The 60948-nt window shown below is 37.8% G+C and overlaps 1 protein-coding gene across 5 annotated transcripts; it reads right to left on the minus strand.

Annotated features, from left to right (window-relative positions):
• Nucleotides 1-21977: 21977 nt before the first annotated feature.
• Nucleotides 21978-58478, minus strand: PYROXD1 (pyridine nucleotide-disulphide oxidoreductase domain 1). Of its 5 annotated transcripts, none has more exons than XM_045073030.1 (13): nucleotides 58307-58478; nucleotides 54080-54160; nucleotides 48326-48445; nucleotides 45303-45431; nucleotides 42969-43042; nucleotides 39392-39552; nucleotides 36887-36987; nucleotides 35739-35874; nucleotides 34788-34900; nucleotides 34073-34195; nucleotides 32104-32241; nucleotides 31246-31509; nucleotides 21978-22032 (listed from the first exon to the last, which is right to left on the minus strand). In XM_045073030.1, the coding sequence occupies exons 1-12, from the start codon at nucleotides 58388-58390 to the stop codon at nucleotides 31261-31263; spliced, it is 1509 nt and encodes a 502-aa protein (XP_044928965.1). In that variant the 5' UTR covers nucleotides 58391-58478; the 3' UTR covers nucleotides 21978-22032; nucleotides 31246-31260. The 5 variants fall into 5 exon arrangements, with proteins under 5 accessions (XP_044928965.1, XP_004755775.1, XP_012913302.1 ...); XM_004755718.3 differs by lacking the exon at nucleotides 21978-22032 and adding an exon at nucleotides 57684-57907 and having other exon boundaries at nucleotides 30778-31509; nucleotides 58415-58429; XM_013057848.2 differs by lacking the exon at nucleotides 21978-22032 and having other exon boundaries at nucleotides 30778-31509; nucleotides 58415-58478.
• Nucleotides 58479-60948: the final 2470 nt, after the last annotated feature.

The raw sequence follows: 60948 nt of genomic DNA on the forward strand, positions 1-60948 counted from the left end.
ACTTAATACCAGGTCCTAGTATAGTAAGTGGCATTGATAAAGGGAGGGCTTATTTTTAAAATAACACTACAGCCCTCACCTTCTGGATACTGGAGGTGGCTTCCCCTAGGAGAGAAGACTCAAGAAGATACTGAGTAAGAAGGATAGTCATCTTGCCAGGCCTGCTGCCTCAGCACAGACTTTCCTATAACCTAGCTTAAAAAAGAAAATAGATTCTATGCTTTTTATAGCAACCAGTGTTAAGATATCCTAGAGGATAACAGGCACACACTCCTATTAGGAAATTTTTCACAGTGTATGGTCTGATTGCCTCCCCACTTCCAATCAGTTAGTCAAATTGAAATCAACTGAAGGACAGAATTGATTCCACCCTTAACAGATAAGAGTAGACGCTCCAGTGCTCTCGGAGCCTGCAGGGGTTAGTAATAACACCTCAATTCTCTGAGCCCTTGTGTTTGCTGCAGGGGAAGACTGATGGCCTCCTGCCCCCTGGTGGATGCCTGGTAGATCCGGATTTCTCTGTGCTTAGCAACTGAGAGTTTGGTAGGAAACTGCCCATTTAAACATGATCAATTATTTAGTTCCCATTCTAGGGCATCTTTGCAAGGAATCTGTATCCTTAGATTTGTTTCTCCCACACAGCTCCAAACAAGCATGTGTTAAGGAAAAGAATCTAATGTCTGCCTCAATAACACAGATAAATCTTGTATAAAAATTTCACATAATACATTTTAGACCCAAATGGATTTTAGAAAATTTATCAACAGTTTTGGATTGCCTGTGTTCTTGTTCTCCATTCCTAGTGGTCACAGTATGTAGGAATTTACAACCCAGGGTAGAAGTGGAATCTTACAGAGGGATTTATGCTGCATTATGGTCTTGGCCATTTCTTATCCCATTTAAGGGGTTTGAGAATTTGGAGGAAGCTAGGGGTAGATTTTCCCATTCGTTACTGTTTGGGGATATAGACCTGCTCTCTGCTCTTTGCAATGACCCTGTAGTTGTCCCTATAGAGAGAGGTCCTTGCTTACGTCTCCCAGAACTGTTTTAGATCAGACCTTCAGAAAGATCCCAACCTGTTGGAGATAGGCTTAGTGAACCTAAAGCATGAAACTGGTATTTGGCCTCTCTCTTCTCTTTGGGCACACATAGCAGGAATGAGCTGTCCTACAGTGTTTGCTCATACTGTTTTTTATGAGGTAAGCTCTCCAAGAATATTTAGTAAATGCATGTTTTGAAAGAGATATATAACAAACTATAGAAATGATCCCTGAAGGAGAGATGTAAACAAACTCTTCTGGGTTTCTTGCCTTCCAAGTCCCTCACCTGGCAAAGAATACACAGAGTGCTGAGTTTAGAAGGGGCTCAGAGACTTGATAATGTGGCTTGGGGATTTTGCAGGCAGTTTCTGGGGTGCATAAATGAAGTAGAAGGGTCCTTCTTTTCTTCTTTCCCAAATAACAGGAAAAGAGATCATTTAAAGTTGGAGGGGCTGAGGATAAACTTAGGAAACGACTTCCTGACAGTAAGCACAGAATGACCACCTCATTTAGTTTAGAGGCCATTCTGGACTTCCTCCCTGGCCTTCATTTCTGCTGCCCTGCATCAGGTGCAAAAGCCAAGTGTCACTACGGCATCTCTTACCACATCAACTTCCAGAGTTGACTGGATGGGTGTTCCTACCTCTCTCCCTTCAAGTCCATCCCTCTTGTAGCTGCATGCTTTAAGAGAAAAAAAAAAAAAAATGGGACACGCTTTTTTTTTTTTTTTTTTTAAATTCTTTCTTTGGCTGGATAGTAGCAGTATTCCCTGACAAGCCTCCTGACAAGCTCCCTTTGCTTTTTTTTTTTTTTTTCCCCTGCTTCTTCTTCTGAGAGATAGTGAGAGCACACATAAGCAGGGGGATGGGCAGGGAATGAGGGAGGGAATCTCAAACAGACTCAACTTGAATCCAAACCTTAAGACTACACTTTAAACTATGACATTTTAAATCAAGTATTTTCAATAGACTGTTTAATTCTTAAAATCTTGAAAATCAAAGTAAGTTAAGGAGAATAAGAACTCAAAGAGTGGCAGATAAAGCGAAGAGAAAAAGACTTTCATGACCATTAAAACGGATAGGACCCACATCTTTGGACAGATATATAAATACAAAAATTCTTAAGATTGACAAAACGGGGGGCACCTGGGTGGCTTAGTGGGTTAAAGCCTCTGCCTTCGGCTCAGGTCATGATCTCAGGGTCCTGGGATCGAGCCCCCCATTGGGCTCTCTGCTCAGCAGGGAGCCTGCTTCCCCCTCTCTCTCTGCCTGCCTCTCTGCCTACTTGTGATCTCTGTCAAATAAATAAATAAAATCTTTAAAAAAATGTTTTAAAAAAATTGACAAAACGGTAGAAAAATATAAGTGTTATAATGAAAGAAATGGTAACAGATAGCAATGCTAACGTTAGGTACAAGATAGTCCTAGAGAACTGTGTGGTAGGCAGAAAGATGCTAAAATAATAAAACAAACCACAAAGCACAATATACAACACTGAGGAAAGAAATCGTTTAACTAAACATGAAGTGGCGTTTTACTATTGAGGAAACAGGTGGTAGAAAAGTGAAGTCATTTCAGGGAATTTTTGGAAAGCTGTTTCCAGAGGTGGAAAAAGGCGAAATAATCAAAATATTTAAGTGCAAGCATATTAAAAAACAAAACAAAACAAAACAAAAAAACAAACCTATCCTAGGTGACACCCGAACATCCGGGCAGTGGAGGACCCCAAGTTTCTCATGTGTACAAACGATCCCAAGAGTGAACAAGGGCACCTCGCATCAAACTTTTCTCTTGCGACTATCTGCAGTAACAAAGCCCCCATCTCACTGGGAGTGAGAGCAGCGGGACCCTGGTTCAGGACAGAAGCTCAGCAAAGATTTCCCCTTCCCCCAATCCAACTGACCCTCCTCCCAAGTCCGCCACTGCAAATCCAGCTCCCGCCCCCTCCAGGCAGCCCTCCAGGTCCTGCTTCCCTTGCTCAGTCCCAAAGGTCGCCGTCCCCAACGAGGCGAGCTTTATTCATGAACCCGGAGAGAGGGGCGGGGTTCGAGCAACGGGTGTGTGAGGATCCGGGGCGAGTCCTTACTCTGGGCGTCCGTTAAGGAGATCATGGCTGCAGCAATGAGGGCAGCTGCTACAGCACCAAGGGACGCCAAGCCTGGGAAGCAAAGTCGCGAGAAGAGGTGCGAGGGAAACAGCCCAGGGGAGAGCCCCCGCCTCTTTCGGAAACACCCGGCCGCCCCCACCGGAGCTTCGAGACCGCTTCCCATTGGGGGCTAAGCCCACCCCCAAATGTGAACCAATTACCTGTAGTCTAGTTCGATGACGCAGGCAGTGGTCGCACCTCTTCACCAATTAGAGAAGGGTGTCGCTTGTGATTCGTTGAGGAGACCTACCTGAAAAGGCGTGTGCAGGCTGGAGGCGGGAAGTTTTCTCTGGAGAGCGTCGGGAAACCGTCAGTGGTGGTCCTGGGGGCTGGCGCCTTGAGGCCGGAGAGCCAGGCGGCTGGGCTGGGCTGGGTGGTGGTGAAGGGATCCTTTAACCCCTGGGGAGAGGTTCGGGGTAAATATGCTTTGAACCGGCTCATTTTACCTTTCCCTCCCTGAGGGTGAGCCCGGTGTGTCGCGGGTCCCTTCCGTTCACCGATACATGGGTAGGAGAGAGACGGGCGATAGTCCTCACCGGTCTCTAATGGAACTTGGTCCTTGAGGGGTGCGTCGGACTACCCGCCCCCCCCCCCCAAATCTCAGGCCTTGTCCACACAGGAAGCTAGGTTACCGTCTGTATACGGGCAGCACCACCGGGGGACGCACGAGCATAGGGGAGCTGTTGTTTTCTAAAGGCCGGTGCTGGGGAGAGGGGGGCGGGCGTCTGCTCTAGCCTGTGGTTCCTCCGCGGTGTTTGCTCCAGGCCCAATGACCGGCTGTGACCCCGCGAAGTATTTACTGTGGTGCTGTCGCGAGTTCGGAAGTAGCAGACGGAACACCAGTGGGTCCCTGAAGTGGTCATTAGTAAACGTCTGTTGTGCACCCACCACAGAACAGCTGGGGAACCGGGAGCGCTCAAGCCAAAACGGGAAGGAGGATCGGGGGTATGTTGTTGCCAAGCAGCTTAGAGAGTAAGCAGTCTCCGCGGGGATTAGAATAGGAACATTTCCCGAGGTGACAGGGAATTGGTTAGTGGTTACTCATGTCAACCTTGGGAAACGGTTTTTGCTTGTGTTTTCCAGAGGTATATACTAGTAATTATCCAGGCGAAGTTAGTCTTACAAAATAAACTAAATTAAGTTGTACGTCTAAACTGGTTTTGTCTGCTCAGGGAATTTTCAAGGCTCTTCTCTGTTTTGTTTTGTTTTGTTTTTGTTTTTGTTTTTAAAACAATTCTTCCCTTTTGATCATTCTCTCAGCCAGCCGAGAGAATGACCAACCAGTACAGTATCATTTTTCAGTTTCTATCATTGATGTATTAAGGCTAAAGAAGCACATACATGCTGTTGCCATTAGTTGAATCACCAGGCTGAGGGCCATGTAGTCACTCACCTCTTCATCATTTATGTGGTGTCTGATCCATTGTCATCAATTGTCTGATCCTGATGGATACCATTAGGCATATGAGTGGCTGCTGCAAAGCCTTCAAAACCCTTAGGAGTAGACAGTGTATTAGGTAAATAAGATGACCGAAGGAAAATAATAGCCAAGGAGTGAAAAATTCCCAAAGTAGATTCCCAGGTGCCAAGATTTAACCAACTAAAGAAATCAAATGGATTTGTTTTTTAAAAGTATTTACATAAGCATAACATGATGTTTTATTTTAGGAGGCAGTGTGACAGGTGAACTTCCAACCAAACTAGGGCTCTATAAGGTGCGAGCAGTAAGGTAATTTAATGAGAGGCATTTCTACGGAAACGAAAGAAAAAAACAAAGGTTAATAGTTAAAGCAAATTATAAATTCATCTGAGTTTGGAGATCAGCTCGTTTAAAAAATTTACAAATATTGGGCTTAGGACATCTTCAGATGGAGTGAGGGCAAGAATGGCAATCTGACAGATTTTCCTGGTTTGCAGTTTGAATGTCTCTAGCTGCATGGCCACAGGGCAACAGACAAGAAGACTGCCCTCACATGAGGTGTTTTGGTGGTTTCCTCTGAAGTTTATGTGAAGTTGTTCCATTTTAGTTTGCATGACTTTGGGAAAAGGGCAGTTTTATTTTCAAAGTGATTCACCTCAGAAGAGTGGGAGAAAATTGGAGATGTTAGTTCAGAAAGTTCTAGCCAAATATTGGAGGAAGCTAGAATTCAGGATCCAATTCAATGTGTGGGTTGAAAACAAAACCTCTAGACAGTTAAGAGCACTAGAATCTGATAATACAAAGGTGTATTACTGAAACATCATTTTTCTTTGAAATTGTCCCTGTTTTTATTAAAGATAACCACAGTAAGACTAACTTGTTTGTAAATTGTCTTGTTTCAAAAATTTGGCCTGATTATTTACATAAGTGCAGCAAGAAGGGTGACTGGCCAGATAGGCACTTTTGAATCTTCTGCTGTGCTGAAACTTTTTATAAGGAATCTTAGATTGAACATTTCAAGTCTTGTTAGGCTATGAAGCCAAGGTTAGAACTTGTCTAATTGTGTCCTGTTATAAAGGGAATAGCTCAAGCGTATGTAAATTGTCGTAAAAAATAAAGATATTCTAAAAGAATTTCTGAATTCTGGAGGGATCAAGTAGGGAGAAAGACACTTGTTTCAACCTTTGTTTACAAAAGTATATTTTACTGAAGTGCTGTAAGGTATAGATAGCTTAAAACAGAGGAGAAAACAGGGTCCTTTAAATCTGGAAAACAAAACATTAAAGAATTAACAATGTTCTAAATGAAGTCATAAAATTATAATCATCTTTAGTTCAGTCTCCTGTAATTAATTCTTGACTTGCTTCAGCTTGGGTTAGCAACATTATGTATCACTTTTCTATTGGAGTGTTAGAAATTCTTACATATTCAGTGTTATGATCTTAAAGTTATCAGACCTGTACTTATCAGAGTCTTGTCCATGAATTTCCTTGCAGGTGAAGCACTTTTGTAAAAGGAACACTTTTATGAAAATAACAGGAAAACAATAACTGCCCATGAGTGAGGAAAAAAATTTTAAAATAGTCATGGTTAAAGATCTGGTGAGTGTTCACACACACACACACACACACAAGCAAATGGAATTGAGAAATAAAATTGATTATTTTTGTGATCTATAATATTTTAACATAGTAGCTGGAATTATGACTAGATAACATTATGCCAGGACATGTCAGATTTTTAGGAATTTTATATAATCTTTGAATTAGTTATTTAATAATATACCCATTATAACTTATGATCTAAGGTAAAACATTTTGACAGTGTTTCCAATGCAAATTAACATATCAAAAAATCTACATAAAATAACATTTCTCTTTTTACTTCATTCAAAAGTCAGTTTGGGGAAGTTTGTTGAAAGTGTCAAAAGATTTAAAACAGGGGCGCCTGGGTGGCTCAGTGGGTTAAGCTGCTGCCTTCAGCTCAGGTCATGATCTCAGGGTCCTGGGATCGAGTCCCGCATCGGGCTCTCTGCTCAGCAGGGAGCCTGCTTTCCTCTCTCTCTCTCTGCCTGCCTCTCTGTCTACTTGTAATCTCTCTCTGTCAAATAAATAAATAAAATCTTAAAAAAAAAAAGATTTAAAACATTTGGTCACATAGAATTGTAGGTTACTCTGAAATAATACTTAGTTACCTATTCAACCAGAATGACAAAAGATTTCAAGGTAGAAAGTTTCCTATGGTGCTCTATGTAAGTGATACCCTCACTGAGTGGCTGGAGTTGAAGAGAACTTGAGTCAGGAGGTCTTGGAGTACTTGCATTATGGTGACCTAGTGCATTATCTGGAGCTAACATATACAGGTCTGGATTATTCCAGGGCGCTTTGTGCCTGATCACTTTGGTGAGATGGCTGTACCTATAGGGAGCACTGACCAGGGGTGCTTCAGTGTGCACTGGTTGGGACTGTCTTGCTGGGATGGCTAGGATGGCTTGAGATGATGTGGGCTAAGGGACTGGTGCTCACAGAGGCTGGCTAGGGTGCCTGGGTCATGCTCCCATCCATGCTATGAAGGTAGAGGGGAACATAGAATCTGGCACTCAACAGGCCCTCTAATCCAGAGACTCTCTAGCAGCTTCCATACCATATGGTGGAATTCTAGAGCTGGATACTTTATATTCTAGTCGATTTAAACTGCAATGTTTTTTTCTGTGCCCTAGAGGGTCCAAGTTTGATATGTGTTAGAGGCTCAGGGCTCTCACTGAGGCAGCAGACCAGCAATGGCATCTGAAACCTGCTCCTGTCCGTGCTATCAAGGTGTACTGGGAACAGAAACCATGGCACTTGCCAGCCCCTCAGATCTGGAGAGAGTTCTAAGAGCTGCCCCACCATTTGATAGGGTCCTAAGGCTGGTTCCTTTATATTCTAGTTTCCCTCTCAAACTGTGACATTTTTCCCTGTGTGCCAGGGCAGATGAGTCTGCTCACAGCCCCTCAGTGCATCCCTTCCACTGCAGTTCCACAGCGTTCGAGGGGAGTGGGGGTGTTTCCTTCGTTTAGAGTGAGTCTGTTGGTCTTGTTCTTTATGTGATCTTTGTACCTTTTGTTGTGCTGAAGCTGTTCAGTCCATCCCAAATTCTTCTTTAGGAGGAATTGCTCTATTAATTTGTGTTTGTGGAGATGAGTTCAAGCTGTTCCTATGTTGCCATCTTGAATTGGAAGTTCTCTGTCAGGTAGGGCTTGATCAGAGAAACAGAGGTACTGTGAGTGATATAAGGGATTTACTAGAGGGATTTAACCTTATGTGATTATATGAAGTGGTCAAGCTCTTCCCTGGTATGTGTTTGCCTGTATGTCTGGCACTAGGCCTGAAGTCAGCAGAGCCAGCAATCAGGAAGAAAAGGTGGATGCACAGTGGGGAATGCAAAAACAAACTGTAGCCGTGAAGATGAATCCTGTTTCTTTCTTTTTTTTCTTTTTTAATTTAATTTAATTTTTTTCAGTGTTCCAAGATTCATTGTTTATACACCACACCCAGTACTCCATGCAATATGTGCCCTCCTTAGTACTCATTACCAGCCTAACCCATCCCCCCATCCCTGTCCCCTCCAAACCCCTCAGTTTGTTTCTCAGAATCCACAGCCTCTCATGGTTCATCTCCTCCTCCGATTTCCCCAAATTCACTTTTACTTTCCTTTTCCTGATGTCCTCCATGTTATTCCTTATGCTCCACAAGTAAGTGAAACCATATGATAATTAACTTTCTCTGCTTGATTTATTTCACTCAGCATAATCTCCTCCAATCCTGTCCATGTTGATACAAAAGTTGGGTATTCATCCTTTCTGAAGGAGGCGTAATATTCCATTGTATATATGGACCATGTCTTCTTTATCCATTTGTCTTTTGAAGGGCATCTTGGCTCTTTCCACAGTTTGGTGATTGTGGCCATTGCTGCTATGAACATTGGGGTACATATGGCCCTTCTTTTCACAATATCTGTATCTTTGAGGTAAGTACCTAATAGTGCAATTGCAGGGTCATAGGGTAGCTCTATTTTTAGTTTCTTAAGGAATCTCCATACTGTTTTCCAGAGTGGCTCCACCAACTTGCATTTCCACCAACAGAGTAAGAGGAATTCTCCACATCCTCTCCACATCCTCTTCATCTTGTTTACTGTCTTGTTAGTTTTGACCATTCTAACTGGTGTAAGGTGGTATCTCAATGTGGTTTTGATCTGAATCTCCCTGATGACTTTAAGTGATCTTTATGTGATTTTTTTCACGTGTCTGTTAGCCATTTGTATGTCTTCTTTGAAGAAGTGTCTGTTCATCTCTTCTGTCCATTTTTTTTTGTTGTGATTATCTGTTTTTTGGGTGTTGAGTTTGAGGAGTTCTTTATAGATCTTGGATATCAGCCCTTTGTCTGTAGTGTCATTTATGAATATCTTCTCCCATCCCATGGGTTGCCTTTTTTTTGTTGACTGTTTCCTTTGCTGTGCAGAAGCTTTTGATCTTGATGAAATCCCCAAAGTTTATTTTCGTTTTTGTTTCCTTTGCCTTTAGAGATACGTCTTGAAGGAAGTTGCTGTGCCTGATGTCGAAGAGGTTACTGCTTATGTTCTCCTCTGGGATTTTGATAGATTTCTGCCTCACATTGAGGACTTTTATCCATTTCGAGTTTATCATTGTGTATGGTGTAAGAGAATGGTCGAGTTTCATTCTTCTACACATAGCTTTCCAATTTTCCCAGCACTATTTATCGAAGAGACTGCCTTTTTTCCACTGGATTTTTTTTCCTGCTTTGTCAAAGATTATTTGACCATAGAGTTGTGGGTCCATATCAGGACTCTCTACTCTGTTCCATTAGTCTATGTGTTGGTTTTTGTGCCAGTACCATGCTGTCTTGATGACCACAGCTTTGTAGTAAAGCTTGAAATCAGGCAATGTAATTTCAAAGCACCCAGCTTTGTTTTTCTTTTTCAACATTTCCTTAGCAATTTGGGATCTTTTCTGATTTCATACAAATTTTAGGATGGTTTGTTCTAGCACTTTGAAAAATGCCAGTGGAATTTTGATTGGGGTGGCATTGAAACTATAGATGCTCTGGGCTGTATAGACTTTTTAACAGTGTTTTTTCTTCTGATCCATGAGCATGGAATGATTTTCCATCTTTTTGTGTCTTCTTCAGTTTCTTTCATGAGTGTTCTGTAGTTCCTCAGATACAGATCCTTTACCTCTTTGGTTAGGTTTATTCCCAGGTATCTTAGTATAGTAAGTGGAATCAATTCTCTAATTTCCCTGTCTGTATTTTCATTGTTAGTGTATAAGAAAGCCACTGATTTCTGTGCATTGAGTTTGTATCCTGCCACATTACTGCATTGCTGTATGAGTTCTAGTAATTTGGGGGTGGAGTCTTTTGGGTTTTCCATGTAAAGTAAGTATCATGTCATCTACAGAGAGAGAGAGTTTGACTTCTTCATTGCCAGTTTGAATATCTTTTATTTCTCTTTGTTGTCTGATTGCTTTTGCTAGGACTTCTAGTACTATGTTGAACAACAGTGGTGAGAGTGGGCATCCTTGTCATGTTGCTGATCTTAATGGAAGGTTGTCAGCTTTTCGCCATTGAGAATGATATTTGCTGTGGGTTTTTCATAAGATAGATTTTATGAAGTTGAGGAATGTTCCCTCTATCCCTATATTTTGAATAGTTTTAATCAGGAACAGATGATGTATTTTGCCAAATGCTTTTTCTGCATCAATTGAGAGGACCATGTAGTTCTTCCCTCTTCTCTTACTGATTTGTTCTATCACACTGATTGATTTGCTAATGTTGAACCATCCTTGCAACCAATGGATAAATCCCACCTGGTCATGGTGGATAATCGTTTTAATATACTGTTGGATCTATTAGCTAGGATCTTGTTGAGAACCTTGGCATCCATATTCATCAGGGATACTGGTCTGAAATTCTCCTTTTTGGTGGGGTCTTTGCCTGGTTTGGGGATCAGGGTAATGCTGGCTTCATAGAAAGAGTCTGGAAGTTTTCCTTCTGTTTCTGTTTTTTGAAATAGCCTCAGGAGAATAGGTATTATATCTTCTTTGAATGTTTGGTAGAATTCCCCAGTGAATCCATTAGGTCTTAGATTGTTTTGGGGGAGGTTTTTGATCACTGCTTCAATCTTGTTACTAGATATTGGTCTATTCAGATTGTCAGTTTCTTCCTGTTTCAGTCTTGGAGGTTTATAGGTTTCCAGGAATGCATCCATTTCTTCTATGTTGCTTAACTTATTGGCATATAACTGTTGATAATAATTTCTGATGATTGTTTCTATTTTCTTGGTGTTAATCATGATTTCTCCCCTTTAATTCATAATTTTATTAATTTGGGTCCTCTCTCTTTTCTTCTGGATTAGTTTGGCCAGTGGTTTATCAATCTTACTAATTCTTTCAAAGAACCAGCTTCTAATTTTGTTCATGTGTTCTTCTGTATCTCTAATTTCTAACTCTTTGATCTCTGCTCTAATCTTAATTATTTCCCTTCGTGTGTGTGGGGTTAGCTTAATTTGTTGTTGATTTTCCAGTTCTTTAAGGTGTAAAGTGTGCTGGTATATTCAGGATATTTCAATATTTTTGAGTGAGGCTTGGATGGCTATGTGTTTCCCCCTTAGGACCGCCTTTGACATATCCCATAGGTTTTGGACTGATGTGTCTTCATTCTCATTGGTTTCCATGAATTGTTTAAGTTCTTCTTTGATTTCTTGGTTGATCCAAACATTCCTGAGCAGGATGGTCTTTAGCTTCCAAGTGTTTGAATTCCTTCCAAACTTTTTTCTGTGGTTGAGTTCCAATGTCAAAGCATTGTGGGCTGAGAATATGCAGGAAATAATCTCGGTCTTTTGGTATGGGTTGAGCCCTGATGTGACCCAGTATGTGGTCTATTCTGGACAGAGTTCCATGTGCTCTAGAGAAGAATGAGTATTCTGTTGTTTTAGGGTGGAATGTTCTGTATATATCTATGAGGTCCATCTGGTCCAGTGTATCATCAAGAATGATGTAGTGTCCTATATCTCTGACTGCCATCTTGAGCTTAAAATCTAATTTATCTGATATGAGAATCACTACTCTGGCTCTCTTTTGAGGCCCACTGGCATGAAAGATGGTTCTCCATCCCTTCACTTTAAGTCTGGTTGTATCTCTAGGCTCCAGATGTGTCTCTTGGGACGGGTCCTGTCATTTTATCCAGTCTGCAACTTTGTGCCATTTTATTGGAGCATTTAGGCTGTTCATATTGATAGTGATTTTTGAAAGATAAGTTTTTTGTTTTTTTTTTTATAAGTAGGATTTTTTTAAGATTTTTTATATATTTATTTGACAGAGAGATCACAAGTAGGCAGAGAGGCAGGCAGAGAGAGAGGAAGAAGCAGGTTCCCTGCTGAGCAGAGAGCCCGATGTGGGGCTCGATCCCAGCACCCTGGGATCATGACTTGAGCCGAAGGCACAGGCTTTAACCCACTGAGCCACCCAGGTACCCTGAAAGGTAAGTTTTTATTGACATCATGTTTCCTGTGAAGTCCTTGTTTCTATAGGTTGTCTCTGTAAATTTCTGTTCTGTGTCACTCTTGGGTTCTTTCTTCTTTTATAGAACACCCCCCTGCCACCACCTTACTATTTCTTGTAGTGCCAGCTCAGTGGTCACATAATCTTTTAAACCTTGCCTGTCTTGGAAGCTCTTTATTTTTCCATCCACTTTGAATGTCAGCCTTGGTGGATAAAATATTCTTGGCTGCATGTTCTTCTCATTTAGTGTCCTGAATATGTCTTGCCAGCCATTTCTGGCTTGCCAGGTTTCTGTGGACAGGTCTGACGTTGTTCTGATGTACCTTCCTCTATATATAAGGAATCTCTTCCCCCTAGCTTCCCTTAGGGCCTCTTGTCTGAAATTGTCATTTGTGAGTTTCACAATGAAGTGTCTGGGGGTCTTTCTAGAGTTGTTGATCTTGGTGGGTATTCTTTTTCCCTCTAGGACACAAACACTTGTTCCATTCCTCAGACTGGGAAAATTTTCATCCAGAATTTGTTCAAATATATCTTCTAGTCTTTTCTCTTTCTCCATCCCCTCAGGGATCCAAATAATTCTGACATTGGAATGTTTCATGGCATCATTTATTTCCCTAATTCTGTTTCCATGGCTTCTAAGCTGTTTGTTCCAGGCCTCCCTCCTGATCCTTCTTTTCTGTCTAGCCGAGTATTTAGATTAGATTGGATCTCATTGATAGTATTTTTTAGTACTGCCAGATCAGCCCTTACTTCCACCCTTAGAGATCCTATGTTGCCACTAATGGTCTTCTCCAACCTAGCCATTGCCTGGATAATTGTTGCCCTGAATTCCTTTTTCTACATATTGTTTATGTCCATATCCAATAGTTCTGTGACAGAGATCACGGTCTCTGAATTTTTCTTCTGTTGGGTGTTCCTCCTCCTAGTCATTTGGTGAGAGGTGGTTGAGGGGATATATAGCTGAATATATCAACCATGCTCCAAGCAAGGTGCACCAGCACATTTGCTCCCTTCCTTAAGGTTCATCCTCAAATAAGGAATTTACTTTGTTTTTGAGGCTGGGCCACAAGACTTGTCTTATTTTCTGTTGACTGAGATAAAAGGGATGAATGTAGACCTTTGCTGAAGCTTTTGCATCACTTACTTTGGAAATCAAATGATTTCCTTTCCTCAGCAGATAATGTGGAACTAAGGACGGATCAGTACCAAACCAAAGGCCTGTTTCTTAACAGAACCTGTATTAGTCTCATTACCTCAAAGTGTCCAATTTGAGTGATGCAGGAGACCTGCAAAAGAGCTGGTTACTGCCCGTGGGGTTGCATACTGCTTGGCTGAGGATTTAGAGAAACTGAAGGAGACCTGGAATGCTCTGGAACAGCTGCAGACTCTGCTCTTTCCCCAGGGAAAGTAGCAGCCAGAGTTGTGGGCCCAGCACTGTCCTATGCCAATGAGTTTACCAGGCCTGACCTTACACTAACCTTTTTAAATTGGAAAATAAGCCAACTGTTTCATTTCTGCCCTCCAGATCTCTGGCTGCTCAAGGAAGCAAAGTTGTCCCTGGTACAACCGAATATAAACTAATCCTGTCCCCAGAAGAAGGCACATGTTCTTGTTATACATCTTTAGATGCTGCTCATGCCTCTTTTTGCTGAATCACATTCTTTTCGAAAATCTTCTCACTTAAATCCTGAGATATGAAGTCAGCTACTATTAACATTTTATTTTAGATGTTGGCAGAATAGGAAAAAGGACCCAAATACATACATACATACCTACCACCACCAGCAACAAAATAAGGAAGAAATGCTTATAGTCCTCTGTTTCTCACCTGCTCATGTGGTCATTAGATATTATTTTATAACTATCTTCTTTAATTTCCCATTCTTTACTCCTTTGCTCTTAGCAGGTACCTCATGTAGTCACAAATGTCTGGTATGTGGACTTGCCTTAGCAGTTTGCTTGTATTTGGCTTTTGAGTTTTCCATTAACTTTAATCACAGGACATGGGAATACTAGAAGGTACCCTAGGGGATTCCCTACATTTAAGACCTACTCCTTACTTCAGTACTGTCATAGCCATTGTATGTCTCTTTAATAGTCAGAATCACTCACTCCAGACAATATAGTAATCCATTTCTTTGCCTGTTGTCATGAGGAGTTCAAATTGGTCAAGAGGCAGTCCAAATGGTCATATTTAAATATGACCATTGCTTTTTCTCCTGGCAGAAGCATCCCTTCCTTGCTAAGATCTCTAAATCAGAAAAGTTCAAAAATTTCAGGGATGGAAAGCAACATTTTATTTGAGGATCACTAGAGGGTAAAAATAAGAGGAGCCACTCCTATTTCCAGCCTAATTCCTAGGTCCAAGAATCCTATCTATGAGACAAACAGCCATTTTGGTAGGTAAGGGCAGTTATACTGGCTTCTACTTGGTCTTTCTTACCATAATATTCCTTACCTAATAGGCCAGGGGACCAGTATATGGATTTAGTTAGTTGTTGAATATATCTGTTCTAATACAATCTGGAACCTGGGAAATAACCACAGAGTGGGTTAGAGAACCACCTGAGCCTGCTCTGTGATGGACCTGAGCAAAATGGCACTGATCATGTGACCTGGATAAGTCCAGTCCCTGTTCTGACTAGTAGATCACCATGGCATTTTAGTTATCCAGGAACTGTTAGTTCTGAGTTAATGTCCAATAATTTCTGGGATGTTATTTTACTTTTCCAAATACACAGTTACCCTGATAAGTTGCTCTGGAGAACACTAGTGTAAAGGTTTCCTACATAAGTTTTTAGTTGTGTAATAGAGGCCTTCCTCAAAGGGCCCCAACCTCCACTTTATTCAAAGGACTCTGGGTCCATAAATTGGCTTGTTTCTGGGAATTGGTTGAAGGACTGTGATACTCTAGCGATTCAAGTCAAACTTACATGTACTGGAATCAGGACTTTGTATTCTGCATTTTTAAACCAAGTCATCTCTTTCAAGGACATCATGATCATCTAGCCAATGCCAGAATTCTCTTTGGATTAGACTCTTGTGATTACTGTGTTGCTCTGTTGCATATTATAGCAACCACATGTACCTTTCTTTGGTTGTGAACTGAATTGCTACCATTAACTACCATACCTTGGAATCCGTCATTCTCATTGATTCAGGTAGTTTAGTTCAGAGGCAGTACTTCCATTGTTATTCCTAGCTTACGGAAAACAGCCACTAAGAGCTCTTCAGGGGTGCTGGGACTCCCCTCATGAGTGTATTTCTCAGAGCCTTGGTGAAGGGAGTGTCCTCTGGATATTCCCTCAGGAAGCAAGAGAGTGAATGATCAGGTAGACTATCATCCACTCTCTGGCATTCCCATGTCCCTAAGTCTCCCTCTTTTAGAGTATAACCCTGGGAATTCTAGTCCTTCAGTGTCATTGGAATCTACACCAGTGCCATTCCAGCCCAACTTTCTGGTATTTGTCTTTGGAGTCATGTTTCTAGCAAGCAACTAAATAAATTATTAGAGCCACTACTGTCCACTGTATTTAACATAATAAACCAGAATTCCATATTGAGTCCATATCAGTAAATTTGGGTTCATTCAATATTTTATTCTGTTCACTATGGTTTAGTGCCCTTAGGATCTATTCTTACACTTACTCCTTACTTTTCTGGTGATATAGGCATACCTCAGAGATCTTACAGGTTTGTTTCCAGCCACTGCAATAAAGCCAGTATCACAACCAGGCAAGTCAAAGAATTATTTGGTTTCCCAGTACATATAAAGATTATATTTACAGTAAACTGTGGTCTATTAAGTATGCATTAGAATGTCTTAAGAATGTTCATGCCTTAGTTAAAAATGTTATTGCTGAAAAAATGCTAGCTATCATCTGAGCATTCAGTGAGTGTAATATTTTTGCTGCTGAGGAGTCTTGCCTTGATGTTGATGGCTACTGACTAACTGGTGTAGCGGTTGCTGAAAGTTGAGGTGGCTGTGGCAATTTCTTAAAATAGTTAAGTCAGCTACATCATGAACTTTTCCTTTCGTGATTTTTCTGTACATGCGATAGTATTTTACCCACAGTAGAACTTTCAGAATTGGAGCCAATCCTCTCAAAGTCTTCTATGTCTTTATCAACTAAGTTTATGTAATATTCTAAAGCCTCTGTTGTCCTTTCAACAATCTTCACAGCATCTTTAAGAAACCACTTTCTTCATTCATCCATAAGATGACTCCTCTCTGTTAAAGTTTTATCATGAGGTTGCAGCAATTAACTTCAAGCTCCACTTCTCATTCTAGTTCTCTTGCTATTTCCACCATAGCTGCAGTGACTTCCTCCACTGAAATCTTGAATCTCATAGTCATCCATGAGAATTGGAATCAACTTCTTCTGAACTCCTGTTAATGTTGATATTTTGACCTCTTCCCATGAATCACGAATTTTCTGAATGGCATCTGGAGTGGTAAGTCCTTTCCAGAAGGTTTTCAGTTGACTTGACCAAGATCCATCAGAGCAATCCCTATCTGTGGTAGTAGCCTTATGAAATGTATTTTGCAAATAGTAAGATTTGAAAGTCAAAAATTACTTATTAACTGATGGGTTACAGATGGATGTTGTGTTATCAGGCATGAAAACATGAAAACAAGACGAATCTCTTTGGACCTCTCCATCAGAGCTCTTGGATGATTATAAGATTATATATATATATATATATATATATATATATATATATATTTTTTTTTTTTTTTTCCTTCTGAACACTAGGTCTCAACAATGGGCTTAAAGTATATAGTAAACACATTATAAATAGATGTGCTGCCATCCAGGTTCACAGAACACAATTTACCATGATTCTTGCCCCTATGATTTTTGGAATGGTAAGTGAACATTGGCTGTGTTACTTTGTAAGAAGAGAGTCCGCGTATTCTTTGAAGCTTTGCAGCTAGGCTTTGACTTCTCTATAGCTATTAAAGTCCTAGATGGCATCTTTTTCCAATATAAGGCTATTTTGTCTACAATGAACATCTGTTGAGCGTAACCACTCTCATGTATTATCTTAGCCAGATGTTCCAGATAGCTTCTACATCAGCACTTGCTGCTTCACTTTACAGTTTTCTGTTATAGAGATGACTTCTTTCCTTAACTCTCATGAACCAAGCTTTCCTAGCTTCATACTTTTCTTCTGCACTTTCCTCACCTTTCTGAGCCTTCACAGAATTGAAGAGAGTTGGGGCCTGGCTCTGGATTAGACTTAAGCTTAGGGGAATGTTGGGGCTGGTTTGATTTTCTATCCAGACTACCAAACCTCTCTCCATATCAACATTAAAACTGCTTCACTTTCTTACCATTCATGTTCACTGGAGTAACACTTTTAATTTCCTTCCAGAATTTTGCCCTTGCATTCAAAACTTGGCTAACTGGCTCAAGAGGCCTAGTTTTCAGCTTGTGTTGGCGTTGACATGGCTTCCTCACTAAGCTTAATCACTTCTAGTTCTTAAAGTGAGAAGTGTGCAACTCTTCCTTTCATTTGAACAGAAGCCATTGTAGGGTAATTAATTGGCCTAATTCCAGTGTAGAATTGTCTAAGGGAATAGGGAGGGCCATGGGAGAGAGACTGGGGAATGACTGGTTGTTGGAGCAATTAGAGCACGTACACCATTTATTAAGATTTCTGTCCTATAGGTGTAGTTTGTGGTTCCTCAAAGCAATTACATTAGTAGCATGAAAGAGCACTGATCACAGATTACCATAATAATTATAATAATAAAAAAGCTTCAAATATTGCAAGAATTATCAAATATAATACAGAGACATGAAGTGAGCAAAGGCTGTTAGAGAAATGGTGCCCCTAGACAAGCTCAACACGGGTTGCCACAAACTGTCAGTTTCTTAAAAATCTCAATTTCTGCAAAACAGTAAAGCTAAGCATGATAAAATGAGGAATGCTTATATATATTGGCAAGTGCAACTCTTGATATGTTTCATGTGTCACTTATTTGTACATCATTCTCTAGGGCTTCCTATTCTTGAAGCACTGAGAGGTGGCATGGCAGATTCTTAGTGGGGTTTAGCAATCCCTTGTGAGGCAACTCTTTCAGGAAAGACCATCACAGGCATTCAGACAGGGGGAAACTGTTTGAGAAAGAGGAGGAGGGGCAAGAGAGACTTGGCAGATTTTAGTGGTTTCTTGTCCCCTGCCTGCTTCATTGGAATCTACCCAGATGTTCCCTTCGCATTTGCAGAGTCTCACTTCTTCCTAGTCGGTGCCCTAACTTTAACATAAGAGTCTGTGCAAGGCTGAGAGTTCAGTTTGCATTGTAATTCAGCACCCTGCAGAATGCTGCTATTCAGTAATCTTGGCCCAGTAGCTACAGGAGATAAGGGGTTCTTTTAGGACAAAGAGACTTTGAGGTCCCTTTATGCAGATCCTGCATTTCTCCCAGGTTCTTCATCGTAATTAGGAGCAGGCAATCGACCTCGTTATTCTCACAAAAATGTTTTGTGACAGCAAACACTTGGTCACCCAGAGCCTTTCCCTCTCTAGATACTTAATTACTGGAGTCTAGATTATAATTCACACAACTTTGTCTACTCTGTGCCATGGAATACCACTGCCCCTTTGACCACAGCAGGTGAGGTTCATTAATGCCTTTAAATGTTTAAACCAGAGACTATTCTAGGTGGCATAGAAGCTATTTATAGAGAACCTACTTTTAACTTTCTTTTCCCCTGGAACAACATTTGGTGTTGGTTAGGGTTCACTCGGAGAAGCTGAATCATTACGAGTGATATAAGGGGTTTATTATAGGAATTAGTTCCTATATGATCATGGGATGTAGTTAAGGAGTCCATTACTGGTGCTGAAGTCAGCGATGCCCACAGTAGAAACAGGAAGGTGGAGACCCAAGTGTGGCAGGATCAAGAAGAGCTGAAAGCAGTGAGGACAAAGTGGAACCCATCTGTCTCTTGCTTGGCCTTGTATTGGTGAGTCATTGACTCCAAGGCCCTGACTTCCAGGATGTTCATGCCCTGCGGAAGAGCTGGTGCACTTGCCATAGAAAATTACAGAATATGGCATAGAAAATACAGAACAAGGATTCAGAAAAACTGAGGAAGCTGTAGGTCAAGCTGCTACCCAAAGAGATTCAGCAGGAGCTGGAGGAACTGGCTTCTACCTGAAGCCAAGAAAATGAGGCACCAGATCCATGACAATGTGAATGAACCAAAGTAGCAGCTGACATTACGTCAACCATCTGAATGTAAAGATGGCTGCTGGTTCGTTTCTACCTCCCAAGTCTGAAGCAGAGTTCACTTGTGGCCAATCCTAACCCAGAATCATGGAAGGAAGTGAATGCTGGTAATTGGTACAATACAAAGCCACCGTACCATCCTATTTTAAATCATAACTGTAGGATTTCATCTTATGAAAATTTCAGGATTAAAGCCAGACACAAAATAATGCAGGCAGATGTTTTAGAAAGCACCAAGGACATCTTTTTTTTTTTTTTTAATCAGGTTCTCTTTAAAAAAAAAAAAATTATTTATTTGACAGAGAGACAGTGAGAGAGAGAACACAAGCAGGGAGAGTGGAAGAGGGAGAAGGAGTCTCCCCACTGAGCAGGGTGCCTGACTCGGTTGGGGCTTGATCCCAGGACCTTGGAATTATGACCGAGCCAAAGGAAGACGCTTAACGACTGAGCCACCCAGGTGCCCCAGCCAAGGATATCTTTAAAAAAATTTTTTTTAGGGGCTTTATACTTTAAATTAAAATCCTTTATACTAAAATCCTTCATACATATTTATACTAAACACTGAAATCCTAAAAAGGATTCAGAAATTTTGAACTGGTAAGCAGTTATTGGACAGTGACAGAAAATTTTGTTTCTATAGGTAGTACAACAATCTCATTAAGGAAATAAGAAAATGAAAATTTCCTTAGATACCCAATAGACTCTCATGAAGCATATTTTAGGGTTTAGAATCAAACTGATACTGTAAAATATAAGAAAACGATTTGATATCAGAATGGTTCTTCTAATAGTTGCAAAATATCAAATCTCAAAGTGAATCTCTGACAGCTTCTAAAAACAATGTTTATCAGGTACATCTGGAAAAAATTGTATGTAGGAGATAGAATAGTCCCCCAAAGCTGTTTACACCCAAATTCCTAGGAACTCTTATTTACCTTCCCTGGCAAACAAGAATTAAGATTACAGATGTGGATTAGGGTTGCTAATCAGCTGACCTTAAAATAGGGATATAACCCTGGGTTGTTTGGCTGGGTCCAGTATAATAATAAGGGTCCTTAAATGTGGAAGGAAGCAGGAAAGGTCAGAGTGATACTTGTTGGCTTTGAAGATGGAAGAAAGGGGGACACAAGCCAAGGAATTTAAGCAGCCTTTAGAAACTGGAAAGGACAAGGAAACACATTCTCCCTTAGAGCTTCCAGAAGAAATCCATCACTGCTGACACCTTGGTTTTAAGCCAGGGAAACCCATGTTAGGCTTCTAACCTGTAAAATGTAAAATACTAAATCTGTGTTGTTTTAAGCCACGAAGCTTATGGTAATGTTATGACAGCATTAAGAAACTAATATAATGTTTAACTCTGTGTTTTGAAATAGGGATTCTTAAAACTTATTAGGTCAGTTCATAATTTGTATCTCTAAATGTGTTTGCACGTGTTGCCATATATTGATACCTCAACTTTTTGATGAAGTGTGGAATTCAGAAGCATGCAACAGAATGTGTGATAATTGTTGTAAAGACACTGGTGAGTTCACAGTTTTTCAAACTGAAGTAGAGTTGACATATAATGTTACATGAGTGTCAGGTGTATAACATAGTGATTTCATAAATCTGTGCACTGTACTACCCACTACAGGTGTAGCTACCATCTGTCACCATGCAATGCTGTTACAGTACCATTGACTATATATTCCCTGTGCTGTACCTTTCACTCCATGACTTACTCATTCCATAACTGTAAGCCTGTACTGCCACTCCCCTTCATGCCATTTACCCATCCCCCCCCACCTCCCTCCCCTCTGGCACACATAAATTTGTTTTCTGTATTTGTGGGCCAGTTTCTGCTTTTGCTTTGTTTATTCCTTTGTTTTGTTTTTTAGGTTCTACATACAAGTGAAATCTTAGGATATTTTTCTTTAACTTATTTTACTTATCATAATACCCTCTTGGCCCATTCATACTGTTGCAGATGGCAAGGTCTTATTCTTCTTTTGGCTGAGTAACATGCCATTTTGTATATATACCACATCTTCTTTATCCGTTCATCTGTCTGTGGACATGTGGGTTGCTTCGTATCTTGATGATGAACATAGGGGTACATATATCTTTTCAAATTCATGTTTTCAATTTCTTTGGGTAAATACCCAGTTGTGAAATTACTGAATCATGGTAATTCTATTTTTAATTCTATTTTTAATTTTTTGAGGAACCTCCATACTGTTTTCCAGGGTGGTTCCACCAATTATAGTCCCACCAATGTTGTGCAAGGGTTCCCTTTTCTCCCTATTGGCCTTTGTTCTTGTCTTTTGGATTTTAACCATTCTGACAGGTGTGAAGTGATTTTCATTTGTATTTCCCTTATGTTTAGTGATAGTGAGCATCTTTTCATGTTTCTGTTGGATGTTTTTATGTCTTCTTTGCAAAAATGTCTATTCAGGTCCTTTGCCCATTTTTAAAAAATTTTTTTATTTCTTTTCAGGGTAACAGTATTCATTGTTTTTGCACCACACCCAGTGCTCCATGCAATCCATGCCCTCTCTAATACCCACCACTTGGTTCCCCCAATCTCCCACCCCTCATCCCTTCAAAACCCTCAGATTGTTTTTCAGAGTCCATAGTCTCTCATGGTTCACCTCCCCTTCCAATTTCCCTCAACTCCCTTCTCCTCTCCATCTCTCCTTGTCCTCCATGCTATTTGTTATGCTCCACAAATAAGTGAAACTATATGATAATTGACTCTCTCTGCTTGACTTATTTCACTCAGCATAATCTCTTCCAGTCCTGTCCATGTTGATACAAAAGTTGGGTATTCATCCTTTCTGATGGAGGCATAATACTCCTTGGATTATTATTAATTAATTATTAATTATTAATTATCATCTTCTTGGCTTCAGGTAGAAGCCAGTTCCTCCAGCTCCTGCTGAATCTCTTTGGGTAGCAGCTTGACCTACAGCTTCCTCAGTTTTTCTGAATCCTTGTTCTATGAGCCCTGTGTTTCCATTTGCTTGTGTAATCTTTAATTTCTTTCATCAGTGTGTTATAGTTCTTAGAGTATAGGTTCTTTTGCCTCCTTGATTAAGTTTATTCAGGGTATTTTATTATGTTTGGCACAATCATAAATGGAATTATGTTTTTTATTTATTCTTCTGCTACTTCATTATTAGTATATAGAAATGTAGCTGATTTCTCTATGTTAATTTTATATCCTGTAACTTGAATGAATTCCAGTACTTTTTGTTGTAGTCTTTAAGAGTTTTCTTTTTATACTATCATGTCACCTATAAATAGTGGCATTTTAACTTCTTCCTTACAAATACTGGTTTCTTTTATTTCTTTTTCTTATCTGATTGCTGTGGGTAGGACTTCTAGTACTATGTTGAGCGAAAGTGATGACCGTGGGCATCTTTGTTTTGCTCCTAAACATAGAGTAAAATCTCCAAGTTTTTCACCATTGAGTGTAAGCTGCGAATTCTTCAAGTATGGCGTTTAGTATGTTGAGGTGTGTTCCCTCTAAACTCACTTTGTTGAGTTTTTATCATGAAGAGATGTTGAATTTTGTCAAATGCTTTGTCTGCATCTGTTGAGATCATATGGTTTTTACTCTTCCTCTTATGTGTAATTGATTTGCAAACATGGAACTATCCATGTATCCGCAGAATCACTTCTACTTGATTGTGTTGAGTAATCCTTTTAATGTATTGTTGGAAGTGGCTTGCTAACATTTTGTTGAGGATTTTTGCATCTATGTGCATCATGGATATTGGCTTGTAGTTTTCTTTTGTCTGTTGTCTTTGTCTGGTTTTGCTATCAGGGTAAGTCTGGCCTCATGGAATGTATTTGGAAGCCTTACTTCCATTTCTATTTTTTTGGTATACTTTGAGGAGAATAGATATTAACTCTTTTTTGAGTTTGGTAGCATGTACCTATGACTCTGTCTGGTCTTGGACCTTTGTTGGTAATTTTTTGATTATTACTTGATTTTGTTACTAGTAATTGGTCTATTCAGGCTTCTGTTTCTCTCTTCTTCAGTTTCGGAAAATTATGTTTCTAGGAATTTATCCATTTATTCTAGGTTGTCCTATTTGTTAGCATATATGATTTTTCATGACTCTTACAATCCTTTGTATTTCTATGGTGTCAGTTGTTACTTCTCTTTCATTTTTTATTTTATTTGGCTCCTCTCATTTTTTCTTGGTGAATCTGGGTAAAGGTTTATCAATTTCATTTTTCTTTTGAAAGAATCAGCTCTTGGTTTCCTTGATCATCTTTTTTTCTTCAGTCTCTATTTCATTTATTTCTGCTTTGATCTTCATTATATTCTTCTTCCTACTTATGTTGGATTTTTTTTTTCTAGTTCCTTTGGTTACAAGGTTAGATTGTTCATTTGAGATTTTTCTTGGTGGTTGAGTTAGGTTTGTATTGCTATGAATTTACCTGTTATAGAACTGCTTCTGCTGTGTCCCAAAGATTTTGGACCATTGTGTTTTCATTTCCATTTGTCTCCATGTATTTTCTTCTTTCTTTGTCAGCCCATTGGTTGTATAATGGCATGTTGTTTGTGTTTTTTTTTTCCATTTTTTTCCTTGTAATTGATTTCTAGTTTCATACTGTTGTGGTTGGAAAAGATGCATAATATAATCAGTTCTCTTAAATTTATTGAGACTTATTTTGTTCCCTAATGTGCTCTATTCTAGAGAATGTTCCATGTGCACTTGAATATGTAATCTGCTATTTTGGGTTGGAATGTTTTATATATCTGTTATGTCCATCTAGTCTAGTCTAATGTGTCATTCAAAGACAGCTTCCTTTCTGCCCTGGATGAGGTATCCATTGATATAAGTGAGGGGTTAAAGTTCCCTGTCATTATTGTGTTACCATCAATTTCTCCTTTTATCTGATTATTTTACTTTGTGTGTTTTTTTGTAGTATTTTTTTAAGTTTTTATTTATTTAAGTAATCTCTACACCCAGTGTGGGGTTCAGACTCACGATCCCAAGACCAAGAATCACACATTCTTCTTACTGAGTCACCCAGGCGCTCGTGCTTTATGTATTTAGATGCTCCGATGTTGGGTGCATAGATATTTACAATTGTTTTAACCTCTTGTTGGATTGGTACCTTTTTCATTATGTAATGTTCTTCTTTGACTCTTGATACAGTCTTTGTTTTAAAGTCTATTTTGTCTGTTGTATGTACTGCTACTCTAGCTTTTCCTTTTGGTTCCATTTGCATATATTTTTCCATCCCTTCACTTTCAGTCTGTATGTGTCTTCAGTCTGTATGTGATCTCAGGCCTGAATTAAGTCTCTTACAGGCAGCATATACATGCGTCTTGTTTTTTTAATCCATCCCACCATGCTGTGTCTTTTGAGTTGAACATTTAGACCATTTACATTTAAAGAATTATTGATAGCTATATACTGCCATTTTGCTGTTTTTTTTGGTTGCTTTGTAGTTCTCTGTTTCTTTGCTTGATCTCTTTGTGATTGCTGACTTCCTCTAGTATTTTAGTTCACTTTATTTCTCTTCTTCTTTTTACTTTTTTAAGTATAGTTAACACATAGTATTACATTAATTTCAGATATACAACATAATGATTCAGCAATTCTATTTATACATTATGCTGTGCCCATCACAAGTATAGCTGCCATCTGTCACCTTGACACAGTGTTACAATACCATTGACTATATCCCACTGTACTTTTTCCCTTTAATTTTTTCTTTTACCTGTTACAGGTTTGGGGTTTGTGGTTACCATGAGGTTCATATATAACGTCCTAAGTTTAAAGCAGTCCATATTGAGTTGATTGTCATTTAGGTTTGAACACATACTAAAGGAAATTCTTTCTCCATTGTTTATATATATGTTGCCATGTTTTACATCTTTTTTATTCATAATTTCTTTATGTCTAATTATAGCCTTTTCTTTTCCCCTTGTGGAAGCCCATTTAGCACTTCTTGTGACACCAGTTTAGTGGTGATGATTTCCTTTATTTTGGGGAACTCTTTATCTCTTCAATTCCAAGTGACAGTTTTACTGGGTATTCTTGATTGCAGGTTTTTTGTTTTTGTTTTGTTTTATTTTGTTTTCCTTTCAGCACTTTGAATGTATCATGCCAGTGCCTTGGGGCCTTCAAAATTTCTTCTGAAAAATCAGCTGATATCTTTGTTGAACTTCTCTTGTACATACTTTTTTTGTTTTTCCTCTCACTGCTTTTACAATGATCTCTTTAGCCTTTGACATTTTAATTATGTGTTGTGGTATTGAGCTTCTTGAGTTTATCTTCTTAAGGGGCTCTGCATGCTTCATGAATTTAAATGTCTATTTCCTTCCCTAGATTAGGAAAGTTTCCAGCTATAATTCTTTAAATAAATTTTCTACCACCTTCTTCCCTATAATATGATTGCTTGTTCACTTGATGCTGTCCAACAGATCTCTTAACCTAACCTCATTTAAAAACTTTATTTTTGGGGTGGTGGCTGGCTGGCTCAGTTGATGGAGGTTGTGACTCTTGATCTCAGGGTCATGACTTCAATTTTTATGTTGCGCATAGAGTTTATTTAAGAAAAATAAAATTAAAATAAAAACAATTATGTTTGCTGTTCAGCTTGGGTGCTTTCCATTATCCCATCTTCCATATCATTCATCTGTATCCATTAATCTACTTGTGATTTCTTCTAGTGTTTTTCCTTTTCATGTATATTCTTTAGCCCTGGTTCTTTATATTTTCCAGGTGTTTGTTGAAGTTCTCACTGAGTTCTACTCTTCTCTCCAGCCCAGTGTCCATCTTTATGATGATTACTGTAAATTTTTCACCAGACACATGCTTATTTCTGTTTCATTTCTTTCTTTTTCTGAGGTTTTTTTCTGGTTATTTGGGGGCATTCCTTTCTTTCTGTTTCAATTGATTTTGTTTGTTTCTATGAATTAGGCAGAAAAGCTACTTTTCCTAAACTTGAAGGAATGATCTTGGTATGTGGTTGTCCCCTGTGTAAACTGTATCTACCCGGTGACTTTTACTGGCTGGCGGAACTGTGGCTGGCGTGGGTTAGGGATTGCAGGGTACCCTCTGCTAGGGCTGCACTAATGGAATGGTTGGAGATTAAGTGAATGTGGGCTGGGGGTGGGTCCTGAGACTTTTTGCAGAGGGTGCCCTGGTAGGACAGTTAAGGGTAAATGTGTTCAAGCTGGGGTCTCTCCTCACAGGGTGCTTTGACAGGACAGCTAATGCTGAAGGGGATGCCAGCTAGTGTGGTCCCTGGGCTCTATGCAGTGGATACACCACAGGACACCTGTAGCTGAAGTGGCTGTAAGCTATGGGTAGTACTAGGGTTCTCTGTGGACACCCTGGCAGAATGGCTGAAACTCAAGTGGGGGTAAGCTGGGGTGTTCTGATGTGTGTGAAAAATCCCCTGGTGGGGTTAGCCTACAGCCAAGGTGGTTGCTGGCTGGAGGGTCCCCGGGTGCTTAGTGTAGGGCACCAAATAGGAAGGATAGTTATAAGCGGATATGGGCATGGACTGCGATTGCCATAGGTTCCTCTGAAAGGACAAATGAAGCAGGTGTAAGCCAGGGTGCCCTGGCAGGGCAGCTGAAGCTGAAAAAGGCATCAACCGGGGGTGCCCTAGAGAGCCATCTGAAGCCAAAGCAGTACAGGCCTGCAGTGTTCCAGGGTACTTTGTGCCTGCCTCAGTTTTGTGAGAGGGCTAGATCTATAGTGAGCACTGACCAGGGCTGTCCCAATGTGCACCACTATGGAGCTGCTCTTGTAGGACAGCGAAGTTGGTGTGGGTTGGGGGCCCACGGCTCACTGGAGTGGTAGGCTGCTTTGTGCACCTGGACCCTGCTCCCATCTATGCTGTCAAGGTGGTGGGGGAACATAAACTGTGGCACTCACTGGACCCTCCAACCAAGAGACAGTTGGAACAGCTCCCCTGACAGTTAGCAGGGTTCAAGGGCTATTTTCTTTATATTCTGGTTGTTTTTTTAAGCCATGCCTTTTATTTTCTGTGGCCCAGCATAGATGAATCTGTTCCTGGTACCTCATTACTATCTTCGGCACTGCAGTTTGCAGCATCAGAGGTGGGGTCACCCTTTGTTACCATGTCTGTCTCTCTCATACAGAAGCTGTTCAGTCAGCCCTCAGTTCTTCTTCAGGAGGAATTCCCTATAAATAGGTGTAGATTTGGTGTGCCCATGGAGGGGAGTTCAGGATCTTCCTGTGTCACCATCTTGAACTGGAACACTCCCTAGTTCATTGTTCTTTAAACTTAATAGGCTGGGGGTACCTGGATGGTTCAGTGGGTTAAGCCTCTGTCTTCCACTCAGGTCATGGGATGGAGCCCTGCCCTGCTCAGCAGGGAGCCTGCCCCCCCCCATCTCTGCCTGCCTCTACCTACTTGTGATCTCTCTGTTAAATAAGGAAAATAAAGAAAGAAAAAGAAAGAGAAGAAAAGGAAAGAAAAGAAAAGAGAGAAAGAGAGAATGAAAGAATAGGGTAATATATATAGCTAGGACTACATGAGGGCAATAGTAGGCCCCAGAATGGATTAAGTAAGCTGTTAATAGCATTTTCTAGATTCAAAAGTAACTCAAAGTTTTAAAACAACTGGTAAGGGCGCCTAGGTAGCTTAGATGGTTAACCGTCTGCCTTTGGCTCAAGTCATGATCCCAGGTCCTGGGATCGAGTCCCACATCAGGCTTCCTGTTCCTTGGGGAGGCTGCTTCTCCTTCTGCCTCTACCTGCCTTTCTCTCTCTTTCTCATGAATAAATAAATCTCTAAAAAAAATTATAAATAAAAGGAAAAGGGATAGGTGTATTCATCTACTTTATATTGCTATACTAAAGGCATGTTAAATTTTTAAGAAATAGAGAGGTTTACATTCCTCTGAACAGAAATACTATATAAGAAAAGGCCAATCTCTAATACTTTATAGTCACTGGGAAGAGAAATTTCATGCAAAAGAGAGAGTATAGTCAGTTTTTTTTTTTATTAAGATTTTATTTATTATTTGAGAGCGAGAGAAAGAACACGGGAGAGCACAAGCAGTGGAGAGGGAGAAGCAGGCTTCCTGTGGAGCAGGGAGCTTACACAGGACTCAATCCCAGGACCCTGGGATCATGACTTGTGCCAAAAGCAGACACTCAACGACTGAGCCACCCAGGTGCCTGAGTAGTCAATCATTTTTGAACTAGATAATGGCTAACCACTCATAAGACACTAATTTAACAATATCTCAATGTTGCATTTTAACTTTTTTTATCCTATGTGTATGCTGTGTCTGAAGAACTGGACTAACCAGTTCCCCGCCTGAGTTCTGATGCCTTGATGGGTGAAGGAGATCATTGTAATTTTCACTTTGCAGCTAGAGAAACTTGTATAGGAGTTTATTACACTGCATTATACTGACCACATTAACAGGAGTCTAATATATATAAATCAGGGAGCTAGAGTCAATAATTATTAATATCTGATCAGGATGTTCTTCTCTCTGAATCTGAGTACAGAGGAAGCCATAGAGTTTTCAGAATATTGCCCAATGAGCACAAATCAGGTAAATATGAAGAAAGACTGATTCTCTCATAAATCTCTCTCAGTCATGTCTGGCAAACACCCAGGTTTGTAGAGCATACCTCAATGCCTTCTGGTAGCCAGCTTATTTCCTTTACATCACTGTAAATTCAACAGTGTCTTACAGACTGTAACTTAGTGACAGACTTGAGTTATAGCTTAGTTTGTATTGTCCCTGCTGGGCTTTTTATTAACATATAATGTAGTATTTATTCCAGGGGTACAGGTCTGTGACTCATCAGTCTTACACAATTCACAGCACTTACAATAGCACATACCCTCCCCAGTGTCCATCCCCCAGCTACCTCTTACCTACCCCTCCCCTCCAGCAGAGACTCTTAATCTCAGGAAACAAACTGAGGAATAGCCTAGATTCAGAACAAATTACATCAGTGTTCAGTGTGGCTCATGTTGATGACTTATTTTAAGCCAGTTTAACCACTTAGACTAGCCTGTCCTTAATTTCTAAATTCCAGTTGCCAGGTCTCAGTATGGCATGTGAAAGCTTGTCACAGTATACTGCAGAGATCTAATCAAGATTCTGAAGTAGGCAGAGGACCCTCCACTGGAACCAAGAGTGGTAGGTGTTGCTCCTTGCAAACTTCTAATGAAGACCTGGTAAAAATTATTGCACTTTTTTCTACAGCAGTATCTTAAGTATATATAAATCCATTTCCTGTCCTTTGGTGTGGTCTTTATAATTGTTTCTTATAATTGCAATAGAACAATTGTTTTTTCCTATGGTTTCATGTAAACTTTTAAATGCCACATAAAGTTTACAAATAATTTATAGAAAGTATAAATTTTTGTGCAAGTTTAATTCAGTATATTAAAATTACTGTACTTTTTTTTTTTTTTATAAATTTGATTGTTGGCCTATACCTTCCACAGAGATTTCATATTTCAAAATAGCACCTAAAAGCACCTAAATCACTGAATAGTGATGCATATCTCATTACCATGAAAATAAAGAAGCCTATGCAGAGCTGTTTTAGGGTAACTGGCTATTAATTTTTATATACTGAAAAAACATATTAAAGCTTAAGAGATGCTGTAACTAGTACTGTCCTGGATCCAGTGGAACATACTTTTGTTTTCTGTAGAGATATTAAAGAATGGAGTTTAGTCTACCTTTTTAAAATATAGACTAGGGTTTCTAATCTTTCAAAAGAGAAAAATCCATTTTCATGTAATTTGCGATGCACCCTGCCCTCACAATATTGGTTGTGATCAACACTGGTTGAGAAGTGGGCCTGTGCAGCAGAGGTTGAGAACCAACGACTCACACACTAAATACTCTCAAGCCTGCAAATGCATGCCATGTACCACTGATTCTGACTGCACATCCCTTCCGGATAGGGCTCATATTTGAATACATACTTGAAGATAAAAAACCAGACTACTAGATACTTAACTAAAGAGCTGATATTTAACCTGAAGAGAAAATGGAACCGCTGAGTTTTGACCACAATGTTTGCTTTGTAGATTGATTTAATTTTGTAGATGGAATCATCTCAAACTTGGATTCTAAAGGAGCTGATAAAAAGAAGTAAAAAAACTTGGGTAATTTCCAGAAGTGTGCAAATCTGCTTCAGCAATCATGAGATGGGTGTTTATATATTTTCCAAGAAAACAGTTTATGCACGTATACACCATTATTTTGTAGTTAAACGTTTGAGACAATTTTATTACTATTTTATACATATGGAACTTATCTCTTAATTACTGGACTTAAAACATTTCAGATAATTTATAAAAACTGACAGGACAAAATGAGAAAAATACTCAAGTTCACATAACTATATTAAACTCTTGTGCCTTGACATGTTTATTTTCTTTTGATATGACCAACATTTGATAGCAAAGTTATATGGAATATTTTACAAAGGCTGATTACAAAAAGGGAGTGATTTCAGCTCAGAAGAGCTGTAGAATCCAAACGTAAATAGAATAAGGGATCAATACAAATGATATTACCAAGTAAGATATTGCTACACCTCTATGTAAAACTATATGCCTCTTGAAACCATAACCCTGACATTGCACAATCAGAATGACTAGCGTATCCAACCAAATTGTTGGCTAAGTAGGTAACAACCTAGCTTAATCAGAAATGAGTAACCCTTTTATTTATGTAAGTGGTTTTGTTATATTTTAATATTTTAATAATTAATATTTTCCCACTGAAATCATTATTACTTCTGTATTCTTAACTTCATTAAGTCAGTGTATTACCTTATTGTGACTTAGTATTTGGAACTTTACGTAGTTCTTTGAAATGCCTTTTTTAATCAAAATAATCTTCTAAATCAATATTTGGATCTAGCAGATCTTCTCCATATGATGAAAGATCTGTCTGATTTAAAATTAAGTTTTCAAATGTTTCTTCTAAGTCAGTTTCACCAATTAAGACAGCTCCCATCATTCGCCCATGCTGCATGACAACTTTTACGTATTCCTGTCCTTTGGTACATCTCAGCATTAATTCATGATCTGAACCTAAGCCCTGTGCGTTGTATTTTCCCAGCAACACAACCTATAGATAGGGATAAAAACATTATTGTAATGAGTACCAACAAAGAAACACTATATATGTATATGTATGTTAACCTAGAATCTATTCACAAAAATTGGGGAGTGTCCCAAAGAAAACATCTGAATGGCACTGCATTTATTGTATGGATGATACCACCCCACAGTCTCTGAACATTAAAAATATCTGGTGAATTAATATCTGTAGGATCCGGATTACACCAGCTTAGAGTCATGAAGAAAAAACTTGCCTCAGAGTAATGTGAAGAGTAAATAATATGCACGGCAAAGCACCTGGTTCATTCTTGAGTGTAACAGCTATTGGTTCTCCCCACAAAGAATGAATCTCAAAATGTACCAACAGGGAATAAGCCTAGAAGAGACTTTCCCCCACTTATGGGTAAAACAGTATAGCACAGGAAGGTGGGTAATGAACAGGAATTAAGACCAGTGGTAAAAACAGGTACTGATTTCCAAGAAATGAGGAAATGAGAAGATGTGTCATGTTTTATAAAATAATTAATTTTCTCATCTGAGTAAGTATTTACATGGTTTTCGTTTTAAGACTAAGGAAAAGGCACTGATTTGCTTATCTTACCTTATAGTTAAAAAATTTTGTTACATGAGCAAAAAGCTCAAAGCTGAAGTCCATGTCAATAGATTCTCCTAAACTAGCTGCAGCCATGCACTTCGCTGCATACCATCCCATCTGTCTAGCCTGGGTCCACAGCCTCATCTGAAAGAAAAAAATGTCATGAGAAAATTTTTCATTGTTCTTACTTTAAAGATGCCTTATAAAATTCTTTAAATGACTTCAATGTTGACAGTCCTTGAGACTGGCTAGATCTAGCGAGTTAGAGGATTAGTTGGATTGTCTTTGCTGTAGAAGCAGTCACCAATCCATGCTAACCAAACCCGATTTTGCTAGTTCATAATTCTATCCAAATTACTGCCTTTCAAATTAAAAGATGATACCAAGTCTGTTTCAATAAACTATTACAAATAACTAAAACATTTCAGGGCGTACCAGGTAAGAATACTACTAATTAACTAGTCACCTTTTTTATAGTAAGTTTCATCATCAGCGTAAGTAGAGATAATAGATGATCACTGAAGAATTCATTTCTTCTCCTAATCCTCAGATTTTGGTGCTACATAGTTAAGGCCTCTCATGCAGTTAAACTGATGTATTAGTTGGGTGTACAGCCTTAGGAAATCTTATCAGATTTCAACAACTGATGCTGGGAATTTTAAATTCTTCCCTTACATTATTTATTTCTAATTTACTGTATGTTTATTTCTACAAAGTTTTAGGAATCCCTGATATAACACTGGCTGTGAAAGTCAAGAGATTTAAATACCAACTCTTCTCCATGTTTATTAACAGCCTTAATTTCTTCACCTGAAACATAAATATATACCACCTATTCTCTGGCTATTAAGAGAATTAAATAAGCTAATGTAGGGCCCTGGATCATATAAAACTGACTGGTATACTTATTTATTGCTTCTACAAATTAAGAGACAAGATCTATTAGATTCACTCAGAATGAGACATCTGTTTTGTTTTTGGATATTGCCTGTAGCCGAGTATGACACATAATAAGGATATAATTTACCCTAGAGGGTTTAAAGTGTTTAAAAAAATCCCACAGACTTGAAGACAGCTATGCCACAGAAGTCACAGAATGTAGGAAAAACTGAAAACAAGCTAGCACTTTCGAAACAGGCTGAAAGCACTCTTCCTATGACTTATCTCTGTAAAAACACATAAGTGTTGAAGGTGCCTCTCAGACTACATCTAGCCCTTCTGCTACTTCACACTCCATAGTTAATCTGAAGGAGTAAAATCTACCTGTGGAGCTGGTCTTTCACTGAGTGTTACCTGGTTGTTTTATCTGTAATGCCTACCTGCATCTCTACTCCTGCTAAGACCACCTGCCCTATGACTACAGTCTGAGTATCTTCCTGAAGGATTTCTGCTCCACTCTGAAGAGGCAGGCAGCACCATGAGGGTAGGAGGACGTGGACATCCAGTTGGATGGAGCTGTTCGGCTGAGGAAGGCTGTTCACTATAGGAAATTTTTTCAGTCATAATTCCCAGAGGGACAAAACTGGGTCATCAGGATCCCCCCATCATCTATATGGTTTATACCTCAGTATGTTATTCATTCATCTAAAGCTGCGCTGTCCAGTCTGGCAGCCACTAAATGTAAGTAAAATTAAAATTCAGTTCCTCAGTCACATTCAGCACATTTTAATGGCTCAACAGAGACATGTAGCTACTGAGTGGACACTACAAGCATATTGAATGTTTCTGTTGTCACAGAGTTCCACTGGACAGTGCTGCTAAATGTATGAAGGTAAGACATCCCAGTGTGTTCCATCTCTATTTAATAACTTGCCAAAAGGGAAACATTCTTTTTAAAATGTCACAGAAAACTCTAGGATAGCTTCCTACTTAAGTGGGAAAACCGGAAATTTGGATTTGCTGGTAGCGACTCCTTTACCGTCAGATGGAATCTGAAAAATCAGATACAAAGGTGTGATGATGGATGCTGGCTTACTTGCTGCCACACCGGGCTGGGCTGCCAGGATGCAGTGCAGATGTCACCAGCGGCGTAGACATCAGAGAGAGATGTGTGCATATAAGCATCCACTTTCAGGCCACCATCTTCTCCTAGAGCAAACTAAATGAGGTTCCTGATAAGTATACATGGGAAGAAAAATGAAAGATGTCTTTTTTGTTCTAAAGTAAAAGACTAAGTCAAATTTTTATACCTCAGTATGCCGTCTTTAGTGAGAGAGTGAAAAACAGCTGCAAAGTTTAGATAACTCAGCTGAATTATTAGGGAATCAAAATCCTACTAGGACAGACCTACTCAAAAATTCTTAAGACTTTCAACATCAAGAACACTCAGTAACCATAGTTACTACCCGACTTGTAATTACAGTATTCTTCAGTTTTGCGAGCTTCAAATGCTAAAAGGCAGTTTCTCTAAAAAGAATCATTTGTAAGAATTCATAAGTGTTCATCTCATCAACCTTTAGACAAATGTGCATTATGTCCCATTTATGAGGACACTGATGCTGGGATGTTTACCACTTAAAATTTTAGGTAGGCAATATGAAATACTACAAATAAAGGATGACTGCACACTAAACTTAGCTTCCTTAAGTTACAGTTTTACACTAAAACAATGAACACTGATTTATACTTGAGAATTAGAAATCTTATACTACTTTAAAAATACTCATAGCAGGACAAAAAATTTCACCTACATTGTTGCCACAGAGGAAAGGTTCTGTATTTGGTGTAACTCCTGTAGCACTGACAATGAAATCACAGCCGTATATCTTTTCATTAGTCAATTCCACATATACAGGCCATACCTCTTTAAAACAAACAGAAAAAAACCACCTTCATTCTCAAATGTTATCACCACCAGCTGTCATTAGCATGTGAATATGTAATGCCTAGAATAAAGAGTGAAAGAAAAAGGCAGGAGAGGACTTTAAAACATACCCTTTAATAACTTTATAAGGCATATTTGCTTAAACAATTATAATGCAGTCAGCACTGTCTTCTTGTTTTGAGTATATTTACAAAATTATGGCATTCTGAACATCTTTCCTTCAAATTTAGACTTCTAACAAAATGATTTTAAGCCAATAACCATTTTCTAAATATTAAGCTATTATACTCCACTAAGAGTTTAGTCCAAATTCTCATTTTGCAACGTTTTTCCTTATTACTCATATTCAAACTCTAACACTACCTTTTCCCATGGAAAAATACAAAGAATTCAATAACTGGAATATCTCATATGCCAGTCTAGCTGAGTTTATTTCTTCAAACAGCAGTAGTTCTCACAGGAAGTGTAGAATAGGGATTAGATCTGTTTCTTAATCCCAAATTTATAGATTTTCAATCTGTTTGATTTGGGGGAAGTCATTTCACCCCTGGGAGCATAAAGGCTTTGTTTATATTTGTTTTGATCTGTAATTGACTCAAAGAGTTGTGGCTATAGCATCATGAACCCCATGTAAAATTATCAGGAAGCTTGAAGACTTAAGTAATGAAAATGAAATGACTTACATTATTAATAAATAGTTTCATTTTTACTTTTTATGTTTCAATTTCATAAAGAAATTGAAGTTTTTAATATAGTAAGATTAAGTAAGGTTTCATCCTTTTAAATTACTGGTATTTTTTCTTATTTTATTACTTACCATTATCGGTTGTGACTGACTGATTAGAATGGTCTCTAGGAAAAGGCGAGGACTTTTTCTTAGAAATTCTAAATTCCTCCTGAAGGAAGATTTTCTTTACTTCACACATAGTTTCAATGTGAATCTTATGAGAAAACTAAAATAACAAATTCCCAAAAAATGACTTAGGTTACTCATAATTTAAAAAAAATTACAATATACTTGCAGAAACACACAGAAAAAATAATCTTACAGTATAAAGGAAAACACACTGGCTGCCCCAAATTAAAAAGCCTCTCAATTTCTGTGCATGAAGGGAGTGAGCAAAAATCCGTTCAGAACTTAAGAGAACAACTAGTTGCACTGGCAGGGGATGCGTTTAAGTCTAAATGATAATTACAAATACAGTGTTTAAAAATTACAACTGCTAGAGACTATAAAAGCCTCTTGAGGGCAGGTCCCTGCCAACTTACTGTAATATCCAGAACCTTAGTAAAGTGCCAAGTATAAAGGAGATAATGTTTACTGAACCAAACTGCTGAAGTTCTCAGGTTAAAAATACTATTAATCTTTGGATCTGAAGATGCAGGAAGAAATGATTTTATATAATTTCTATCACCAAAATTAGGTATGCTATGAAGCCAGCTCCCCTCCAAACTACCCAAGGCTGTAAAGAAATCATATACGGTGATGAGGACTCCACAGATGCTTCTTACAGTATTTAAATATCACAGGCTTTTTAAACTATTTAAAAACAAATATCTAATAAATAAAATGAATAAAAGCAAGTTATCTGCTTATCCAATTAGGATGTTAAATACCTATTTTATTTAGAATTCATCAAATAATCTTTAAGATAGTATAATGCATGTGAAGTGACTTGAGAAAAGATTAATTTAAAAATAGGACAGTTACAGTCACTGTAGTCTGGGTCTGGAAATCTGTCCGCCTGAGGAACTAAAAAGAAGGGCACGAATCAGTTTTAGATGAATGAAATACTTAACTTTGGTAAGGAATTGGACCAACTGCCATTGGTCCTGTCTGTCCTAGCACTTTGGATTTTAAGTAAAGTAACCCAGCAGTTGTTTGACGTATTTGTGACCAGCTTTTAACGAACAGTTTAAAACTTAAAATTGCATCTTAGGTTTAATTCATATATGAACACCTACCTCTTTTGTACCTTTGAGATTCAAGCCTTCATGCCAATCAGGTCCCAAAGCACTGCCCATACTGCCAATACCAGCTGTGGTTTGTGTTTCCTTTTTCTTTCCTGAAAAAATAAACTCAACTCAAAATTCAAATGATCTAAAAACTGCCAGGCAGAGAAGTATGCTTTGTATTCTCAAGCTTTTAGGAAATGTTATAATTCTCATATGTACATATATACAGCATGACTAAACTAAGATATCTGTATGGATTATTTTATTATCTTAATATTTTGTGATATGTGGGTATTTTATTATCTTAATATTTTGTGATATAGAGCTATAAAATGGATAATGTTTTGATCAAGTGTTGAGTTTAAACACAATGTGTTTTGGGGATGTTATACATACATCCCCAAATGTATGTTAAAGTGAAGGGTAAGAGATCTGATAAAAGGTTAATATCCAAAATATATAAAGAACTCCTACAACTTGGTAACAAAAATACAATCAAAATAAAAAATGGGCAGAGGACCCGAAAAGACATGTTTCTAAAGACACCTGGCTAACGGGGACGTGACAAGATGCTCAGTATCATTAATCAGAGAAGTACAAATAAAAATCACAATGAGGTATCACCTTATATTTATAGAATGGCTAGAATCAAAAAAAAGAAGAAATAACAAGTCTTGGCAAAGATGAGGAGAAACAAGATCCCTCATGCAGTGGTAGTGGGAATGCAAATTGCTATAGCCACTGTATAAAAACAGTATGGAGTTCCCTCAAGAAATTAAAAATAGAATTACCAAAAAAAAAAACCCCAAATTACCCTATGATCCAGTAATTCCACTACTGGCTATTTACCCCAGGAAAAGAAAAACACTAATTCGAAAAGATATATCAAGCCCTGTGTTAACTACAGCATTAGTTACAACAAAGATATGGAAGCAATCCCATGTCCATCAACTGATGAATGGATAAAGAAGATGTGGGGTATGTATGCAATGGAATACCACTCCCATTAAAAAGTATGAGATCTTGCCATGTGCAACAACATGGATGGACCTAGAGGATATAATGCTAAGTGAAATAAGTCAAAGACAAATGCCACATGATTTCATTCATATGTGGGATTTAAAAAACGAGACAAAAATCAGACTCTTAAATACAGAGAGCTTGTGTTTGCCAAAGGATGGAAGTATGGGTGAAATGGGATTAAAAGTATACCTATCATGAGGAGCACGGAGTAATACACAGAATTGTTGAATCATTTTATTGTACACCTGAAACTAATATGACACTATAGTCAGTATTTCAGTAACACTATATATAACTATATATTCAGTTATTTCAGTAACACTATACTTCAGTAAAATTGTTTAAAATAAACACATGCAAGTTAAACTAGGGAAAATATTTTAAAACAGCAAAATAAATAAAGCAATAGGCTCAGATATAGTGCCAAGGGGAGGCACTGGTAACGCAGGCAAAACAGGTGAACAGTAGTAAGTAGTATGAACTTCCAGTTACAAATAAGTCACAGGGCTATAAAGTATAGCACAGGAAATACAGTCAGTGGTACTGTAGTAAGTTTGTATAGTGACAAGAGTAACTAAACCTACTGAGGTCACCATGTCATAATGTATAAAAATACTGAATCATTAGGTGCCTGGGTGGCTCAGTGGGTTGAAGCCTTCGGCTCAGGTCATGATCCCAGGGTCCTGGGATTGGGTCCCACATTGGGCTCTCTGCTCAGCAGGGAGCCTGATTCCCTCCTCTCTCTTCCTGCCTCTCTGCCTACTTGTGATCTCTGTCAAATAAATAAAATCTTTAAAAAAAGAAATTAAATGTTAAAAAAAATACTGTATCACTACTGTTAAACACCTGAAACTATTATAGTTTGTTATAATTCAATAAAAAGATTAGCCATCTGTTTTTAAGCATTTTATCAATTTTTAGCACCCTCAAAACTTACAGAATTCTTTTTGAACTGTGTAAGCCAAGTTTAAAAAAAAGCTCTTAAAATACTACGTTTGTATTTTTTTCTTTTTTCCTAAAGATTTATTTACACGCACGTGCATGTGCAAGAGTGAGCATGCAAGCATAAACACAAGCTGGGGGGAAGGGGAGAGGGAGAGGGAGAAGCAGACTCCCCACTAAGCAGGGAGCCCCATGCAAGGCTCCACCCCAGGACCCTGAGATCATGACCTGAGCTGAAGGCAGGTGTTTAACCAACTGAGCCACCTAGGCATCCCTGTATTTCTTTTTTAATTCACTGCATGTTTTGGTAAAATTACCTTAAGTCATGTCCAGTTACTGTTTGCAAAGATGCAGATAGGCTGGTTCATTTACTTCACCTTAAATTTCTAGTTTTAATTATACATATTTGTCATTTTAAGAAATCCTGGAAAATCTAAGTCATGTAAGATACAGAAATGATACTATCTATATTTCTTGTAGCCTTTTTCTATATGGCTAAAAAGCTAAACAGTTTCATCTGTGAATTAATGAATAAGATGCTGTATTTACCTTCAGTTGTATATCTGGTTCTTTTATGTGCAATTCTGCCCTCTGGTTTTTCAGCAGTGAGCTTTGAAGTCAAGAATTCAGCTGCTCCTGCATCGAAGAAAGTATTCCCAATAGCTTTATCTTTAATGGCCCAAATGACTTCACACCCTTCAATTTCATACCTAAAAGGAATATTAAAGTTACTCAGAGCAATTCTGAAAGTCTGAGTAGAAATCTCTGTATTTGCAAATAATTATCTCTGAAGGCAAAAGTAAAGAAAGTAGTTTAAGACAAACTGAGCAAGAATGATTGTAAGGAGGAATGGAATACTCTTTCAGGATAAAAAGAGTTGAAGTAGAATAAGTAATAAAATAAATTTAACCAGTTTACTGAAAGAACATAAAAATGACAAACATATGTAACTGAGTATCAGGTGAAATTTCATTACAGTGAGCATCACTCTAAGCGGTCAAATTCCCCAACATAGTTATTGTATGAATGTTCTCCAGGGTTCCATGAATGAACAGTGCTTTTTTGACGTGGTTACAGTATAACCAACGATGGATAGATAGATGGATGGATAGTATACAGTTAAAATACTTCACTTCTTTGGTAACAAGTAATTTGTGTACTCAAGCAACATTATGGAAGGAGATAGGAAAAGGAGAGAATTAGAGTTATCAACTAAAATTTTAACTCTGTTATAAAGAAACCACTACTCTGTAGTCCTCTCCCTTTGTCTCAGAAATGTCCAAGCCATCCAGTCAAAGAAAGACCCGGCTCACAGAAAATCAAGGAAGAAAGGAACGACTGTGGTGTACACGGGCCATCACCATTCATGTGCAGGCCAGAGCTCCTGCACATTGCTATTTTATCTCTTGGTCTGATCACCCAGAATGTGGTTTGCTTAGTATTCATTTCACCAAGTCCCTGAAGTCTGTTAGGTTTTTCTGCTGTTAATACTTGTTTTGGTACAACTGATAAACTGGGACAATCCTAGACAAACAGGATATATGGTCATCCTAACTGTACTAGGATTTTATTTGAACCGGTAGTGGTACTAAGATTATCACATGTTAAGAACTATTAATGCTGACTTATGGTCAAAATATCACCATCTTTATGTCACAGACGCTATAATGTAACACATGGACTTTTCAAGCTAATCAGTAAATAGATGATACAAAAAATAAGGTTTAATACATCTCACTTCACATCATCTGATGTTCATGCTTTCTGACAATATGGTAAAAGATCCTCTTGCACCATCTAATGAGCCTTTATTATGTGTTCATAAATTCCTGCTTCGCTATGGCAGAAACAAACATTTACAGTTACTAAATTTCACATTCTTTGGAGAATATTCTATATGCTGCTCAGGTCATACAGGATTGCTGATGAGCAGAAAGTAGAATATACAAACATTCAGTAATAAATTTCTTATCAATATACATATAGGCACATAGTTACTATGAAATTCTTTAGCTTTCACAAATTAGAAATTCCTCTACCATTTTGTAAAAACTTTGAAGTAATACAATAGTACAACGCATATCAGTATAGCTTAAAATACTGATGCTTGACTAGTAAGCCACAGTAATAAGTAACCATGAGAACTCCTGTATGTGCCCCCCCTGATAGGACACCCTGTACTCTCCTTAACCTATGAGCTATGCCCTCAGCAAGATACTTCACCACAGAGGTATCCTATTTTTTAAGACCACCCTTAAACAGTGAAGTATGGTTTTGTGAAAGTATTAAAAAAAAAAAAAAAGGTTTTGAAAAGCAAAGGATTAACCTATACTAGTAAAGAAGAAAAGTACACTGAAGAAAATGAGCATTTGCCCTGGGGGATCATGAGGGCTACTGAAGAGCAGAAAGAGTTTGTGTGATTTCTCATCATGATATGATGAACACCTGATCATCAGTGGACGTAAGCTGAGATAACAGCATTATATGTGTCCTTTCCTTAGGAGTTTTATCAAATTATATAGTCTATCTCCAACCTAAAGAAAATGAGGAACAGGATTAAATGGTGTAAGACTACAAACATTTCTGAATACAGAAAATTTTCCAATGCAAAGAATCATAGTGTTAAGCTATACTTTCAGTAATCCTTAGTGGAGAAAATTTGTGATGCGCCTCCTCCCTCCTCTTTGTTCTGTTTGGTTTTGACTCTAGTTTTTCTCTCTTTTTTTTTTTCTCTGCAGTTCTCATTAGTGCCACAAACTTCCTCATTTCAAGAACGACTGCCACTCTTAGTACTCAGGCAATTTAGGAACTCTTAAAAGCTTCCACTGGGATTCACCACCCTGTCAGAATAAGGAGCAAAAACCTAGTCCAAGAGTTAGAATAGATAGGGCTTTGGCAAATTCCTCATTTTGATATAAATTTGTCCTCTTTGTAATTGGACTCCACTTTCTGGCCTGAAAATGTCCAAACAATTCCATGTCAGCCATCCGTGGGAAGATACAATTACAAAGAAAATCAATGCTCTGTAAACCATAGCAGGATATCGATTCCTCAATGTTCTCTGAACCTGAAATATCATCTTAAGATAGTATTTTTTTTTTAAGATTTTATTTATTTATTTGACAGAGAGAAATCACAAGTAGACGGAGAGGCAGGCAGAGAGAGAGGAAGGGAAGCAGGCTCCCTGCTGAGCAGAAAGCCTGACGCGGACTCGATCCCAGGACACTGAGATCATGACCTGAGCCGAAGGCAGCGGCTCAACCCACTGAGCCACCCAGGCGCCCCTTAAGATAGTATTTTAATTTATGTGTTCAACATTTTCTGACTTCCAAAAACCCAAGAGCTGGGAGTACCATATATCTTGAACTAGCGAGTCATGGGCCAATCAAGTAACCATATAAATGAGTGAAGCAGGATGGGTATAAATAGTAAGTGGTAGGGACTGTTATTAGAAAGCTCTAAAAGTGCACATTCAAATTGTTGTTCAAGATAGTACATGTTTACCAAACATATCTGTGGGCCACATCTCTCCAGTCACCTGTGTGTCACCCCTTGAGACAGTAACCATGAGAACTCCTAAACTCATGTTGCAGCAATGGTATCACTGCAACTATGAACTCCATGAAAGCTAAAAATACAAAGTTGATATTTTCCTTAAAAATATATGAAAAACAATTACGTTTATCTTTGAGTTTCAGAATACCAAGATGTTTCTAGTCTGCCAATAATCATACGAATCACAGAGCAGTGTTTAAATAGTGTTTAGGGGACCTGGGTGGCTCAACGGGTTAAAGCCTCTGCCTTTGGCTCAGGTCATGATCCCAGGGTCTTGGGATCGAGCCCTGCTTCCCTTTCTCTCTGCCTACTTGTGATCTCTGTCAAATAAACAAATAAAAAAAAATAGTATTAGGGCACCTGGGTGGCTCAGTTGGTTAAGCAACTGCCTTTGGCTCAGGTCATGATCCTAGAGTCCTGGGATCGAGTCCTACATCAGGCTCCCAGCTCCAAGGGGAGTGTGCTTCTCCCTCTGACCTTCTCCCCTCTCATGCTCTTTCTCACTGTCTCTCTCTCAAAGAAATAAGATCTTTAAAAAAAAAAAAAGTAGTATTTAAAAATACATACTTACACCAATTCAAGTGCAATGCCGCCATTCCCTATGATCATTATTCTTTTAGCTTTAGTAAGCTGTTTCTGAAATTCCTGTATTGAAAAGGACACAGTGTTCTGTAAGTAGTGGACATAACTTGAAGCAAGGGGCTTCACTGATAATATTCTGAAAATACAGGAATTTTATCTGATTTACACAGGAACAAAATAAATATCATTTGCCCACTCTGCCAGGACGCAATATTACAATACTTTGTAATATTACAAGTACTTTGTTTCATCCAGGCTGTCTTCACAGCAGTGCCTCTGCTGATTTCCCTTGCCTTTCAAGTCATTACATTTCAAGTCATAACATTACATTACAGTTATTACATAGTTTAGAATTTCAGTAAAGCGGCACAACCTCTAGTTCATCATCACATTCCTGACTCCTTTATCCAATCAATTTACTAACAGGACACTGATCTGTATCTTACATATAGGGTTATTCCTTTTCACCTAGTCCTTCAGTTGACGCTTTCCCTGGAGTCAGTCAACACTCAAAACTTGCATGAATGAGCAGTGCAACAGTTTGGTGGTTAAGAGTCCCTGGCTCTAGGAGTTAGTAACTGCTCGCAATTAGTAACTTAGACAAGTTGCTTAACCCCCCTGCGCCTCTGGTTCTTCAACTACAAAGGGAAACAAGAAGTGACTCTATCTCATTTGGCCTCTGCAAGCATTAAGATAATGTAAATAAAGCTGTTAGAGGCAGGCACAATAATGTCCAACACTTATCAGAAAAAAATTTTTGCTCTTATTATTATGAGACAACTAATTGATGACTCTACCACCTCCCTCCTCTGCCCCCTAAAAAAGATCACAATGACTGTAGGGATGTCATGGTCATTTTTATGGCACTTTCAAAAGTAACAGAATAGTCCCACTGCTTCACAGTGACATATGAATAGCCGAATTCCTCTTCCTACTACGTCAAGTTCTATTAAATCCTATTTCTATTAAATTCATCCAAAGCTTTATTGTAATAGTCAATAATTACTGACTTGTTTAAAATGCTACAAGAAAAAAAAGAATTAATTTTAGTTTGTCCGTCACTGAGGACAATAATTTAAGAAAAATCTGTTAAAAACATTGGATATGGAGATAAATAGTATGCGTTTAAATTGTACTTCTGATAGACTTAATAACTACTTTAGCACAGATAAAAACTTAATTTCTCCATCAGAGTTTCCTAATTGTAAAACGGGAGTAATACTGTCACACAGGATTAATATGAGCAGTTCATGTCTGCAGAGGACCTCACTGGAACATAGTTATGCTCAATCTTTGATAATGGGAACCTGAAATGTTTATAATTATAATTAAATTATAATTTATAATTAGGTTTTTCTAGTTTTCTCTGAATTCCTATTTAATTAAGAACAGGCTGGAAAAAATCACCTTTTAAGAATATGAAATATTATCAAAAAATGTAAAATTTATCACCCTATGGAAGAGAAGTAAAACAAACTTGAGGTAAGACAGTATTATTATTGGAAATCAGGAAGAGCTTCTTGGCAAAAGGGTCAGTGAACTCTAGAAGCCCTTAAATCCACTACCAGAAAAAGTTGTATAAGGTTCCAGAGAGTTTCACCTTATTGGGATAGTTTACTACAGTTCCTGAGTACAACAAACCAAATGATTTTTTCAGTTCAGAGATTCTGTCATGATTCTAACCATAAATATCTTCTCAATATTAATTTCTTTGCTAAGGGGTAAGTTCAGTAAGTTCGGGAAATGGTTTACCTTTTTGTCTTTTTTTTTTTTTTTTTTTAAAGATTTTATTTATTTATTTGACAGAGAGAAATCACAAGTAGGCAGAGAGGCAGGCAGAGAGAGAGAGAGGAGGAAGCAGGCTCCCTGCTGAGCAGAGAGCCCGATGCGGGACCCGATCCCAGGACCCTGAGATCATGACCTGAGCCGAAGGCAGCGGCTTAACCACTGAGCCACCCAGGCGCCCTGGTTTACCTTTTTGGAAGAAGATCATTATATTATTTAGATTACAAATCACATATTCCCAAACTACAGTAATGTATGTGTGTATAAGTTATAACCTTCAGCTTAGTTGTTATACCTGGGATACAATGCACAATGGAAAGAACACAGAACATCAGCATGAACTAAAAAAACAAAAATTATCAACCAAAGCTAAACTGAAACTGGCAATAACATAACTATTTTCTGGTTTATGGATCCTAAAACAAACCTCTTCTATAATTTAAGAATTAACACTTTAAGGAGAATACTTTGATTCAAATATAGAAAAGCCTAAGAAATATTCACATTCCTTTCCTATGACCCAACCTAAGAATGTTACCTGAGCACTGTCTGTATCACGGATTCCTAATACATAAGGATTTCCTTCACATATCAACTTTGGCTTAGCTCCAGTGCACAGACAGAGTTTCTTATACACATGCTGACTGCCATCTCCTGTTACAATGCACTGTAAGAACATAGAGCAAAGAAGGAGAGAGAAGGAACATGGTCATCCATGGATACAACTTCACTTTAAATGAAAAATTCAACATGAGGAAAGCAAAAAATACATTAAGGCTAACTCTTGGTGGCACTCTGCTTTGTTACAGCAAATCAAAGTAAACAAATCAAAGTAAATGTGAGAATGCCTTCTCCCATTGTCATTCACCATCATTGCAGGGCCATGAGCCATACTGGGAATCTGGTGAAAACTAGTCTTTCTCCCCTGGGAAAAAAGATATATGCACACCAGATTTTACATAAAACTCATGATATTCAGTGGGGTATTGCTGACCTCAGACAAAAAATTAAACATTCAGAAATTTTTAAAAATGAGCATTCTGATTATTATACCTGGGGTAGGCCTTAATGAATATTTCCAATCTCAGTGGAAATTACTCTAAGAAAGATGTAGTAATTCTAATGATATCATACCTTAATACCCAGGTAGAGTGTGGTAGAAAAGGGTACATTACCTAAAAACATTAGAAGTGCTAAAAAAATACTATTTATATTCTTAAGTACAAATAACAATCACTTTACCAGCAAGCATGCTCTTTGGGGATATTTTCATAAAAGTAAAAAATACTTTAACCTTAATTCCTAGCATGTACTGGCTTTAAAGTTATTTGTATTAATTTTTAATGACATCACTGAGCCTAAAAATACATGAGAGACTATGGACTCTGAAAAACAATCTGAGGGTTTTGAAGGGGCGGTGGGGGGTAGGAGGTTGGGTGAGGCCGGTGGTGGGTATTATGGAGGGTATGTATTGCATGGAACACTGGGTGTGGTACATAAACAATTCTGGTACACTGAAAAGAAATTTTAAAAAATAAAAATACATATTTGAGATCCACTGTTTTTGTTCCTTAGTATTGAATGAAAACCTACATCTAAGTAGTAGCCTTTAGAAAGCATATATCTGTAAGTACATATGACTATAAGAGATGCCAGACTTTGTCAGAGTGGTTTAGAGGTTAACAGTGTGCCATGTGTTTGATTTATAAAACATGGCAACTCGTAACTGTAGCACTTGATACTCAAGGAGACATTTGTTACCTGTTGTAACTCTTCAGCTGCTTAACAAAAACAAAGCCAATAATTCCACACAGTATAACACACATAAGAAATTCTATAAAATCTTCCTGAAGATAATATGGTTAGAATTTTATCTAGCGAACATTATTATAGACCCTGACCAAATTTTAAAAATAATTTGGACTTAGCTACTGAAAAAACACACACAAGAACTCTTTTCATTGTTTACTGTTAAATTTTTGGAAGTAGGCAAGACACATAATCTCTAATTCATTAAAGAATATAAAGGACAGATAATACAGACATGATCTCATTTAGGACACTTCAAATGGTAATGGGAGGCACTTAGATTTACTCAAATGCCCAAATATAAATTACCTCAATTTATTTACACATCTGAGCACACTTCTATTTGCAAATTAACTGACATGGATGTTATATATCATAGGTACTAATGTAAACATTAGAAATTTATTCTGGTTTTGGGATTCAGATTTTTAATTTTTTTCCTCATAAAATTCAGTACTTATTTATTTTTTCCTATCAAATTATTTGTGTTTTGAATGTATTATAAGTGTTTTTTCTCTTTAAGGGAGAGCTACTCAAACAACTGCAAACTCTACTTCCCATCTTGCCTGAAGCTCATCTGAGGATACTGCTGATCATCCGACAATACCCTTTCCTAAGCCCGCCTTAGTAAGTCCCATGTCCAATGGGTTACTCGGTCCTGCTGACTTTACGGCCCTTTATATCTGGGCCGTTCTTCCCAACTTACACTATCCCTGTCTTGGTTCAGGCCTTCTACCATTTTGGACTGCAACCACCTTCCGATTTGGCGGGTGGCCAGCAGCCCCTCACTCCGCCCACTTCCTCCTTAACACTGCTGTCAGATCTACCTTGCTAAAAGCATATCCTATACAATATCACCCTGCCACGACCTAAAATCTCTTCATTCCTCCTTTGATTATCAAATAAATTTCTTGGCATGATGTAAACAGCTCTTCACAGTCTTGTTTCTTTGGCCTCATCTGCCAATCTTCTTTCCTTGTCCCCACCACAGTTCCTCTGACAGCGTCACTCTCCCACGTGCCCCCTTCCTTTTCTTTGGGCCTTTGAATAAGCCACCTCCTTTTCCTACAGTGCCCCTAATTAAGAACTCTTAATTTACCCACCTTTTAAACCCTATTCAAATATTACTCCCTCTGTAAAGCCCTCCCAAATCCCTAATATCAGAGCTTTGGTAAGATTTCAGTGACTATGCTTTTCATGTTCCTATAGTTACAGGCGCACATGTGTATATTCGCTATGACACTGAACGCTCCCTGGGCAGGTGCCCTGTACTATTCCTGTTGTCTCCCAGCACTTAATGGGGTGCCCAGAACACAGCAGACACTGTATAAAATGTTAATGCTCATGTAAAACATTAAACTAATCATATAATCCCAATAACCCACAACAAGTATAAATTTTCCCAGTAATAATATAAACCATTATCATGAAATTAGGGACCTTAGTGGTGGTGGTGGTAGAGTCAGGGTCAAAAGAAAGCAGGCAAAAGCCTGTCAAGATTGAACAGGGGGTGTCATAAAGAAATAAATCCTCTTGGGTGCCTGGGTGGCTCAGCTGGTTAAGCAACTGCCTTCAGCTCAGGTCATGATCCTAGAGTACCAGGATCGAGTCCTGCACTGGGCTTCCAGCTCCACAGGGAGTCTGCTTCTCCTCTCCCATGCTCTCTCTCAAATAAATAAAATCTTTAAAAAAAAAAAAAAAAAAGAGAGCAAGTGAGAAAGAAAGAAAGAAAAAAGAAATAAATTCTCTTACGTGTTCTTTACTCTTCAGTTCCTTTACTCCAGATTCTATAATCTTAATGTTGGGAAAGCGATTTTCTAACATGGTTTTTGGTTGCTCTTCAACATCAAACTCCTCCAATACTTTAGAAACCTGTAATAGATCATAAAGGTAAAAATGTATGTTTAAGAAATATTTCAAGAATTTTATTTATTTATTTATTTTTAAATATTTTTACTTATTATTTGACAGACAGAGATCACAAGTAGACAGAGAGGCAGGCAGAGAGAGAGAGAGGAGGAAGCAGGCTCCCTGCTGAGCAAAGAGTCCAATGTGGGGCTCCATCCCAGGACCCTGGGATCATGACCTGAGCTGAAGGCAGAGACTTTAACCCACTGAGCCACCCAGGTACCCCATATTTCAAGAATTTTAAATAATAAACATTTGCATTTGTGTTTATATACTAGTTACTTCATATTCATAAAACGAAGTCGGCCAATTGTACTATAAACAGCGTAAAGAAGACTAACTCCACATTTTAAGACTTGAACTCAAATATTGGTCCTACCACTCGGGCAAGTCAGCCAGGTCACTACGGCTTAGTCTCCTCGCCTGGAAAATGAGGTCTGACTCTAGTCACTTCTGCATACTTTGACCACACAGCTTATTGACCTCCTTAACCTTACAGTTTTCTCTGTCCACGAACTAGCTAACTTTATGGTGATTTAGCCTTTAGACTCTTTCCTGCTGTCCAAACCCATTAGCATCTTCTTGGACTCCCTTCTCTTCCTGTGTAGCCATAACTCTGTTGTAGATAATTTCATGTTTTGCCCAAACTTTTACTTCCTTGCTTTCTAATCTTTAACCATTAATTACACTGAAAACCCACAACAAAGATTGAACTACTGCTGCTTTTTCCAGTCCTATATACCCAGTCTTCTGTGGAAGGACTGCGCCTTGCAGACTGGCATTTGACCTCAGCTGCTCCCTAAATACTACTGGGAAATCCTATTACATGGCCCTAGCGGTTCTCAAACCACTTAGTCTCAAGACCCCTTTACACACTTACAGGTACCTGAGGACCCCAAAGAACTTTTATCCATGTGAGTTAAGCTCAGTGATATCTGCTACCTTAGATATGAAAAATGAGAAAAATGTAAAATATTCAATTCAATTAGAAGTATAATCAATACATGTTAAAGAGATATAGTATCCTTTCAATAAAAAATAACAATTTTTCCAAAAGAAATTAAGAATGGCATTGTTTCACATTTTTGCAAATATCTTTAATGTCTGATCTTAACAGAAGATCTGCTTCTCCTTCAAACTGTTACAATATATTAATTTGGTTGAAGTATATGCAGCCTTTTCAGAACTGTATATTCTTCTTTGATGTTACACAAACTCAACAAGCACATTTTCTTAAAGATTAGTTGCAACGTAGGATTTGAAACCATATCAAAGAATTTTTATCCTCTCTAACTGTGAAATCTGCTGGTCTATCCTACACTTGGAGTGGATCTCGTAACATCACATTCATCATGTGGACAATAGTGGTTCCCTAAGTTATGGAGATCTTCCCAATGTTAACACATTTTATATAACTACAGTATCAAAAGATCACATTACTATCACCAACAATCTCATTAGGAAAGGCTTTAAGTACCATGAGACTCACAGGAAATTAGTTTTCCAAAATTCTAATTTTGGCTGGAAAGCTCTAATTTTGTCCTATTGGCAGCAAATACTGTCGCTTGTTTTCCTTGAAGTGACAGACTCACTTCACTCATTTTTCCAAATCTGAATTACTATAGTGTGTCGGTTGTTCTTTCAAGTAAAACTGGTGTCCATGAAAGAGAAATTAGTTCCTCTCACAACTCAGCAACTGCACATCTGCTTTTCCTTGAGACAATACCACTCCTGTGCATAGAACAAGTGCTTTACGCATGCAGCCCATTTCATCATACAGAGTATGAAAAAGATGTACACTTAAAGCCAGGATTTAATAAAACTAACATTTTTTACTGGCTCTAATTTATTTAACTGGGTGTGTGGCAGTGAAGAATACAATGACCTCTAATCCAGTTTAGCCACTGTTACTCTTACACCATTAGTGTTTAAGCATCAACATAGTGAGAAGAGTAACATCTAAGTAACATCTTCTATCCGTAAGTAATTTTCCCAAACACACTACATTCTCTGCATTCCCAGCAAATCACCTTACCTCTAGGCCATAAAGGGACTACTAAGAACTCTTACTACTTCATTCCCACCATCTATATAATTCTTGGCTATAGTCTGCCTTCTTTGACCCATTTCTACTGTTTCAAGGTGAATCCAGTAATCTATGCTCTATATGCCATCGTGACTTACCTCCTCAGGACTTTTATTATGTATTCCTTGTTTTCCTTCATCTTCGGCCTTCCCTCTTCCCTACAGGCTTTTTTTTAAGGTTTTATTTATTTATTTGAGAGATTGAATGAGAAAGCACGAGAGGGTAGAAGGTTAGAGGGAGAAGCAGACTCCCTGCTGAGCAGGGAGCCTGATGTGGACCTGATCCTGGGACTCCAGGATCATGACCTGAGCTGAAGGCAGTGGCCTAACCAACTGAAACACCCAGGTGCCCTTCCCTACTGGCTTCTTAATCTCAACAGGTAAACATGCTAAAGTGTTTTCCACCTTTAAAGATTAAAACTCAATGTAATGCTAGTCCTCCTGTCCTCGATTTGCTGCCACTCTATCTTTTCTTTCTTCGCAGCTAAATGTCAAAAGAGAAAAGTTTATGTTTACTGTCATTTTAGAGTTAACCCCCTATTAACTTATGAAGATAGTGTAAACTGTCTCAAAGTCACCAATGATTTACTAGAAAGGGGCACTTCTGAGTCCTTGTCTTTCCTGACTACTCCCTGGAACTGACACCTTTGACCGTTTTTTGTTTTTTGTTTTTTAACAAAGATTTTATTTATTTATTTGCCAGAGAGAGAATGGGAGCAAGCAAGCATAAGCAGGGGGAGAAACAGGCTCCCCACTGAGCAAGGAGCCTGATGCTGGACTTGATCCCATAATCCCGGGATCATGACCTGAGCCAAAGATAGATGTTTAACTGACTGAGCCACCCAGGTGTCTCGTGACCACTCCTCTTAAACTTTTGTTTTCTGTGGATTCAGGGGATACCCCTTTTTCATAGTTCTCCTCTTCAATCTAGACTAATAAGGGTGGCCATTTTCAGCTCTCTCTTTTTCTCTGATCTTCTTTAAATGTCAGTGTTCCACAGGGCACTGCTGCTGGATTCTCTCACTGTATGTATTCTTCCTGGAAGATCCTCCCCATGCCTATGGTTCAGCTGACACCGAGACTGTGATGAATACTAAATTTCTATCTCCAATTCAGCATTCTTGCCTGCTCCAAAAGTTTGGCAACATCTAAATTTTGATAAAATACAATTCCGTACCATAGCATACAACCCCATCATGGTCTGGCCCCTGGCTACTGGTTCGACCTCACACTTCACACTCCAGCAGCACTGAATTGGTACCTGTTAGAGTGTATTACATAGCAATATACTTTATGCACCTTGGCAAATGCCTGCCTCCATTCAACCTCTTACAAACATGGGAAAACTTACTATTCTTTCAGTCTCAGTTTCAATGCACCCTCCTATGTAAAGCCTTTCTGGATTCTTAAAGTCAGGCTTTGGCACGCATTCATAATATATTTATAAAAATAATTATGCATATATTGTAGTATGACCTCAGTTTTTTTTGCTACTATCAGCATAATTACCATATTGTATGATAACTATGTCTTACAGATTTGTTACCCCAATAGAGAGGAATTATTCCGAGAAAGTACTATTCATTAACCATGAGGGCTATGGAACCAAAGGGCCTGTATTGAAAACCTATCTATACATATCTCAGAAACTTATCCAACTTCACTGTGACTCATTTACCTCATCTGTAAGTGGGGATAATATAAGAAGCTACTTCACAGTTACTTAAGGATTAAATTAATACATTTAAAACATTTAGATGAGTGTCTGGTACATAGTAAATACTCCATAAGTAATGTGAGTTATTATTAGTAAAAATTTCTCCTTTAGAAATTACACAAGCCACGAAAACATGTTCTTTAACATTAAACAAATAATTCCTGATAAAATAAAATGTGCCTCTTTACCGTTCTCTGAATCTCACACTATCCCACCACTACTGCTGTCCCCTGACTTCAGAGATAACCATTAGTGACTTTTTGGTATAAGCTCTTTCAATCTCTGTATTCTGGGTACCTAGCACACTGGCTGATATATAAGTCTTTGATAAATGATAAAAAGGATGCAAGTTCCTACTTCTTAATATTATGAATAACTAACACTTGCATAATATTTGTTATTCTAATAAACTTTCACATATATTAGTATATCTTAAACTCCCAACCTATACAACTTTAATACTTCTTAAGCAAGAAGATATTATTACCTTAATATTACAAGTGAAGCAACTGAGATACAGATTTGCCAAGGCTACATAGCCAGTAAATAAATTAGGCCTAGAACCCAAGATTGTTTTCCTTCTAGTGTACAAAATTTACAAAATAAGCAAAAATTGAACTCAAGTCTTACAACTGTGGAATAGTTACACCAAATTCAGTCTTCTGGAAAAATACTTATAAGACCCAGCTATATACCTTTTTCTTATGTACGTGCTCTAAGCCTATAAATGAATGTATATTTTTTTTCTTTTAAGACATTAATAGTCATAATTTATTCCCTGGCTCTCCCAAGCCCGTAAGTGCTTTGGTTGTACCTAGGTACTAAGATACCTTAAGTATCTCTAAGCAGATTCTAAATAAACAATATATTGTGCTTAATTATCCTTGGTCTTAGCATTTTACAACATGAGAAAGTTTTATTTTATTATCAGGATGTAAGGGAAAATTTGTATTAAAGACTATGGTAGTATTCTTCACTGAGGTATGGAAACAAAAGACTTACTTAATTTTTTGCATAGGCATTATAACATAATTATAGCACAATATATGCATAATTTATAAATATATAAATATACATAATTAAGACATACATCAAAACTTTTTTTGATGTGAGGTACCACATCAAAAATGTTTAGAGCTAACTCTTCTATGATACTATTAGCCAAATGATCTCAGACTCTCAATGTAATGTTATGATGTGTGTAATGTAAATTCATGGAACTACAAAGTGTTCTCAGATGCTTATTACATATCTGAAACATCTGTACATGTAAACTTGACTGAGAAGCACTTTTCTGATTTGCAAACACATACAACTGTATATGTATGTATATATACAACTGTGTGTGTGTGTGTGTGTGTATATACATAAAATGACATCCAAATACATTTGTAATCATATTTGTATAACATTTTTCCTCAAAAACACTTTATTTAAAATTTTCTCAAAAGTAATTTTTAGTGGGAGGAAAAGATGGGAAGAAAATAAAGGAAATTCAACATCATTTGGGTGCTCTCGATATTCAATATATAATTCTAAACTTTGAGCTTTGATTTTAAAATGAACAAAAGAACATTCTTTTCTATCAAAAGAACATTTTGTCATTTTAAACATTTAAAAACTATAATTACACTAACTATAATTATACTATATATAAATATATATATATATAAACTATAATTACACTAACTATAATTACACTATAATTACACTAACTATAATTACACTATAATTACACTAACTATGCAAGATACTGAAATTTAATAATACTAAGAAAGTAATACAAAGGTTCTTACCTGCTTGAAATTTGTAACTGCTTTAATAACAGGAGAAGCGGTTACCAGGAGAATATCTTCTGATGGAAACTGAATAGCCAACTTATTAAAAAAAAAAAAAAATTGGGAGAAAATACATGATAAATTTTAATAATGTTATTAACCTAGGAAACTATAAACTCATTTTTCCACACCTAAAGGTCTCCATTATTCTGTCTTCTTATTTATGGGGCAGTGGTGAGTAATATTCAACACTGATACTGATAAAACAAGTAATTCATTTACACTAAACACTAACAAAGCCTCCTGAACAAGAAAAATGATACAAAGAGGTATTCCTTATTTACTTAAACTATCTTAATGCCAATTCAAAGTTGTCATGCAGAGAATGAGAAGAAAATATTTTCCTAAATAACAGTTAAACCAACCTCTATTTTACTTTTTTTAATTAATTATTTTTATTAACATATAATGTATTATTTGCCCCAGGATACAGGTCTGTGAATTGTCAGGCTTACACATTTTACTCAACTTCTATTTATTTTAAAATAATATTTTCATTTCCCTGCAGTAGGATAATATTACAGCAAATCCTTACTAATAAACACTCAGAATCTTAGCCTGACTTTTCCCAAGTGCTTTGGCATTGCTATTGTGCCTCTTCCAAATGCCCAACCAGTATACACTCTGGGAAAACAAAACCATTTTAGTATTAGCTTCAACAGAATTTAGAGGCTTAACTTGCTAATTGTTTCATCATTTTCCTCTGGTTACAACCTCACTCTCTCTGAACTTGAAAGACTTTTCTTAAATCACACTCTGGTTCCTAAACTCTACCAGTTTCTAGCTCTTTCTCTACTATACCATTAAAACTGAGTATGTTCAACCAAAAAACTATTAGAATGAACAAATGAATTCAGTAAAATTTCAGTAAAAAAATACAAAACTGATACACAAAAAGTGGTCATTTCTATATGCTAATAACGAGCTACTGGAAAGAGAAATTAAGAAAACCATCCCATTTACAACGAAATGAAAAAGAATAAAACATCTAGGAATAAATTTAACCAAAGATGTGAAAGACCTACATTCTGAAAACCATAAGTCACTGACAGAAGAAAATTAGGAAGACATAAATAAATGGAAAGATCTATCATGCTCATGGATTTAATATTGTTAAAATGTCACACTCCCCAAAGCAATCTACAAATTCAATGCAATCCCCATCAAAATACCAGTGGCATTTTTCACAGAATTGGAAGAAAGAATTCTAAAATTTGTATGGAACTGCAGAAGACCCCAAATAGCAAAGCAATCTTGAGAAAGAACAACAAAGCTGGAGGTATTATGCTACCTGATTTCAAACCCTACTACAAAGCTGTAGTGATCAAAATAGTATGGCCCTGGCACATATATCAGTGGAATGGCACAGAGAGCTAAGCCCACATATATGATGGTCAATTAATCTCTGATAAAGGAGGCATGTAATGGGGAAAAAAATTCTCTTCGTAAACACTGTTGGGAAAACTGAACAGCTTACATGCCAAAGAATGAAACTGGACCACTATCTTATACCATATACAAAAATAAATTCAAAATGGATTAAAGACATGAATATAAGACTTGAAACCATAAAGCTCCTAGAAGAAAACATAAGCAATCAGCTCTTTGACACCAGGCTTAGGAATATTTTTTGAACCATTCACCTCAGGCAAGGTAAAACAAAAAGCTAAAAAGCTAAGACAAACAAACAAAATTAAATCAAACTAAAAAGCTTTTTCAGAAAAAAGGAAACCATCAACAAAGCAGACAGACAACCTACTGAATGGGAGATAATATTTGCTAGTTACATATCCAACTGGGGTTAATATCCAAAATATAATAAAAAATTACACAACTTAATGTAAAAAAATTTAAAAAGGGGCAAAACTTGAAAAGATATTTTTTCCAAAGAAGACCTACAGATGGCCAATAAACACATGAAAACATGCTCAACATCACTAATCACCAGGGAAAGGCAAATCAAAACCATGAGATAAACCTCACAACTGTCTAATTGGCTATTACCAAAAAGATAAGAAATAAGTGTTGGTGAGGATGTGGAGAAAAGGGAACCATTGTACACTGTTGTTGGAATGTAAAATGGTGCATCTCCTATGGAAAACAATATGGAGGTTCCTCAAAAAATTAAAAATGGAACTACCATATATTCAGCAATTCCACTTCTAGGTATGTAAGAGAAGAAAACTGAAACACCAGTTTAAAGAGATACATACATTTCTATGTTCACTGAAGCATTATTTACAATAGCCAAGATATGGAAGCAACCTGTCGACTGATAGATGAATGAATAAAAAGATGCGGTATAAATATCAATGAAATATTATTCAGCTATAAGATAAAATAAATCTTGTCATTTGTGACAACATCAGTGGACCCAGAGAGTAATTATGTTAAGTGAACTAAGTCAGAGAAAGACAAATACGATATAATTTCACTTATTTGTGGAAACAAAAGAATAAAACAAAGCAAAACAGAACTCATAGATACAGGAAACAAACTGCTGACTGCCAGAGTGGAAAGGGGTTGGGGGTGGAGGGGAGTTGGGCAAAATAGATTAAAGGAATTAAGAGGAATAAACTTCCAGTTATAAAATAAGTAAGTCATAGGGATGTAATGTACACCATAAAGAATATAGTCAATCATATTGTAATAACTTTGTATAGTGACAGAGGTTAACTATGCCTATTAGGTCATTTCATAATGTATGAAAATATCCAATCACTATGACATATACCTAAGACAATACTGTATGTCAATAATTCAATAAAAGGGAAAAAGAACATCTTCAATTCATCTATACACCTTTAAACTTCGCCAGATTCTTTTCAGTATCATCTCCTTTGAACTTTCTGTAATACTTGATAATATTACCACTCTCTCCACCTTTCTTTTCTTTGTATATTCTGTAATTTATTTCCCCACTTTGTTTGCAGTGGTACACCTGGCCCTCAAAATTTCTTTGTACTACTAAATTCACCTTTCAACTGGCCTTCCAGTCACATTTAACCAGCTGCCTGTGGCCCAAATGCATTGGAACAAACCACCTCTCATAATATTTCATTTGACCACATTAGGCCACTATTCCAAATCATCTCACTACTTGCAACTTCTTGCTAAATTCTTAGCAAGACTTATATGTCCCTTTATGATCTGGTCTCTGCCAATCTTCCTACCTTCACCTCTGGTCACCTCCTCCAAACACCATGTTCTTTAAGCTTTGCCGCTCTTAGGTAATGCTATACTTTTTCCACCTGAGATTATATCCTTGCCTCCCTTTGGACCCTCTGATTTTTCTTGTCTATCTGGTGAACTTTTTACTCAATTTTCCATACTAAGACGAAAGGCCACTCCCGCCCTGATTTACACCCTGCCAACTCCACAGGCACCCCTAAACTGGAACGATTTATTTACATGTCTTCCACTAGACTGTGAGTTCTAAAAAAGGAGGTAGCACGCTTTGTTTATAAAGAACTAATCAGCCCTTCGTACAATGCCTGGATCATAGGTGTTTACTTGGTGAAAAAAAAAAAAAAAACCCTAAAAATTAAAAGTTTGCAAAAACCTCTTGAATTTCTTGCTCTACTTCTGGGACTTCAGTAATTGCTGAATGTTTACTTTATATCAACGAAGCAGTCCTTTTTGGAATGTACACAGGTATTTATTTTGTCTGATTATTCACTAGAACCAGAAAAGCAGTCCTAGTTACATTTAATCTCTTGCTGGTTGTTTTACAAAACACTACTGGAGATGAAATCTCTTCCACCGTGTAGAGACTAGAAGTATAGTCTGAGAAAGTATAAGAGAAAACGTTAAGAGTTTATCAGTTATTTACGATGAACTAAGAATCCGGCATATACCCGGAAGCTGAATTCAATCAGTTAATTAAGAAAAAGGGCTGAATTTTCTGACCAAGTACTTACTAGTTTTAAGCCCTCTTGCTGTTCTGACATAACCAGGACCAGAATCTGATTCAGTCAGCTTTGGGGTGTCCCCCCCCCCAAAAAAAACCTTGCTCCCTACTCCTCCCTGAACCCAGGGCGAAGCTTGAGAGGCTCTAACAACCTCGACCAGGGACCACCACGCAGCCTCTAACACCTGAGAGCAAGGAGGAGTGCGGCGGGAGGGAAGCGGCCAACGAGGGACTCCGGGGTCGGGAAAGCGGCGGGGCTCTGCGCGCCAGCCTACCTGCTCAGCACAGGTAACACCCGCGATACCACCGCCGACCACCACAAACTTCCCGCCCGTTGAGACAGGCCCGGCTGCCTCCATGCTCTCAAACTCCCACTGCCTTACCGACAACCAGTGGGCGACCCGCGTCCCTTGTACTCCGGGAGCGGAAGTCACGCTGGGCCGCCACTTCCGGTGCCGGCGCCGAGCCTGAGACTGAGCTACGGGTGCCCGGCAGCTCATACTTAGTGTTCTAGAGTTTGCGGTTCGGACCGCGATTCCCAAATCCAAAGACGTTTCTCTGATTCCAGAGTTTTCTTTTACTGCCAGTCGCCTGGATGTGGTTTTTCCACATAGTTTGATAAGGAGAAGACACAGAACAAAATAAAAGAAGAGAAAGTAAAGAGGATGGGTCGCCAAGAGAAGCTCAGCAAATTCTCTAAACACAAACCAGAGTTCTCATAGGACAGAGCATTCTCAGAATAAGTGAACCGCCCCGGTTTTCACTATTCTTTCTTAGGAGAAACTTGACAAAGACTTAGCTTTTAAACTCTTATGTCATAGGCTGTATCATCCTTTCTTACCTTTCGCCTAGCAATCCAAGATTTTATATTTTAGAAGCACATTCGTTATGGCATATTAAAGCAAAGTAAAGCAATACTACTGAATTGTTCTGAGAAGTTATTTCCATTTACAGTTTTGACCTCAGCGAAAATTCCCAGTACTATAGAGAATTGCTCGCCATTTTGTCAAAATAAATGAACATTCTTCCAAAGTGTCTAGTAAATAGTATGTGTGAAGGCGGAATTAAATATTCCCAATCTTGGCAAATAATACATTATATATTAGTAAAAATAATTTAAAAATAAATATATAAATATTCCCAATATTATTTTTGCTGCTAATACGTTTCATTTATTTTGAGAAATGACTAAATTTTTTAACGATTTTTTAACTATATTCACATTACAGTATTCACTATTTTCATTATTTTGCTAATTATATTACCTTTACTATCTCATATAATATTTTCCCTTAGTGCTTTACTATAATATTAAGAAGGTACAATTTCTCTAAATGGCTCACTCTAAAACTGGTAATTACGACCCCCCCTTAATGCTTTAAATTCTGGAAATAACCATTCTATATAAATAGGAAAACCTACCATGTAATTACAGATATTAACTGATATCCTAGTAATTACTGTGTTTTAATAAAGTAAATAGTAGGGAGTTCAATAGTGATTCCAATTCTTATTACCAGCTTAGACAACCAAACAATACGTTTCTAGAAAGAGGAAATAGTATTTTAAGCCTATTGAAATCTAGTCTTGTTTACTCATGTAGCTTCTTATTTTCACATGATCTCACTCACTTTGCTCTATCTATATTGAACCATACTGGCAGCATCCAAGATTTGCCATGTTCTTTTTTTTCTGAGCATTTGCACATAACTTTTTTTATAATGCTTTTCCTCCAACTGATTTCCCTAGCTAAATCCTCACTGACCTTTGATTTCACTGACCTTCCTCCCTAAGAAGCTTTATCAAATGTCTCTAAGACTGAGCTAGGTGTTCTCTCTATATGCTCCAACAGCACCTTGTCAACCTCTGAATTTAGACTTAGAACACCTTATTTTGAAACTACCTACTATCCGACCTGACCCTACCCCCCACCACCATAAACTCCTTAATCTCAGGGATTATTACTAGTCTCCCTTTATATCCTCAATCTTCAATTAGTAGTGAGTGCTCAGTGTAGATGTCCTGAATGAATTAGTAATTAGGTGGAGCATGGAACTGCCAGGAAGTCCTCTAAAGACCTTTAGATTCATTTTCCAGGGTCAAGATCCTCCTGTGTATTATGAAAGCAAATCCCCTTGAGGAAGGGCAAAGAGAACAGCCTAGAACTCAGAGGAAATGAAGAAAGGCCACTGGAATGGAATTATTATTTACTTATCTTGATACTTAACTATTTTCCATTTTAGTGTATAAGAATATTTAACATCAGCTATACTGAAGGTAAGAGAAATTCAGATTGTTTTCTGATGAATAAGTATATTTCCCACAGCTAGTTATTATACTAAGGGAAGAGAAAGGAACAACACTCTGTATTATTACCTTTTGTTTATTGAAATTGTAGATCCCATAAAATAAATGGAAATATAAAGAAGGTCTAGCATATTTCCTTCCAAATGAGAAAAACATTAAATTATAGTATCAAATGGATTCAGTTTATTTTAGTTGACATAAAATACTGGCATTAGAAATAGTTGTATCAAGAATTTTATGTTTGAAAAAGAAAAAAATTAAATTGTTTCAAATAATACTGCAAATACTATTTATCTTTCCTATTAATTTTGTTTCTATGTTCACGTTAACCCAAAGCAAATTTATATGAAAATTTAGCCAAATTTCCCCATTTTAGTCTTGAAAATATTTTCAGGTTTTCGTGGGACGTTGAATTCTAGCCATCAAAATGATATTCAGTCCAAATATTTTCTAGCAACAATGATTCCATAAGGAAATTCACATGTCTTCATTAGATTTGGGAGACAGAAGTTTAACCAATTTCTGGTTTGGTTCAGATGAGGTTATTTATTGTATGAATCACGATTTTGAAGGGCAGCTGTTTAAAAAAAACATTTTGTATAACATCAAA

The sequence above is a fragment of the Mustela putorius genome, unplaced genomic scaffold (genome assembly GCF_011764305.1).
Source record: "Mustela putorius furo isolate JIRA1106 unplaced genomic scaffold, ASM1176430v1.1 tig00537227_pilon_pilon_pilon, whole genome shotgun sequence".
NCBI lineage: Eukaryota > Metazoa > Chordata > Mammalia > Carnivora > Mustelidae > Mustela > Mustela putorius.

Excerpts from the sequence above, each read along its gene's own strand:
- PYROXD1 (XM_045073030.1), bottom strand. The coding sequence starts at position 58,390 with ATGGAGGCAGCCGGGCCTGTCTCAACGGGCGGGAAGTTTGTGGTGGTC. Across the intron at positions 43,043-45,302 it reads GTGATACAGACAGTGCTCAG|GAATTTCAGAAACAGCTTAC; the intron begins GTAACATTCTTA and ends TTTTCAATACAG. Across the intron at positions 31,510-32,103 it reads CAAAATTTTTTAACTATAAG|GTTGTGTTGCTGGGAAAATA; the intron begins GTAAGATAAGCA and ends CCCTATCTATAG.